This window comes from Papio anubis, chromosome 20 (assembly GCF_008728515.1).
Source record: "Papio anubis isolate 15944 chromosome 20, Panubis1.0, whole genome shotgun sequence".
NCBI lineage: Eukaryota > Metazoa > Chordata > Mammalia > Primates > Cercopithecidae > Papio > Papio anubis.
This window is the reverse complement of record NC_044995.1, coordinates 36,387,848-36,458,631: the sequence shown is the minus strand read 5'-3', so window position 1 is coordinate 36,458,631 and position 70,784 is coordinate 36,387,848. Positions and strand designations below refer to the sequence as shown.

General features: G+C 46.5%; 2 protein-coding genes across 14 annotated transcripts; both read left to right on the top strand.

The window, feature by feature from the left end:
• The first annotated feature begins 13,027 nt into the window (after positions 1 to 13,027).
• Positions 13,028 to 31,942, top strand: LOC101006521 (cytochrome P450 4F8). The gene is made up of 12 exons (XM_021930814.2): positions 13,028 to 14,447; positions 16,855 to 16,999; positions 18,325 to 18,378; positions 18,470 to 18,597; positions 21,060 to 21,181; positions 21,950 to 22,220; positions 22,556 to 22,622; positions 22,827 to 22,956; positions 27,225 to 27,358; positions 27,454 to 27,518; positions 27,684 to 27,766; positions 28,120 to 31,942. The coding sequence occupies exons 1-12, from the start codon at positions 14,250 to 14,252 to the stop codon at positions 28,283 to 28,285; spliced, it is 1,563 nt and encodes a 520-aa protein (XP_021786506.1). The 5' UTR covers positions 13,028 to 14,249; the 3' UTR covers positions 28,286 to 31,942.
• An 8,468-nt stretch (positions 31,943 to 40,410) lies between these two features.
• On the top strand, positions 40,411 to 59,568 carry LOC101005940 (cytochrome P450 4F3). Of its 13 annotated transcripts, none has more exons than XM_021930823.2 (14): positions 40,411 to 40,540; positions 41,005 to 41,203; positions 43,789 to 43,933; positions 45,575 to 45,616; positions 46,869 to 46,922; positions 47,014 to 47,141; positions 48,960 to 49,081; positions 49,712 to 49,982; positions 51,844 to 51,910; positions 52,020 to 52,227; positions 57,705 to 57,838; positions 57,933 to 57,997; positions 58,182 to 58,264; positions 58,665 to 59,568. In XM_021930823.2, exons 2-14 carry the CDS (start codon positions 41,006 to 41,008, stop codon positions 58,828 to 58,830), a joined length of 1,683 nt encoding a protein of 560 aa, XP_021786515.2. In that variant the 5' UTR covers positions 40,411 to 40,540; position 41,005; the 3' UTR covers positions 58,831 to 59,568. The 13 variants fall into 13 exon arrangements, 12 of the variants coding, with proteins under 12 accessions (XP_021786515.2, XP_003915126.2, XP_009192020.2 ...); XM_009193756.4 differs by having other exon boundaries at positions 40,435 to 40,540; positions 52,098 to 52,227; XM_021930815.2 differs by having other exon boundaries at positions 40,457 to 40,540; positions 40,910 to 41,203.
• The last annotated feature ends 11,216 nt before the right edge of the window (positions 59,569 to 70,784 follow it).

Genomic DNA, 70,784 nt, shown 5'->3' with positions numbered 1-70,784 from the left:
TTTTTTTGATTTTGGGAAACAATATAAAAAGAATTAGCAATGTGTTAAATAGAAAGTCATGTAAATCATTTTAGTCTTTTATCAGTTCAGTCTCCTATAATTTTTGTTGCGTTTGATGTTGAGTTAATAATCCTTACACATAAGTTTTTATTGGCGTTTTGGACGTTTTTATTTAGTCTATAGATCATTAAATTATTAGGAATCTGTGCTGTAGAGTCTTTTATAAGAAAAGTAATTTTGGACTGGGTGCAGTGACTCATGCCTGTAATCCCAGCACTTTGGGAGGCCGAGGTGGGCGGATCACAAGGTCAGGAGATCAAGAACATCCTGGCTAACACGGTGAAACCCCGTCTCTACTAAAAATACAAAAAATTAGCCGGGCGTGGTGGCAGGCACCTGTAGTCCCAGCTACTCGGGAGGCTGAGGCAGGAGAATGGCGTGAACCCAGGAGGTGGAGCTTGCAGTGAGCCGAGATCGCGCCACTGCACTCCAGCCTGGGTGATACAGTGAGATTCCATCTCAAGAAAAAAAAAAAATCAGCCGGGCATGATGGCAGGGACCTGTAATCCCAGTTACTTGGGAGGCTGAGGCAGGAGAATTGCTTGAACCTGGGAGGCGGAGGTTGCAGTGAGCTGAGATTTCACCACTGCACTCCAGCCTGGGCGACAGAGTGCAGCCTTCTCCAAAAAAAAAAAAAAAAAAAAAAAAAAAAAAAGGATAATGACCAGAATTATCACTGGCAGTAGCATCAAGTCAGAATCATCAGACTTTTATAAATGTTGCATAATCTTTAAGATATTTATATTTATAACATTTATATAATTCTAATTTTAGAAAGGATTAACATAATTAAAATAATGACTGCAAATATATTCGATATTTATAAATGTAAATAATTTTTGGAACATTTATATTAATAACATATTTATAAACATGACTGAAAGATCTAGTATTATTTATCTTGTGACAACTTTTTAATACAATTTTTCAAATAAATCTAATTATTTAATCTATAAAGACTTATTTTAGGATTTCGATCTTGGAGAAACCTGTAAAAGATATAAAACGTTCTAAACACCTGATCAAATTAGAATTATAGGCCAGGCACGGTGGCTCTCATCTATAATCCCAGCACTTTAGGAGGCCAAGGCGGGTGGATCACTTGAGCTCAGGAGTTTGAGACCAGCCTGGGCAACATGGTGAAGCACCATCTTTACAAAAAATACAAAAATTAGCCGGGTATGGTAGTGCACACCAGTAGTCTCAGCTACTTAGGAGGCTGAGGTGGGAGGATTGCTTGAGCCCAGGAGGTGGAGGTTGCAGGGAGCCAAGATCATGCCACTGAACTCCAGCCTGGGCAACAGAGCGAGACCCCCCCCCCCAAAAAAAAAAAAGAAAAGAAAAGAAAAGAAAAAGAAAACAAATTAAAATCACAGGTCATTGTAAAATAATATTTATTAAACTAGAGTGATAATCAAAAAACTTTACAAGCATTAGAGAAAATTGTATGGATGTGAAAATCTTAACTCTTTTATTTTATTTAATTAATCTATTTATTTTTGAGACAGGGTTTTGTTCTGTCACCCAGACTGCAGTGCAGTGGTGCGAACATAGCTCACTGCAGCCTCGACCTCCTGGGCTCAATCTATTGCTTCAGCTTCCCGAGTAGCTGAGACTACAGGTTTACGTCCCCACACCCAGCTATTTTTTTTTTTTTTGTAGATACGGGGTTTCCCTATGTTGCCCAGGCTAATCTTGAACTCCTGAGCTCAAGCAATCCACCCTCCTCGGCCTCCCAGGGTGCTAGGATTATAGGCATGAGCCACCAGTCCTGGCCTAACTCTTTTGCAGCTTAGTCTTTGTAAGTAATTAAAAACCTGATGAAGATAATACAGAAATTATTGCAATAACATGTGAACTTTTTGTTTTTAAGGCCAATGACCAAAATGTAAAGACAAACCTCTTGCAGTGTGATTGTGTTTTTTTTTTTTTTTTTTTTTTTTGAGACAGAGTTTTGCACTGTCACCCAGGCTGAAGTGCAGTGGCACGATCTTGGCTCGCTGCAACCTCTGCCTCCCCGGTTCAAGTGATTCTCCTGCCTCAGCCTCCCTGGTAGCTGGGATTACAGGTAGGTGCCACCACATCTGGCTAATTTTTTTTTTTTGTATTTTTAGTAGAGATGGGGTTTCACCATGTTGGTCAGGCTAGTCTGGAACTCCTGACCTCAGATGATCCGCCCACTTTGGCCTCCCAAAGTGCCGGAATTACAGGTGTGAGCCACTGCACCTGGTCTGAATTTTTATTTTTGATAACCTTAAATTTTAGTGGAAACTTAGGAAGATCTTGAGTTGTCTGTCACAAATTAGTATGTTAAAGAGGTGAGCTACTTTATAATTTTTAGAAACGTGTTTTTTATAACATAATTTTTTCTTTTCTTTAACTTTTATTTTAGGTTCTGGCACACATGTGCAAGTTTGTTATAGGTAAATTGCATGTTGCAGGAGTTTGGTGTACAGATTATTTGATCACTAAGGTAATACGCATAGTACCCAATTGTTAGTTTTTTGGTCCTCACCTTCCTTCCCACCCTCCACCCTCAAGTAGGCCTCGGTGTCTGTTGTTCCCTTCTTTGTGTCCAAATGTCCTCAATGTTTAGCTCCTATTAAACATTTCTGCATGTGAGAACATGCAGTATGTGCTTTTCTGTTCCTGTGTTAGTTTGTTTAGGATAATGGACTCCAGCTTCATCCATGTTGTTGCAAAGGACATGGTCTCATTCTTTTTTTCATGGCTGCATAGTATTCCATGGTGTATATGTACCACACGTTCTTGATCCAGTTGATAGATATTTAGGTTGATTCCATGTATTTGCTATTGTGACTAGTGCTGCAACGAACACACGTGTGCATGTGTCTCCATGGTAGAACAATTTCTATTCCTTTGGGTATATACCCAGTAAGGGGATTGCTGGGTCAAATGGTAATTCTGTTTTAAGTCCTTTGAGAAATTGCCAAACTGCTTCCCACAATGCCTGAACTAATTTACATCCCCACAAGCAGTGTATAGCATTTCCTTTTCTCCATAACCTCTCCAGCATATTATTACTATGTATATAATTTTTACTTTTTTTTTTTTTTTTTTTTTTGAGACGGAGTCTCGCGCTGTGTCACCCAGGCTGGAGTGCAGTGGCGCGATCTCGGCTCACTGCAAGCTCCGCCTCCCAGGTTCACGCCATTCTCCTGCCTCAGCCTCCGAGTAGCTGGGACTACAGTCGCCCGCCACCACGCCCGGCTAGTTTTTTGTATTTTTAGTAGAAACGGGGTTCCACCATGTTAGCCAGGATGGTCTCGATCTCCTGACCTCGTGATCCACCCGCCTCGGCCTCCCAAAGTGCTGGGATTACAGGCTTGAGCCACCGCGCCCGGCCAATTTTTACTTTTTAATCATAGTCATTCTGACTGGTGTGAGATGGTATTTCATTGTGGTTTTGATTTGCATTTCTCTAATGATGAGTGATGTTGAGCATTTTGTCATATGCTTTTTGGCTACATGTATGTCTTCTTTTGAAAACTGTCTGTTCATATCTTTTGCCTACTTTTTAATGAGGTTGCTTGTTTTTTTCTTGTAAATTTAAGTTCCTTATAGATTCTAGGTATTAGGCCTTTGTTAGATGCATAGTTTGCAAATATTTTCTCCCATTCTATAGGTTGTCTATTTACTTTGTTGATGGTTTATTTGCTGTGCAGAAGCTCTTTAGTTTAATTAGGTCTCATTTGTTAATTTTTGTTTTTGCTTTGTTACAATTACTTTTGGCATCTTCATCATGAAATCTTTGCCTGTCCTATTCCCAGAATGGCATATCCTAGGTTATCTTTCAGGACTTTTATAGTTTTTGGTTTTACAGTTAAGTCTTTAATCCATCTTGTGTTAATTTTTGTGTATGGTATAAGCAAGGGGTCCAGTTTCAGTCTTCTGCATATGGCTAGCCAGTTATCTCAACACTACTTATTGAATAGAGGGTCCTTTTTCCATTGCTTGTTTTGTCAGCTTTGTCAAAGATTAGATGGTTGTAGGTGTGTGACCTTGTTTCTTGGCTCTCTATTCTGTTCCATTGGTCTATATGTTTGTATTTGTACCAGTGCCATGCTGTTTTGGTTACTGTAGCCCTGTAGTATAGTTTGAAGTTGGGTAATGTGATGCTTCCGGCTTTGTTCTTTTTGCTTAGGATTGCCTTGGCTGCTTAGGCTCTTTTTTGGTTCCGTATGAATTTTAAAATAGTTTTTTCTAATTCTGTGAACAATGTCATTGGTAGTTTGATAGGAATAGCATTGAATTGGTAAATTGCTTTGAACAGTATGGCCATTTTAACAATATTGATTCTTCATATTCATGAGCATGGAATGTTTTTCCATTCGTTTGTGTCATTTCTGATTTCTCTGAGCAGTGTTTTGTGACTCTCGTTGTAGAGGTCTTTCACCTCCTTGGTTAATAGTATTCTTAGTTATTTTATTCTTTTGTAGCTATTGTGAATGGGATTACATTCTTGATTTGGTTCTCAGCTTGGACACAATTTTTTCTTAATTAGAAATGACCCAGATGTTTAATGAGTATCTATTATTTAATTTAACCATAATGTTAAGATTTTGAATTACACAAGAATGTTTTAATAAGCATTTATCTCATTTATGCTTACCCAGTTTTTTTTAATAGGTTGACTAGACTATTTATGAGAACTTAGATATTAGACAAAGTCATTATTTAAAGTTATGTATGGTTATGTTAAACATTTTTATAGCTTGTGATTATCAGGTGTTCACCCAAGTGAGAAACTTAAATTAAAATATGGGTATTTTGTCAACGACTCAGAAGATTTAGCTGTTTTTTATTAAGCTAACAATATTAAATATCTGATTTGTTAAAATTATACAAACAAAGATCATTTGGTTTTGACCAGATTTACAGTGTGATAACCCTTGTGTCAAACCCAAACACCTTAAAACATCTAGTGGAGAGAAATACAAAACTTTCTGACCAGTAAACTCAGGCAAAAATGTACATTGACAATTTTTTTTTTAAAGACATTTAAATTTTTATCTTATGAATAATTTGAACGCCAACTTATTTATTAAAGACTTCCTTAAGTCATACAAACTTGGAACAAATGTATTTGGGCTTAGTAATTTATGAGCACTCACCTATTTATAAGTCAGTTTTGTAGCATATAGATACAACATATAACAATATATGTGCATATATTTAAACACATCTAAACAAACATATACACACACATAAAGACTTTATAGTTTTTATTTTAGAATTTTAGTCATGAGAGAGCACTGTAAACTTACTAGTTTATAAAAGACTGTTGGATCCATATTACATCTGACAAAATTGGAACTTGTTTACTTGGCTAAACTTTATTTGTCTCAACAGACAACCTAATGAAGGCTGTGGATCAAAATGTTGGGTAAAGCAGTTCTTATGGCAGTTTGATTTTAAAAACATCTTTTGCCCCTTTTTTCTTTAGTTCTAAATGAGCTTAGGGTTAAAATTTTAATGTTTATATTTTAGTTAGAACTGGCTGAATTGTTAAAACACACACACACACACACACACACACACACACACACACACACACAATCTCTAAGTAATCTTACATTAGCAATACCATAAACAGTGAGCTTTATCTCTATACCAGTAGAAAAGTTAGCAGATTTACAATGGACATAAAAAACCAGAGAATTTAGAAGGCTCTGTGTGCTAACTCCATAGTTATAAGTTGACCATCTGAGCTCTGAATTCCTTTTCTTTTCTTTCTTTTTTTCTTTCAGAAGGAGTCTTGCTCTGTCACCCAGGCTAGAGTGCAGTGGCACGATCTCGGCTCACTGCAACCTCTGCCTCCTGGGTTCAAGTGATTCTCCTGTCTCGGCTTCTCAAGTAGCTGGGATTACAGGTGCCCACCACCACACCAGCTAATTTTTGTATTTTTAGTAGAGATGGAGTTTCGCCATGTTGGCCAGGCCGGTTTCAAAATCCTGACCTCAAGTGATCCGCCCGCCTTGTCCTCCCAAAGTCCTGAGATTACAGGCTTCAGCCACCTCGCCGGGCCCTGAATTGTAATGTAATTTGTCCATCAATTAAAAATGTACACAAGAATCAGTCATGATACATAGCCAGCTGTGGTCTCAAAAAACCTGGCATATATTAATGTTTGAGAATTTCATTTTGTTTCTTAATCTCCCAGTTTAGAAAAAAATTATTGGATCTGGATTTTTTAATCTCAGTGGTTACATTTTCTTTTTGTAGTTGTTCCATTTGTTCTTTTCATTTTACATTCATATATATTTTCCCCTTTTGAGGGAAGGAAATGTGTGCATTGTGAACTCCTAAAAATCTCTGCCTGAGGGATATATGGGAGTTGAGTGAACAAGCAAAAAGGGATGAACTCATATTGTTTCTGGAACCAAGCCAGGTCTCGCTGCGTTTCCTTGAGGCCCTATAACGAGAAGCAGACAGACTAGGAAAGAAAGGAATTTATTACTGTAACCAGACACAGGGAGAATGCCTGAGATAATTCAGGCAGACCACCTCAAAGTGTTACAATTTTCTTAGTGCTTATATAGGTTGGGATTATGTGCCTGTGTGCTGTATATCATTCACCTAAGTCTACTGGTAACTAATTTTATTTCAACTATAAGGTCAGAGGAAAAAATGCTGGCTAAGTCTGATTAAAAGGTCCTAGTACCTTCAAGGCCTGTCTACTGTGGTACTGGAGTGATTATTTCTTTTTCTCTTTTTCTTTCTTTCTTTTCTTTTTCTTTTTCTTTTTCTTTTTTTTTTTTTTTTTTTTGAGATGGAGTCTTACTCTGTCACCCAGGCTGGAGTGCAGTGGCACAATCTCTGCTCACTGCAACCTCTGCCTCTTGGGTTGCAGTGATCCTCCTGCCTCAGCCTCCTGGGTAGCTGGGATTACAGGTATCCACCACCATGCCTGGCTAATTTTGTATTTTTAGTAGAGATGGGGATTTCACCATGTTGGCCAGGCTGGTCTCGAACTCCTGACCTCAGGAGATCCGCCCGCCTCGGCTTCCCAAAATGCTGGAGATCCGCCCGCCTCGGCTTCCCAAAATGCTGGGATTACAGGCGTGAGTCACCGCGCCTGGCCTGGAGTGATTATTTCTATCTTATCTCCTTTACAGCTTGATCCAGAGAGCTGCCTTGATTCTCCAGTGAATCTATTCAAACAGCTGCCTCTGTTACCTTGACTTGTCTCAGATTCTGTTACCTGAGATGGGTCCTGGCACTAGGAATGTAAGACTGCCTCTATTATTTTGACTTGTTCTAGGTTAGGGAGAAGCCTGTGCAAGGCTCCTACTGACCGTATGTTTCATTTCTAACTTTGATGTCTGAGCACCTATTTCCCTAGTTTGGACTCTTTGCTCAATTTTAAGGCAGCTCTGTGGAAATCTGTCTGTGTAACAGGAGTGCTATGCAGACCTGTCTGTGTGACTGTCATGCAGGCCTGGTTGTGTGATTGTCAGCGAGAACTCTCCTGCCACAATAGCACAGCGGGTAAGAGGAGGGGGAACAGTTGGAGGTTTAGAAGCTTCTAAGTCCTATTGAAAGTTAGTCTCTCATTTAATTTTTCTGGTCCTAAGACTAGCATCTTTTTAAATTGCCCACACAAATAAATCACTTTAGGCATTTCAAAAAGATCTCCATTTCAGCCATTGTTGCTTATGACCATCCTGGGTTAGGCAGGACCACTTATCTCAGCACTTGTAAATATAAAGACTTTTAAAAATAACTTTTCATGGCTGGGTGCGGTGGCTCACACCTGTAATTCCAGCACTTTGGGAAGCCGAGGGAGGTGGATCACCTGAGGTCAGGAGTTCGTGACCAGCCTGGCCAACATGGTGAAACCCCGTCTCTACTAAAAAAAAAAAAAAAAATTGGCTCAGTGTGGTGGCAGGCATCTGTAGTCTCAGGTGCTCTGGAGGCTGGGATGCTGAGGCTGGAGAATCTCTTGAACCCAGGAGGTGGAGGTTGCAGTGAGCCGAGATTGCATCACTCCAGCCTGGGTGACTAGAGAGAAACTCCGTCTCAAAACAAACAAAAACAAAAAAATTTTCCCGTAACTTTTATGCATAAACCCTAACTGAGGTACAGTCAGTCTTAACAGGACCCATTTCCCATCTTGGTAGTTTTGAGTGAGATAAGCTATGTTGTGGAACAAGAATACCCTCAAGTGATCAAGATAGGATAAAACCAAGGAAAGTTTATCTCTCCTCAACCCCCGAGAGAAACCATTCACCTGCCCTAGGATTCACCCTGCCCTAGAATTCAACGAAAACCCTTACCTTAAATTTGCAGCAGTAGCTCTTATTCTGAGAGCATTGCTGTACCTCCTAGACAAGGGAGAAAGCAGCTTCAATAAGGCAGAACTTTGCCTAAAACAGGAAGTTGGTTGATTTCAGGAGAAACTTATCTGTTGCACCCAGCAGGGGCATCCAAGTTGGGGGAACACGATGGATTCCTTGCATGAAGGTTGAAACCTGCTCAGGTTGGTCCAGGGTGACCAGGGAGGTCACTCTGAAACACTGATGACTACAGGCAGAAATACTTGGATAAAGGTTTATTGGAAGCCAAAGGTGAGGATCAACCCAGGAAGATGCACCAACACATTTGGATGTGTGCAGAATATTTTACAAGTTGGAATGTTTTTATAACAAAGTTTAGGAGAAGGGAAGGGAACTCCTCATATCAGAATTGTCTGTTTTTATTGGAGGGTATAATATAGAGGTCGTAATGGTTGGATACAGATTATAACATACAGGCTAAAACATTTTGTATGTAAAACCATCAGTGAAACTTTCTAAGACCGGGCATGGTGGTTTATGCCTGTAATCCCAGAACTTTGGGAGGCTGAGACGGGCAGATCACTTGAGGAGAAACTCATCACTCCTGAGGTCAGTAGTTTGAGATCAGCCTGGCCAACATGGTGAAAACCCGTCTCTACTAAAAATACAAAAATTAACTGGGCAAGGTGGCACATTCCTGTGATCTCAGCTACTCAGGAGGCAGAGGCAGGAAGATTGTTTGAACCTAGGAGATGGAGGTTGCAGTAAGCTGAGATTGCGCCACTGCACTCCAGTCTGGGTGACAGAGTAAGACCCTGTCTCAAAAAAAAAAAAAAAAAAAAAAAAGAAAAAAGAAAAAAGAAAAACTTTATGATTTATAAATATAAATATATCAGCACCACTTCATGGTTTAGAAACAAAGGATTGTGCTTTTCCATATCAGTGGAAAATCAGAACATCAACAGTTAGAAGAACTCATAAGATCTGAGTAATTAAAGATAAGATTTGAGAACCTCACAAGATTCTTTACTTAGGAACAGGATGTAACCCATGCATCAAGAAATCTTTCCTGGGGGTTAATTGGGAAGCCTGCCAGATGTGACCAGTAGGTTATCAGCGGAGACCTTGTCTGTCTTGTTCAACCTGAGTCCCAGGTCCTAGCACCATGCCTGCTACCGTTTAAGTGCTTATGTGAAGTTTGTTGTTGAGAAACTAATTACCTAAAAGTTAGAACTTGACCTCTTCCTTTTACCTAGGAGGCTGTGAGACTTAGAGGGTTACACAGCCAGCGAGTGGGAGAGCCTGGACTTGAACTCAGTTCTGCAGAAGGCAGAATGTGTTCCTTCTTGAACATTCAAGGAAAGGGGAGGTGAAACTCCAGCTAGCGGGCTGCCCGTGTGCTTGTTCTAGGGACACCCCAGGCTGATTCCTGGGAGCTGGGCCTTCATGGTGACACAGTAAGAAAAACTCACCGAGGCCGGGCACGGTGGCTCAAGCCTGTAATCCTAGCACTTTGGGAGGCTGAGATGGGCGGATCACGAGGTCAGGAGATCGAGACCATCCTGGCTAACACGGTGAAACCTCGTCTCTACTAAAAAAAAAAATACAAAAAACTAGCCAGGCGAGGTGGCGGGCACCTGTAGTCCCAGCTACTCGGGAGGTTGAGGCAGGAGAATGGCGTAAACCCGGGAGGCGGAGCTTGCAGTGAGCTGAGATCCGGCCACTGCACTCCAGCCTGGGCGACAGAGTGAGACTCCGTTTCAAAAAAAAAAAAAAAAAGAAAGAAAAACTCACCTATTGGCCAGGCGCAGTGGCTTACGCCTGTAATCCCAGCACTTTGGGAGGCCGAGGTGGGCGGATCACTTGAGGTCAGGAGTTTGAGACCAGCCTGGCCGATATGGTGAAACCCCGTCTCTATTAAAAACACAAAAATTACCTAGGTGTGGTGGCTCATGCCTGTAATCCCAGCGACTCAGGAGGCTGAAGCAGGATAATCGCTTGAACCTGGTGGGGCAGAGGTTGCAGTGAGCCGAGATCGCAGCATTGCACTCCAGCCTGGGCTCCAGTGAGACTCTGTCTCAAAAAACAAAACAAAACAAAACAAAAGGACTACTTACCTATATTGTGGATCAACTCTGTGTCCCCACTGTACCAAATCCTTATTTATTAAAAAAAATTTTGTTTTAATTATTACATTTATAGCAGCCCAGCTTGAAAAACGAAGCAACAGAGACATGTAGAAAGTTAAAAGGTCTCTACTTCAGTTGTAATGTCTCCAGTTCCATCGTGGTATGTACACTCTTCTGGATTTTTTTCAATGTGTATACACGTGTACATACAGCCACACACACATACACTCGTATGTTTTCTATATCGATGGGACCATTACTCACATCTTTAATTTGAAACTTATTCTCTGCTCTCTCTGCCTGTGTCTGATAGAATACTGGCAATGCTTTTGTGGGGAAAAGGAAGAGAGATCAGACTGTTACTGTGTCTATATAGAAAGAAGTAGACATAAGAGACTCCATTTTGTTCTGTATTTGAGATGCTGTTAATCTGTGACCCTACCCCCAACCTTGTCCTTGCAAGAGACATGTGTTGCGGTGACTCAAGGTTTAATGGATTTTGGGCTGTGCAGGATGTGTCTTTGTTAAACAAATGCCTGAAGGTAGCTTGCTGGTTAAAAGTTATCACCATTCTCTTAATTTTAACTACCCAGAGACACGTACACGGCCAAAGGTCGCAGGGACCTCTGCCTAGGAAAGCTAGGTATTGTCCAAGGTTTATCCCCATGTGATAGGATGAAACAATGTTGCTAAAAAGTTTATCTCAAGGCACAGGATTTTCCTTTGAACTTATTCATATCACAGAGGTTTTTGTTCTTATGTCTTACTGCTAATTTCCTCCCTAAAAATGATCCTATTGTCCTGCCACTCCCCTGTCTTTAAGATGGTAAAGATAATTATCAATAAATACTGAGGGAACTCAGAGACCGGTGTGGCGTGGGTCCTCTGTAAGCTGAGCGCCGGTCCCCTGGGTCCCCGCTTTTCTTTCTCTATACTTTGTCTCTGTGTCTTATTTCTTTTCTCAAGTCTCTCGTTCCACCTTACGAGAAACACCCACAGGTGTGGAGGGGCAGGCCACCCCTTCAGCTTTGTGATGCTTTAGGAGACACATTTGTCAGACGTGAAGACTCAGGCTTAGGAATTGTTGGGTGGTGACTGAGGCTGGTCACTCTGTGGTCTGACACACTTTCCTACTGCCCCACTCTGGGTAGGGGTGGAAGGGCCCCTGCAGAGAAGCACCAGCTTCTGTTTTCCCTTGAGTGACTCCCCTCCCTCCAATACTCACTAGGGGACATTCCATAAGCCAGGCTGTGTGATTTGGCCCCTGACATATTCCTGGTTGGATGAGAAATCTTGGGGAGACTCCAGACTTCTCAAGCACAAAACTCCCAGAGCAGAGAGCTCCCTCTGGACTATCCCTCCCTCCCTCAATTTCCTGTTCTGCTGCCTGGTCCAGGAATCAGGACCTTAGTGATAAACCTTGGCTTCTCCCAGGCTGCTGAGTCCTACTGGGGTGTGAGTCCTTGCTCATGGCTCATGAAAGTTCAACATCTGCTTATGGCTTCAATATTGGGCCAGATTTCGCTTCCCACCTTGAACTTCCCAAGGATGAATTGTGTGGTCCCACATGTTGGTGATCTCAGCATGAGCTTCAAAGGAACAAAAACTCATGTGCATTTTTGCGCAACCTGGGTGCCCCATCCCATGGCTGCCCTGGGAGGGTCTCCCTCTTCATTCATGTCTCTGCTAAAAGGTCACCTCCTCCTAGAAGCCCTCCCTGATTCTCTGATTTATTGGATTGTCTGATTTATTGGATCATTGCCTGTCTCTTTATGTGTTGTGGTACCTTTGACAGCCGAGCACTCACTGTTGCATCCCCAGTGCCTGGAACAGTGCCTGGCACGTAGTAGGTGCTCAAGAAACATATAGTTGCATGAACAGCCCTGAGAGGAAGAGATTTTTCTTTTTATTTTATAACTGAAAGAAGCCCTGAGAATCAGAAAGGTTAAGGGGTTAACTCCCAGCATTCTTGTAAAGCCTGGTGCCAGGAATCTTGAAGCAAGGCTACTTAAACTTGAAGGATTGTTTAGAAATCCCCTGGGGTTCTGTTAAGATGCAATCCTGAGTCAGTATTTCTGGGTTGGGGATGGGATTCTGCATTTCCTGCCAGCTGTCAGATGATGCTCATGGCGCAGGTCCGTGGACCACACTTTGAGTAACTGAGCCTTATGGTTAAAGTGCATGTTGCCAGCTCCTTCCTTTCACCTCCTCTTTTTGAGGTTCTTTCCTCTGAAGACTCCTCCTCTGTCCCCCTCTAAAGCCCCTCATTCTGCATCCCATCTCCCAAATGCAATATCTGAGCCCACAGCAATTTGGGAGCCTGAGGTGGGCAGATCACGAGGTCAGGAGTTCGAGATCAGCCTGGCCAACATGGTGAAACCCCGTCTCTACTAAAGATACAAAAAATTAGCTGGGCGTGGTGATGGGCGCCTGTAATCCCAGCTACTCAGGAGGCTGAGGCAGGAGGATCACTTGAACCCGGGAAGCAGAGGTTACAGTGAGCCGAGATTGCGCCAATGCACTCCAGCCTGGGTGACAGGGCAAGACTGTGTCTCAAAAACAAAACAACAAAACAAAACAAAACAAAACAAAACAACCTGAGCCCAGGAGGGGCAGTACTGCCCATCGTCAAAGCAAGGGCAGAGCAGAAGGAGGACTCCACTCAGGGTCCCTTGGCTCCATCTTCCCCGTCTGGACCTTGTCTGCTCACAGCTTCCCCCAGCCTTACCCTTCATGGGCCCCCTCTGTCCTCCTACGCTGAGCCCAGCATCCAGGCTGCTTTTCCAGCTGGTCTCCTTATCTCCAGAATCTGACCCTGGGTAATCCCCAGTAGGGCTGCATTCTCTGTTCCTGCTTTTATCAGTCAGGTCTCAGCCTAGGTCCTGGGCTGCTGGGAGGCAGGACTTGAATTCCTGCCAGGCTGGCAGTGGAGGGCAACAGGCTTCTGCCTCTGAATCTCCTAAATCTCCACTGAGAAATGGTGCACAGCATTCTTCTGGCCCACATTTGGAGGGGAACCCCAGGGGTTGTTTTGGGAGAAGGCTTGGCCTCACCCAGAGCACCTGGCACCTGAACACTTCATTCCTTTACCTACCTTCCCCTGTTCTTGGAAAAGCAGGGTGGCTGCAAATTTTGGGGCTCAGATCACCATTGGCTGCCCTCCAACTTACCCTCTGCCTTACATGAGAGGTGCTGAGGACTGAGTGGCCATGCTGGGTCATCCTGAATTGGTTCTTCTACAGCTACGGTCCCCGCCAGTCCCTGGGTTTTGGTTGGCTGCCCTGGCACAAAGGAGGCATCCAGGCTGTGAGGATTGGCCAGCCCAGCCCAGCCCAGCCTCCTACAGTGTTTCCTAGATCTGGGGCCAGGGGCAAAAATCTCCTAGCAAAGGAGGAGAGGAGGTTGTGCGGGACAAGCTTCTCCTGACAGAAGGTGCCAGGCTGGGGGTGGCAGGGCTGGATAGGGAGGGGCACTGCCCAAGACTGGGGTGGCTCCAGGGAGCTGGCCCTGGTGATGGGTGCTTGCAGGTAGCCAGAGGTAAGTTGGCTGGTGGTTCTAGATGAGGCTGTCTGGTCTCTAGTTTCCTTGATCTCGAATTTTGTGTCACTTCTCCTCTCCCCTCTCCCGTGGCCTCTTCCCCTGAGATTCCCTGAATCTGCCTCCATGCTCTTAACCATGTTTACCCATCATCGGTCCTGGAGCTCCCCAGCCCCTTTCTTAGGCCTCAGGACCTCACCCTCCATCTCCTCTGCCTTGCAGGATGTCACTGCTGAGCCTGTCCTGGCTGGGCCTCGGGCCGGTGGCAGCATCCCCATGGCTGCTCCTGCTGCTGGTCGGGGCCTCCTGGCTCCTGGCCTGCATCCTAAGGTGGACCTACACCTTCTACGACAACTGCCGCCGCCTCCGGTGTTTCCCGCAGCCCCCAAAACAGAACTGGTTCTTGGGTCACCTGGGCCTGGTGAGTGGCAGGAAGATGGATCTGGTGTCTCAGGGTAGAAGGCTGGAAAGGGGCTCGGGCTGAGGGGGTGGGCTGGGGTCTGGGACGGAGAGAAACTCACTCATTCCTCTGCTCACTCACTCATTCCACTCCTCCCTCACTCACTCCTCTATCCACTCACTATTCCTCTCCTCACTCATTCATTCCTCTCCTCACTCGCTCATTCCTCTCCTCACTCACTCATTCCTCCTCGAAAAAAAAAGATGATGATGATGATTTGTCGATCTGATGATGATGATGATGATGATTTATGATGATGATGAAGAGCTGGATCTGATGATGATGATGATGACGCGATGATGATTGATGATTTTGATGATGATGAGCGATGATGATGTTTTATGGGCGCGGCAAAAAAAGATTTTGATCGATGATGTCTCAAAAGATGAAAGATTTACGATGATTTATTTATTTATGATGATTGATGCCTTTGAACGATTGTGATGATTGATTACGATGATGACGGACGTGATGATTGATGATGATGACTTTGTCGCGATTTCTTTGTTCTGAAATCTTATTTATTTCCTGTCCTCACTCACTCATTCCTGTCCTCACTCACTCATTCCTGTCCTCACTCACTCATTCCTGTCCTCACTCACTCATTCCTCTCCTCACTCACTCACTCCTCTCCCCGCTTGCTCATTCCTCTCCTCACTCACTCATTCCTCTGCTTTGCCATGCCAAGCCTTTCTCACCTCTTTGTCTAGGGGAAGCCACCCCTAGCGTGTTTTGAATTCTTTTCCTGACTGTTTTCAGTACACTAGTGAACCTCTGATGGGTTTCTGTGGGAGAGTGGGGGTTACACGGCAGGGATTCACCAATATTTCCACAATCTTCACTGCTGTACTTGAGGCCTCTTGAGCTCACTGTCTAGAACCCACTTTCTGCCTGACCCATTTGCTTGTGTCCGCCCATCTCTGGGCTGCAGTTTTCCCACAGAAAGTAGCTATACACCCCCTGCCCTCACATCTTGACACAGCTGGGCCAGAAGAGAGAAGTGTGCCGTCTCCACCCTCCCCCTTGCAGGGGCATCTTCTTTCTCCCCACTAAGCTGTCCCCATGGGTTGTGTTGCCCAATCTGGATAAAATTTAGCCATTTACTTCCTCTTTAGAGTTATCTATGACCCTTCAGACCCTGCCCTTTCACTTAGACCTTCTGTCCCTTTTGGGGGATTTGGCATCAATCTGTTCATTGGCAAATGGCAGGATTGATGGGTGTGTCCGCAGGTGCAGGGGGAGGGAGCACAGGACGGACTAGCTCTGAGCCTGATGTGCAGAAGGTGCTCCCTAGTGAGAGCTGCTGTTCTTCCTGACAGGCAGTTAGTGTCACCTCTTCTCCCGTGGGGGCTGCTGAGAAAGGAAGTTCCACAGTGTGCAGACCCTTCTCCATGGGAGGACCTGGAGCCCCTATGGCCCAGCCAGGACATAAAAGGATGTGGGGATCAGCCCTGGGGACATGTCCTGAGGCCACATTGCTGCCCACACACCACCCTTGTGGAGCCCACCCCACATGACTGTGCATGGGCTGGAGCCACTCTCAGGATGAGAAAATCCATCCTCTTTATTCAAGGTGGACTTCTCCGTGAACAGATAGTGTGTCTTCTCCCTGTTCCCTGGGATGTAGCCTTGGAACTTAGATACTGCCCCCAAGAGAAAGGAGCAGGAGGGAGTGGAGATTACCCCTATGTGTGCAGAATCTGGACATGCTGTTCGTTGCAGAGGCTGTGCCACCTCTGAATCCTGCAGTGGGACCTGCTGTGGCTCTTCCTGGGAAATGTATTTTTTTCTCCAGAGTAATAGAATTAATATGATATCAATATCTACATCTATCTATCTATCTATCTATCTATCTATCTATCTATCTATCTACCTACCTATCTATCCATCCGTCCATCTGTCTATGATCTATCTAATCTATGGAGAGACAGAAGAGTGCACTTATTGTAGGAATTGACTTGTGTTCATGGAGGCTGAGAAGTCCCACTCTATGCCTTCCGCAAGGTGGAGAATCAGGGACACTGGTGTTGCAGTTCTGTCTGGGTCCAAAGCCCTGGGAACCTGGAGTTCTAATGTCCAAGGGTAGGAGAAGATGGATGTCTCAGCTGCAGAGGAGAAAACAAATTCACCCTTCCTCCACCTTTATATTCTACCTGGACCCTCAACAGATTGGATGATGCCCATCCAGACTGGGAAGGGAAGATCTTCCTTCCCCAGTTTACCTTCAGATGCTATTCTCTCCTGAAACACCCTCACGGACATACCCAGAAATAATGTTTGACTGGATATCTGGGCATCCCTTAACCCAGTCAAGTGGACACCTACAATTAACCATCACAGGAGGTGATGGCCCTTGCCTTGCTTGCAGGTGACCCCTACGGAGGAGGGCTTGAGGGTCCTGACCCAGCTGGTGGCCGCCTACCCTCAGGGCTTTGTGAAGTGGATGGGCCCCATTTTTCCCGTCATCAACTTGTACCACCCCGACACCGTCCGATCTGTCATCAATACCTCAGGTACTGCTGCAGAACTTGTGGTGGTGGGCACAAGAGAATGTCGGAGGGCTTCTAGATCTCCTCATCCCCAAAGCTTCTGTGCAGCCCCTATAGTACTCAGCCCCTTCCTTCCTGCTTCTCTCTCAGCCACCTTCCTCTTTCCTTCCTGGATTCACCAACCCTAACCTCAGTGTCTCTTCTCTCTGCTGCCATCTTCCTCACCTCCCTGTTGTTCTGGGAACCACTGGGGCCCCGAGAAGCCTTAATCCAAGACCCTGTCCTGGAGGAACCCCCAAACTTGAAGAGATGGATCCGTACAGAGACTTCATAGGGTTAGAAATGGGCCAGGAGGAGACGGGCTGTGACAGATCAGAGGAGAACAAGGTTTCTACTGGGGCATGCTAGAAGACTTCCTGGAGGAGGAGTAGCAGGAGCTGGGTCTGGAATGATGAGTGATAATTTCTTTTTAAGCAGAGGCAGGGTGATGCAGTGGGCATTGTTAGTATTCAAGGCTCCTGGCCAGGCCTGGCATTGGCCTTGTCCTTCTGCAGGCCCAGAGCAATGAGAAGGAGTTGTGGTTGGTGGAAGATCTGGGCTGCTATTTCCATGACATTCACCTCTTGTAGGTCGATTCCTTCTAACCCCATCCTGTGGCACTTCCACCGTATGCTCATTGCCCTCCTGCTCCAGGCCCCAGGAATCTCCAGTAGGAGACCCCACCCCAGCCCGGAGCCCTACCCTTGCCCTCTGCCCTTCCCATCTTTGGACAGGCCAGGATGAGCAGCAGAAGGGGTATCACCCCACAGAGACCATGGCTGAGGCCCCAAAATGCTGAGTGACTCTGGGCAGGTCTACGGCTCTCTCTGGCTGCTGAGGTATCTTTTCATTGTGAGTGGTAGGAACTCAACCCCATGAAGTCTAAGCCATTAAAGAGAACCTACTGACTGCAAAGTCCAGGGAGGATGGCCTTCAGGCACAACTGGATCCAGGTCTCACCTAGTATCATCAGAATTCTGTCTTCAACTCTTATTCTGTAAAGGTGTTTTCTAGAGTATTGACTTATGCTTGGGTGTTGCAGAACATGTTGGACCATGTAGGAGCCATGTCAAGGCATGCTTAGCATGCTGTACCATGTTAGGGTGTATCATTGCTCTTTAGTGCTATTGCAGCCTAGTCCAGCCTCCTTTATGCCCCCCACCCTCCTTTCTTCGTCTGCCCATGGCCTCCTTCCTGCTATGCTGGGCTTGGAGAAAAGAAGTCCCAACCTCTGTCTGGGAGCCACCCTCCATACCTAAAGTCCCTCCTCTATCCTCTCCATGGATCCTGATGGTCTTCATTCATGTCAGATGCCATTACAGACAAGGACGTAGTCTTCTATAAGATGCTGAAGCCCTGGCTGGGTAAGTAACTGTAGGTGGACGGGATGGGGACCAACTTTTGTGCCCAGGAGAAGGTTCTGCCTTTGCCCACAGCCCTTGGCTGCCCTACTAGGGGATGGGCTCTTGTTAAGTGCTGGTGACAAGTGGAGACACCACCGTCGCATGCTGACACCTGCCTTCCGTTTCAACATCCTGAAGCCCTATATAAAGATTTTCAACAAGAGTACGAACATCATGCATGTGAGTGCTTTGAACTCAGGGTCCCAGCTGCAGCCTTGGGGTTGGGGGAACACGTACAGATTGGGTCTGGACTGTTGGCTCTCCTGGGTGGGTTTGGGGCCATTGCTCTTCCTCTCTGTGCCTTGATTTCCCCATGAGGCTGATAATCTTTACTAAAAAGTGGTAGGAGCATGTGATGGACTCATGTCTCTGACACTTAGTAGGTGGTCAAAAGGAGTCAATTTCCACACTTTTCTCACAGAAGCCCTGTAAACTCAAGAAAGGAAGGATGACACTTGCATAGTAGTCATTGCTGAGTACAGATCACTTCAAAACTCATTGGTTTAGAGCAATAAGGGTTTATATTTGCTAACAAGTCTGTGGGACAGTTGGCCAGCCCTTCTGCATGTGGATGGAATCCCTCAAGGTATAAGAGCAGCTGTGGGGCAGGTCGGCAGCTTTGCTTGTACCAGCTCAGTTCTCTCACATGTTTGGAGCTTTGCTGGCTTCTGGCTGATTTAGGATGGCCTCAGCTGGGACACCTGGACTTCTCTCCATGTGATTCTCTGCCTCTAGATGACGCCCCAGGATTGCTCACATGGCAGAGACAGGATTCCAAGGCAGTGAGAGGAGGATGCAATGCTTCTCATTAGTTATTATTATTTATTTTATTTTTGAGGTGAAGTCTCGCTTTGTCTCCCAGGCTGGAGTGCAGTGGTGTGATCTTGGCTCTCTGCAACCCCCGCCTAAAGCAATTCTCCTGCCTCAGTCTCCCAGGTAGATGGAATTACTGGTGCCCACCACTACGCCCAGCTAATTGTTTGTATCTTTAGTAGAGACAGGGTTTCACCATGTTGGGCAGGCTAGTGTCGAACTCCTGACCTCAAGTGATCTGCCCTCCTCGGCCTCCCAAAGTGCTGGAATTACAGGCATGAGCCGCTGCACCCAGCCAACTTCTCACTAGTTATGGCCTTATCATTTTTGCCACACTCTATTGGCCAAAACAAACAAATAAATAAATAAAACATCCATGATGAATCATTGTGGGGCAAAATAGACTCCATCTCTTAATGGAAGTAGCTAAACAATCACATTGTAAAAGATGTGGATGTGGGGAGAAGGGAAGAAATGGAGCCAAGTGTTTTGTAAAATAACTAGGATTTTCTTTTTCTCCTGTGAGTTGATAAATTAGCTTGTTACTTTTGCATGGATTCTGCCAGAAGACACGAGACTTCTGGGTCAAACACAAAAGTTTATTACGCATGTCTCAGCAAGTGGCACGTGCATCTTCTTGTTTTGGATCCTTTCTCTAAGCCACTCAGATTGCCTGGGGTGATAAGGTGGGCTTCCATAGATGCCTGCCACGTTGTATACTGCATGATGGGCAGGAGCATTAGGCTTAGGGAATCTGCTTTTAGAGCAAGCAGAATAAGCCTATGTGTGTCCCAGAGGAGCCATTACCTTATACCCCAAGGTTGTTCTCTGCAAACACAAGACTGAGAAATAGCCCAGATTAAGAACCTCAGGGTTGACCAGGTATGGGGGCTCATGCCTGTAATCCCAGCACATTGGGATCACTTGAGGTCGGAGTTCGAGACCAGCCTGGCCCAACATGGTGAAACCCTGTCTCTACTATACAATACAAAAATTAGCCAGGCGTGGTGGTGCGTGCCTGTAACCCCAGCTACTCAGAAGGCTGAGACAGGAGAATTTCTTGAACCCGGCAGGTGGAGGTTGTAGTGAGCCAAGATCGTGCGGCTGCACTCCAGCCTGGGCAACAGAATGAGACTCCATCTCAAAAACAAACAAACAAACAAACAAACAACAACAAAACTTCAGGATTTTGCATTCTTGGCATGCTCAGAAAAAAGTGCTCAGGGGGATCACAGGGACTTTTTTTGTAATCAATTTATAACAATGAAGATGACTCAAGCTAATATTTGTTGAGAACTCATCATATGACAGAAATGATGTACTATGCCCATTCCATGGTATATGTGGTCTCATTTAATTTTCACAGTCCTGTGAGGTAGAGGATATTTTCCACCCCCCCCACCCACCACCATGACAAATGGTGAAACTGAGGGCCAGAGAGGTTAGGGAGATTTCCCAAGTTCACCCAGCTTGTCAGTGAGTCTAAGAGAGGGGGAGAAGGGGTTCTAGCCTGGCTCCCTGGCATCAAACCAGGTCATCTTGATTGCTATTGAGGATTTGACAGGTGAGACCTAGAAGAGGGCTATGAGTTGACCAAGGGTACACACAGCTTAGGAATCACAGCTGGGGCTTGAACCCAGACGTGGGATCTTCATCTCCTAATAATAACAGCTTCCACTCTCAGCCAAGCCTAGTCCTCCCCGGGGATGGGCGTCTGGGACAGAAAACCAGGAGCCTGCCTCTGTGGGAGTCCATCCTGGTGGCTGGGGTTGCAGGGGGACTCAGAGGAGCCAGAGCCTGGCCCCAGCCCTGTCCCCTTCTCTGGCCAGGCCAAATGGCAACGCCTGGCCCTGGAGGGCAGCACCCGTCTGGACATGTTTGAGCACATCAGCCTTATGGCCCTGGACAGTCTGCAGAAATGCATCTTCAGCATTGACAGCCATTGTCAGGAGTGAGTTCTTGCCCCACGGCCTGGGAACATGGGATGGATTCGGGAGCAGGGGAAGGTGGGGAGAGCAAAGCCCAAGGAGACAAGAAGAGCCTTCCTGGAGAGATGATGAGAACTGGGCATTGAAGGACAAAGAAGGAGAGAAGGAGAGAGAGAGAGAGAGAGCGCGAGATAAAGAGAAGATTCCTCCAAACAAGTGGAACTGTTTGGGTCAAGGCAAGGAGGCTAAGATGAGCAGAGCATGTGCAACAGGGAGTTGGGAGACACTTGGAAATGAGGGTGGAGGGGTTGGCAGTAACTAGATCTTAAGGATCTTGAAAAGTCAGACAAAGGGGGATTAATTTTGTCCAAGGTTCCCAGGGAGCCATGGGAGGTGTTTGAGCAGATGAGCGTCATGGTCAGTGCTGAGCTGGGACATTGGACTCTGGGACTCTGTGGAAGATTGACTATTGTGTAGATGCAGCATGCAAGGAGGCCAGGGAGAGCAGGTCTGAGTTTGGTGGAGAGAATGGGGCAGATTTGGGAGAAACTGAGGAATAATAGGCAAGCAGATGTTTTGTAAGAGAGAGAGAGGAGATGCCCATAATGGCCAAGCTGTGCCCTGAGGATCCGGGGCAGGAGGCAGCTTACAGAATGGGAGGCAGAGAGTGAAGTGTGCTTGCAGGGCACCCCTTTCGGCACGGAACGTGGTCCTGGGATTCTGGCTGAAAGGTGCTTCCAGGCTTTCATGTGTGTAAGGAGTTGCTTCCTCTCTCTGAACTGGCTCTGCAGGAAGCCCAGTGAATATATTGCCGCAATCATGGAGATCAGTGCCCTTATAGTGAAACGGAATCACAAGTTCTTCCTGTACAAGGACTTCCTGTACTTCCTCACTCCCTGTGGACGACGCTTCCTCAGGGCCTGCCGACTGGTGCACGACTTCACAGATGCCGTCATCCAGAAGCGGCGCCGCACCCTCACTAGCCAGGGTGTTGATGACTTCCTGCAGGCCAAGGCCAAATCCAAGACTTTGGACTTCATCGATGTGCTCCTGCTGAGCAAGGTGGGCTTCTCTGGGATCTGAATTCAAGAGGTAAAATGGAGCTTCAGGTCAAATGTCAGACTGAAGGACTGAACTTGATCCAGAAGGCACTAAGGAGCCATGGAAGGTGTTTGAGGAAGGGAGGGACAAGTCAGATAAGTTTTAGAGGTGATTGCATAGAAAGCTGCATGGAAAGCTGCATGGGAAGAACAAACAGGAGGCCGGGAGGAAGCCTGTGGGGGTAGATCTGGAAGTGACAAGGGAGGGATTTTTCTGGGATAATGGGTCTTCAGGGACTGTTTCAGTTTAGACTCCAGTGACCCCAGAGCTAGTGTGATTGGGGTTCTTTTCTCCAGGATAAAAATGGGAAAGAGTTGTCAGATGAGGACATAAGAGCAGAAGCTGACACTTTCATGTTTGGAGGTGAGTGTCTCAGTCTGGGACTAACTACAGTGGCAACAGGGGGTCTCTCCACTGCAGGGAAGTGGAGGGCCGGCCCTGAATCACTTCATTCTGCCCAACCTCCCCCTCCCCTCAACCTTCCTGAGAGCCTCACTATATGGGAGTTGTCCGCCCTCTGGGTGCTGAAGCAGTCCAGAGATTCAAGCCTGCCTGGTTGACCCTCAGGCCATGACACTACGGCCAGTGGCCTCTCCTGGGTCTTGTACAACCTCGCGAGGCACCCAGAATACCAAGAACGCTGCCGGCAGGAGGTGCAAGAGCTTCTGAAGGACCGTGAGCCTAAAGAGATTGAATGGTGAGTGTAGGTGCTGGTGACTGTTCCTGAGTCCCTCTCGTTGGTTCTTCTCCCCAGGTGGGGGAAATGGGGAGAATCTTTTTGATGATTCTGCCATTGTTACCTAGTGGAAATAGGCGTAGAGCCCAGAAACAGAGCTCTACTAATCTACCTAGCGGGGGCTAGCAAGGGTAACATTGCATGCTTTGGGGACGGAATGGTCTGGGAGTCCATATTTATTTCCCCACTAACTTGCTATGCACCATTAGTAAAATCAATTCCCTTTTCTGAACAGCTTTTCTCCTTTGTAAATTGGGAGTGTGGGGGAATTGCTGTCCCACAGGGCTGCTTGGAGAATTAGTGGCAAAAACCGCAATGACTTTTGGACCAATCTAATATTATGATTTATCAAAACATTCTCTTATCAACGCATGTTTGTATACTTTCCAGCCTTTTGGTATGAAAGACATGATGTGTTGAATATCAGTGTGCCATGATCATTGCTGACATGTCATCTTTGTAGAACAAATTCCTAGAAGTGCAATTGCTGAGCCAAAGACCATTTGAGTTTTACAATTCAATAGCTCTTGGGAAATCTACTCCTACACACAGATTTTGAGAATACCAAACTTCCTCATAACCTCATCAGAAGTGCCTATTATGAAACTAAAACATTTGCCAATCTGTTAGGTGCAATGTAATATTTTATTATTTTAATGAACATAATTTTAAATATGGGTAAAGTCGAACACTGTTTTCACCTGCTAATGAGCCATCCATATCTCTTTTTCTGTGAAGTGTCAGTTTTTACATGATTTGTTTTTTCTACTTTGGGTCATACTAGTTTTCTTATTTATTTATAAAAACTCTTTACATATTAAGAACGTTATTTCTTTTTTCTCTTATGCAAAATTTTTCCTCCCATTGTCTTGGACTTTATTTTTATTTTTGGTTCATTTATTTGTCACCAAATTTATTAATTTTTTTCTTTTATAATTCCTGTTTGTGTTTCTTAAAAAATTATTTAAAAAACCCTTTTATACTCTAATAGTAAAATGCAAAACTCTTGTTTGGCTTATTCTAATAGGCTTATGTATTTTTTAAAGTTCATTTATTTAACATTTTATCAATATTTTTCACATTTAGAAATTTTTCCCTTTGAAATCTATGTTGGAATCTATTTTTTCTCCAAATGTCTAATTGTCCCAACCAAGTTTAATGAATATTTTGTCCTTGTGTCATGATTCTAAATAACAAGGAATTCACAAGAAACTATATATATACATATATATACATATGTATATACATATATACATATATATGTGTGTATATATATGGTTTTATTTGTTGCCTTCATTTTGTTCTATTTATTATATAGTCCTACATGAGCAGCATGAAGTCTACTTTTAAAAACACTTTCATACTTGGTAGAATTTCTGTCTCATTACTTTCATATTTGGTAGAGTTTCTGTCTGTCTCATTTCTTTGCGTTTACAGTTTTTTTTTCCCTCGAATTCTACTTTTTCCATTTGAACTCTGTGATCAGGCTAGCTAATTTGACAAATACTTTTGAAAATTTTAATTAATAAATTTTTTGGACGTTAGGTGCTAATGTTTGAGTTAACGATGTCCCTCAGTTCATGGCAAATTCTCATCATTTTTCTATGCAGTACGTATTTCTTCCCATTTATCTCAAATCTCCACTTTCAGCTCTCCAGCAATATGATTACAAAATGATGGATACTTTTATTTGTAAAATTTGTTGTTGGGGTGGATACATTTTAAAATTCTACATATGTTTTTATTTCACAGATGTGCTGGTTCTTACCTTTTCAGAAATATAGCACTATGATTCGTGCTACGTTTATAGCACCCGTGGTTTTGTGCTATGATTTGTGCTATGTAAATGTAGCACTATGATTTGCAGCACCCTCGTCCTAAGTATAGTTATCCTCTTGCTTTTAGCTATGATCTAGTCCTTTTCTCTTCAGTTCTGTAGTGGATACCTGGACTGCTTCTACATCTCCAGTGCAATGACCATCTTTGTGCATATCTCTTTATCTGCATGTCTGATAATTTCTCTGGGATCTACAGTTGGGAACCAGCTTGCTGGGCTGTAAAACACACATCTTTCCTTGGCCATGTCCTGGTGGTTGCCTTTCATGTTGGCAGCTTCTGTGCACCCCACTATCAGTGCGTGTGACCCCTCTACCCACACCTCAACCAACCTTGGCAACACCTACCTTTGGCCATTCTAGCCTCGAATAGATGTGAAGTGGTATCTCATTGTCAGCTAGCTTCCATTTCTATGATAGCTAGTGACTCTGAGCATCTCCTCTTAAATTTCTCATGTTTGAGTATTGTTTACTTTTTCACTTGGGTCACCCGTTTGTTCTCTTGCAGATTTGCAGGAATTCCTGGCGTATTCAAGATGTCGTTCTGCATATCTATCTGTCTATCTATCTATCTATCTACCTACCTATCTTAGGCATCTTCTCTGAATCTCTTATCTCTCATTGGAATGTTAATTGGGTCCACTGTATCTTTTATTGCACAGAAATCCTTAATTTGCATGCATATTTATCGTTTATATTTTATCTTGTTTAAGCTTTTGGGGTTTTAAGAATTCCTACTCCTAAGTCACAAAAATGTCTCCTGTGTTATCATCTTTTAACATTATAATTTTACCTTTCTCATAAAGGAAAAGACTCCACCCTGTATATGTAGTAGACAAGAACCTGTTTCTCTTTGTTCACACATTTCCGGTGGTCTGAACAACTTCCACCACACTATCCATTCTCCAGGGGCGTGTGGACCTTCCTTTAGCAGATGTTAAGTTTCCCCCTATTCACATGCCTGATTCTGAGCTCTCTACTCTGTTCTATGGACCTGTTTTTCTGTTCTTGCAGCAGTCCCACAGTTTTTAAAAAATTATTTTATTTTTATTAGTATGCATTTGTAACATTTCTTAATATCTTGAAACTTGGGTTCCCCTTCTTCAATCTTTTATTTAAAAATTGACCTAGCTTGGGCAGGGCGCGGTGGCTCACGCCTGTAATCTCAGCACTTTGGGAGGCTGAGGTGGGCAGATCACTTGAGGTCAGGAGTTCGAGACCAGCCTGGTCAATATGGTGAAACCCCATCTGCACTAAAAATACAAAAATTAGTTGGGTGTGGTGGTGCACACCTGTAATCCCAGCTGCTTGGGAGGCTGAGGCACAATAATCTCTTGAACCCAGGAGACGGAGGTTGCAGTGAGCTGAGATCAGGCCACTGCACTCCAGCCTGGGTGACAGAGTGAGAACCCATCTCAAAAAAAAAAAAAAAAAAAAAAAAAATTGACCTAGCTCTTGATGAACTTTAAAATTCTTTCAATTAGAATAAGATTTCAAAGTTCCCAAAAGAATCTAGCTAGATTTTTTATTAATTGCGTGAAGTATATTGATTAATTTAGAAAGAATTGACACCTTTAGAAAAAACAGACACCAGGGAACGTCTGTAGAATCAGCATCTTCTCAATCCATCACAACCCCTCAGTCTGGCCAGATCCTGAGGTGCTGCCCCTCCCTGCTTCTCCATCTGCAGGGTCTGGTCAGTGGGATGACAACATGTGGTCATCCCACCCTACAGTGTGGAGTGGAGATTATTTATTCAAGTAACCTTATTAGCCCTTTGTAGAGATGGTTTTTTTTTTTTTCCTGCTTTTGTTACCTCTTTATATAATTTTAAATGCTTTTTCATGCAAACAAATGAACACTTTTGTTTTTGAGATGGAGTCGCTCTGCCTCCTAGACTGGAGTGCAGTAGCATGATCTTGGCTCACTGTAACCTCTGCCTCTCGGGTTCAAGGGATTCTCCTGCCTCAGCCTCCTGAGTAGCTGGGACTACAGGTGCCCACCACCATGCCTGGCTAAGTTTGTATTTTTAGTAGAGATGGGATTTCACCATGTTGTTCAGGCTGGTGTTGAACTCCTGACCTCAAGTGATCCATCTGCCTCAGGTTTCCAAAGTGCTGGGATTATAGGAGTGAGCCACTGCACCCCACCAGAATGAGCACTTTTAAGAGACACCCTCTGAATATTGTTTTGCTCAGAAATACCTCTAAAAACACCAGGTCAATTTTTCTTCTAGTAGTTTTGTGACTTTGGTTTTCTAATGCTTACATCTTTGTTGCTTCTGGAATTAATTTTGTTATAAGACTGAGGGTCAGAGGGAGGTGGTGAGAGGGTCTCCAGGGGCAGCAGGAGGGCTGTGTTTGCTCCCTGGATAATTGTTGGGTGTTTCCTTAGGGACGACCTGGCCCAGTTGCCCTTCCTGACCATGTGCCTGAAGGAAAGCCTGCGGTTGTATCCCCCAGTCCCCACAATCACCCGTGGCTGCACCCAGGACGTGGTGCTCCCAGACAGCCGGGTCATCCCCAAAGGTGCCCACCATGGCAGGGGAGGAGGGTCCTTGGCAGGGCGGTGGTCCCAGCAGACAGCTTGGACCTTGTCCTGACTGTCATCTCCTGCATGACAGGGAACATCTGTAGCATCAACATCTTCGCAATGCATCACAACCCCTCAGTCTGGCCAGACCCTGAGGTGCTGCCCTTCCCTGCCTCTCCATCCCTGGGGCCTGGTCAAGGGAGGGGTCTTGTCCCGGAAAATCAGATACTCTCTCTCTGTTCCACCCATATCTGTCTTATGTGGGGGTGGCTGGGTGTCCTGAGAAGCCCCACCAGCAGCCCTAACTTGCCCCCAACCCAGGTCTATGACCCCTTCCGCTTCGACCCAGAAAACATCCAGAAGAGGTCACCTATGGCTTTTATTCCTTTCTCAGCAGGGCCCAGGTGAGGCCAGGGGGTGTCTGAGGTGGGCATGGGCTGAGGGTGGCACACATGGCTGCCTTGTCAGATGCCTGACTTGTGGGACCACGTGTTTTTGTGATAGGGGTTTTAAAGAAGATCCTAGGAAAAAGGGTGTGCTCAGAGCCTCCTGCCCCATCTGGTCTTATTTGGGGCTGGGGTCTGGGCTAGGCTCTGGGAATATGCAAGCCCACATGGGGGTCCCAGGCACAGTTTCCCCCCTGTCTGCCCCTCACGGTGATCTGGGTGGGGTTGGGGATCCCGGGCCTGGTTTCTGGCACAGTGGGACCGGGATCTGGGTCCTGGGCACAGTCAGACCCCCCCACCCTGGCCCCTAGGAACTGCATCGGGCAGTCGTTCGCGATGGCAGAGATTAAGGTGGTCCTGGCGCTTACACTGCTGCGCTTCCGCATCCTGCCCGACCACAGGGAGCCACGCAGGACGCCGGAGATTATTTTGCGTGCAGAGGATGGACTTTGGTTGCGAGTAGAGCCCCTGGGCTGAGGCCTGCAGTGACCCACCCACCTACCTTTGCATCACCTATCTTTGCAGCAACTATCTTTTCAGATTCCTGAGAATAAATCTGTGCGGGTCCCTGTGCCTGAGTCCCGTGGAGAGCCAGTAGGGGGCGCCTGAGGACTGCAGGGATCTAGGACCTGGTTGGGAAGAGGTGGGGAGATGTCTCTCTGAGCCCAAGACCTTGACTGCCTCTCTGGGTGACCACAGGAACCCCGTGCTGAGGGCGGGTTCTCCAAGAGCCTAAATAAAGACACCCCCCACCCCCACCAAATAATTGTGTATTCTGATATAACTTTTTGCCAATTTAGAATCCCTGTTTTTTAGCTAGGTCCATAGCAGCCTGAAATACAGATCACATTTGAAAGCCTTTCTTGAAGCTCAATTTGTTAAGTGACTGTGGCTGTCCCAGGTGGAGAAGCCAAAGATTATGTGGTAATTCTGGTAACCTTTCTTAAGAGAAAGCTGCAACAGTCTCTCTGCTCAGTCCTCCCTTCTTCCTTCCTTCCTTGCAAGTTTTTTTTTTTTTTTTCTTTGAGACAGGGTCTCACTTGTCGCCCAGGCCAGAGTGCAGTGGCTCACTGCAACCTCCACCTCCTGGGTTCAAGTGGTTCTCCTGACTCAGTCGCCCGAGTAGATAGGATAACAGGTGTCTACCACCACACCCGGCTAATTGTATTTTTAATAGAGACGGGGTTTTGCTGTGTTGGCCAGGCTGGTCTCAAACTCCTGACCTCAAGTGATCAGCCCACCTCAGCCTCCCAAAGTGCTGAAATTGTAGGTGTGAGAATAAAAATTCTTGAGTTTCAATTTTTATTTTAGAATCAGGAGCTAACGTACAAATTTATTACAAAGGTATATCACATGATGCTGAGGTTTAGACTATGAATGATTCCATCACCCATGTAGCGAGCATACTATTTAATAGGTAGTTTTTCAGCTTTTTCCCCTCCCTGCTTCCCCTGTCTAGTAGTCCCCAGGGTCTGTTGTTCCTATCTTTATTACCATGTGTACCCAATGCATAGCTCCCACTTATAAGCGAGAACATGCAATATTTTGTTTTCTGTTCCTGCATTAGTTTGCTTAGGATAATGGCCCCCACCTGCATCTATGTTGCTGCAAAGGACATGATTTTGTACTTTTTAATGACTGCATAGTATTTCATGGTGTATTTCTACACATTTTCTTTATCCACTCCACCATTGATGGGCGCCTGTGTTGATTCAACATCTTCGCCATTGTGATTAGAGCTACGATAAACATGTGGGTGCATGTGTCTTCTTGGCAGAATGATTTATTTTCCTTTGGGTATATACCCAGTTGTGGGATTGCTAGGTCAAATGGTAGTTCAACTCTCAGTTCTTTGAGAAATCTCCTAACTGTTCTCCACACTCCATTAGTTTAGTGGCTGAACTAATTTATATTCCCTCCAACAGTGTATGAGTGTTCCTTTTTATCCATAGCCTTGGCAACATCTGCTATTTTTGACTTTTTAACAAATTGCTTGCAAGATTGATGTGGCATCTGGAGTTCCATATTGGCCCATGAGGACAGGGACTGCTATTTAGGACAGATGGGGCAGATGGCTAGAAGCAGTCAGGGTCGATGACCCTAGATCCATGCTGTGACCTGGATGTTTATATAGCCCCCAGATCCATACATTGAAGCCTAGTCTGCATGTGGTGGTATTAAGAGGGGAGTCCTCTGGGGGGTGGTTAAGTTGTGAGGACTCTGCCTTCATAAGTGGGATTATCACTTACGTAGATCCGTATAACAGAGATCTGAGGGAGCTTGTTTGCCCCTTCCACCATGTAAAGACACATGCAGGGTGCCATCTATGAGGAACAGGCCCTTAGCTGATGCTGAACCTGCAGGCACCTTGATCTTGGACTTCCCAGCCTCCACAATTGTGAGCAATAAATACCTGTTGTTTATAAACTACCTAGTGTAAGTTATGTTGTCGTAGCAGCCAGAATGGGCTAAGATAATCCATATCACCTTGGAATTGTACTAAACATCACCTTGAAGTTGTATTACGAATGTCAGAATCCCAATCTGCTATTCACTAGCTGATTGACTTGGGGAAAACTTGTTTATCTCTGCAGCCATGGTTTTGTTTACCATTTAATAGTATTCACCTCATTGGGCTGCTGTGAAGACTGAACAAGTCGGTATCTACAACATCCCTGAGTCACATCTGTTGGGTATTAGTGGTCCATGAGGGTTAGTTGACTCTCTTTCTCTTCTTTTTGTATCACATTTGAAGTTTTGACATTTTAAAAAATCACAAGAGGTAGCTTTAAGACTTGGGATGCATAACATCCTTCTTTTGAGGAAAATTCATTCAAATATATTGTGTGCTCAAAATATCGGTTATTACATCCAAGAATCTACAGTGGACTTTGGTGAAAGGTTGGCCAAAAGCTTAGAACGGAAAAAAATAATTTTTCCAGAGAGGCACGACCAGAAATTTATTCTTGTCTAAAAAGTGCAGGTCACGCAGGTTTTCAGTAGCGAGAGGAAGGTAGAGGGAGTGGGCTAGGGGCCGCCCCTTTCAGCACCAAGGACAGCGGCCGCGTCAGTACTTCCCCCTGTCTGACTGTAGGGAGCTCCCGCGGGGCACAGAGTCCAAGGACTGAACGCCTTTCAGGGGCCAACAGATTGGGAACCTGGAAGGATTATTGGATGCAAAATAAGAATGGAACATCGCAAAATGAAATAAATAACTATTTAATATATTCCAAGCTGAAAGTCACTTTTGTTTTTCTTCCCTTTTAAAGTTTAAGTTTCATAAATAATGCATGCTTATAGAAGAAATTGCAAGAAATAAAAATCATCCGTAATTTCAAAATGTCAAAATAATCACTGTTTACATTTTCTTACATATGCTTCCAGTTTTTAATTTATATGTGATCTTTTTACATATGAAAATATTTATTTACATCTATATAGCTGTACCTCATTTGCATGTAATTTTGTTTACAAATGCTATTTTTCTACCAAATGAGCCCATGAAAAGATGCTAGACATTGTTCCCATTATGCAAACCAAAAGCACAATGTGATGTCACCTCAATACGTACAGGATGGCTAGCATCTAAAAAGGGGAATATAGCAAGTGTTGGAGAGGATGTGGAGTAATTGAAGCCCTCATCCATTCCTGGTGTGACTGTAAAATGGTGCAGCTGCTGTGGAAAACAGTCTGGAGATTCATGAAAAAGTGAAACATAGAATTACTATATGACCCAATTCCAAGACACCATATTCCGCTCCTAGGTGTATACTCAAAAGAATAGAAAACAGTTGTTCAAACAAAAAAGCTTGTACATGCATGCTTATAGCAGCCCTATTCACAATTGCCAAAAGGTAGACAGAACTCAAATATCCATTAACAGATGGATGGATGAAGAAAATGTGATCTATTCGTACAATGAAATATTACTCAGCCATAAAAAGGAATGAAGTATGGATACATACTACCACCTGGATGAACCTGGAATACATTATAGTATGTTTAAGAAGTCAGATACAAAAGGTCACATAGTGTACGATTTATTTATAAGAAATGTCAGGCCGGGCGCGGTGGCTCAAGCCTGTAATCCCAGCACTTTGGGAGGCCGAGACGGGCGGATCACGAGGTCAGGAGATCGAGACCATCCTGGCTAACACAGTGAAACCCCGTCTCTACTAAAAATACAAAAACTTAGCCGGGCGAGGTGGCAGGCGCCTGTAGTCCCAGCTACTCGGGAGGCTGAGGCAGGAGAATGGCGTGAACCCGGGAGGCGGAGCTTGCAGTGAGCTGAGATCCGGCCACTGCACTCCAGCCTGGGTGACAGAGCGAGACTCCGTCTCAAAAAAAAAAAAAAAAAAAAAAAAAAAAAAAAAAAAAAGAAATGTCCATCTGGGTGCAATGGCTCATGCCTATAATTCCAGCACTTTGGGAGGCCCAGGCAGGCAGATCACTTGAGGTCAGGAGTTCAAGAACAACCCTGCCAAGATGGTGAAACCTTGTCGCTACTAAAAATACAAGAAAAATTAGCTAGGCGTCATGGGATATGCCTGTAATCCCAGTTACTTGGGAGGCTGAGGCAGGAGAATCACTTGAACCCAGGAAGCGGAGGTTGTGCTGAGCTGAGATCATGCCATCACGCTACTGCACTCCAGTCTGGGCAACAGAGTGAGACTCTGTCTCAAAAAAAAAAATGTCCAGAATAGGAAAATCTATACAGACAGAAAGAAGATTGGTGGTGTCAGGAGCTGTGGGGAAGTGGGAATAGGAAGTGCTAATGGGGTCAGGATTTCTTCCTGGGTGATGAAGATGTTCTGGACCTAGATAGTGGTGAAGTTTCCACAATGTTGTGAATATACTAAATGCTACTAAATTGTACACTTTAAAATGGTGAATTTTATGTTATATAAATTTTACCCAAACAAAAAATGCTATTTTATCTCAAATTTTTATTAATCTGGGCTACTCACACAATAGGCTGCTAACATCTTTCCATGACATCAAATAATTTTATGAAACATTATTTTGTGATTTAAAAAAATATTTTGGTTATGTATTCAAACCACTCTATTTCTTAAAAATGGCATGATGTTACAAAATGGTATAGAAGTGCTTTGTCTCACTTTGCAAGAATTGTCTTCATACAAGTTGACAGTTTGAGGTATCATCAGTTATAAATTGAGTAACTCTTCATCAAATAACTTTTGGGGTAAAGATTTCATTTTCAGAGCAATAGATAACAACTATTTTTTGTCTTTCTACTCAATATATGGGTAGTTTACACACCACAGTTACAGTGTTATAGCATTCTGTGTTTGTCTATGTACTTACTATTACAGTGAGTTTTGTGCCGTCACATGATTTCTTATTGCTTGTTAACATTCTTTTCTTTCAGATTGAGGAACTCCCTTTAGCATTTCTTTTAAGACAGGTCTGCAGATTCCTTAGTTTTTGTGTGTCTGGTAAAATCTTTATTTCTCCTTCATGTTTGAAGAATATTTTTGCTGGAAATACTATTCTAGGTTAAAAGTTCTTCCCTTTAGCACTTTAAATATGTCATGCCACTCTCTCTTGGCATATAAGGTTTCCACTGAGAAGTCTTCTGCCAGACATATTGGAGCTCCTTTGTATGTTATTTGCTTTTTTTCTCTCGTTGATTTTAGGATCCTTTTTCCTTGGCCTTTGGGAGTTTAATTATTAATCTTCTTATTCTTTCTTTCTTTCTTTTTTGAGACAGGATCTGGCTGTGTTACTCAGGCTGTAGTGCAGTGGCACGATCTCAGCTCACTGCAACCTCCGCCCCTTGGGCTTAAGCCATCCTTCAACCTCAGTCTCCCAAGTAGCTGGGACTACAGATGCACACCACCATGCCCGGCAAATATATATATTATATATATTATATATGTATAATATCTATATATAGATAATGTGTGTGTGTATATATATGGTAGATATGGGATTTTGCCATGTTGCCCAGGCTAGTCTCAAACTCCTGGGCTCAAGCAATCCACCTGCCTTGGCAATCCAAAGTGCTGAGATTATAGGTGTGAGCCACCCTGCCCAGCCTAACTATTAAATGTTTTGAGGTAGTCTTATTTGGATTAAATCTGCTTGGTATTCTATAACTTTCTTGTACTTGAATGTTGATATCTTTATCTAGGTTTGGGAAGGTCTCTGTTACTATCCTGATTTCTGTCCACCTCCTCTTTAAGGCCAATAATTGTTAAATTTGCCCTTTTGAGACTATTTTCTAGATTCTGTAGGCATACTTCATTTTTTAAAATTCTTTCTTTTATCTTCTCTGACTGTGAATTTTCAAATAGTCTATCTTCAAGTTCACTAATTCTTTCTTTTGCTTGATCAGTTCTGCTGTTGAGGGACTCTGATGCATTCTTCAGTATATCAAGGGATTTTTCAGCTCCAGGATTTCTTTGGTTCTTTTAAGTTATTTCAATCTTGGTTCTTCTGAATTATTTCCATCTCTTTGTTAAGTTTACCTGATAGGATTCTGAGTTCATTCTTTGTGTTATCTTGAATTTTACTGAGCATTCTCATAACAGCTATTTTGAATTATCTGCCTGAAAGGTCACATATCTTTGTCACTCTGGCATTGATCACTGGTGTTGTATTTAGCCCATGTGGTGAAGTCATGTTTTCCTGGATGGTCTTGATGCTTGTGAATGTTTGTCGATGTCTGTGCATTGAAGAGTTAGGTATTTACTGTAGTCTTTGTGGTCTGGGCTTGTTTGTACCTGTCCTTCTTGGGAAAGTTTTCCAAATATTTAAAGGGAATGGAGTGCAGTAATCTAAGTCTTTGGTAACCACAGCTATATCTACATTGGGGGCACCCCAATCTCAGTAATGCTGGGACTCTTGCAGATTAGTAGAGGTACTGCCTTGGTTGTCTTGGGTAAGATCTGGGAAAATTCCCTGGATTCCCAGGCAGAGACTTTTCTCTCCCCTTACTTTCTCCCAAACAAACGAGTCTCTCTCTCTCTCTGTGCTGATCTGTCTGGAGCTGGGGGAGGGGTGACACAAGCATCCCTGTGGCATCTACCACTGGGACTGTGCTGAGTCAGACCTGAGGCCACCACAGCACTGGGTCTTGCCCGAGGCACACAGCGACCTCTGCTTTGTTACCACCTGTGTTTCCCCAAGGCCCAAGGGCTGTACAATCAGCATGTGGTAAATCTAGCCAGGCCTTGTGACCTTCCCTTCAGTGCAGTGAGTTCCCCACGTCTCTGGTAGGTCCAGAGATACTGTCCAGGAGCTGTGACCTGGAATCAGGGACTCCAGGTGCTCCACCCCACTGTGGCTAAGTTGGTACCCAAGCTGCAAGACAAGGTCCCCTTTACTCTTACCTCTCCTTTCCTCAAGCAGAAGGAGCTTCTCCCCATGGCCACTACGGCTGGGAATGTGCTGGGTCACACCTGAAGCCCGTATGGCACTGAGTCTCACCCAAGGCCTGCAACAAGCACAACCTGGCTACCACTGATTATTCAGGGCCCATGTCCTCTTTAATCCACAGGTGGTAAATCCTGCCAGGACTGGGTCCTTCTCTTCAAGGCGGCGTGTTTCCTCTGTCCAAAGTTGTGTTTAGAAATGTTGTCTGGGGGCTAGAGCGTGGAATGGGGGCCTCAGGATGCTGTCTGGTGCCCTATTCTGCTGTGGCTGAGCTGGTATCCAAGTGGCCTCTCCTGAAGCAGAAGGAAGGAGTCTCTCCTGAAGCTGCAAGCTGTGCTGCCTGGAGTTGTGGGAAGGGTGATGCTTGCCAAGACTCCCTTGGCTGCCCTGGCTGCTGCCTCACTAGGTTATGTGCACCCCAAGTTTACTGGCTCTGAACCCAGCACAGCACCAGGACTTGTCCCAGAATTGCAGTCCTCGTAGCTGGATTTACCACATACTGATTGTAGAGCCCTTGGGCCTTGAACAAACAGGTGGTAGCCTTTCAAGTTTATTTAGGACCCTGGAGCACTTTAGCCTGCAATGGTGGTACTTAGCTGGAACTCAGGTTCTGACCATTGGGAGGGACAGTTCCACGCTGACTAGGGTTGGCCTAAATGCTTCCTCTGGGGGCACTGGCTAAATTCTACCCCATGTTGCTTTCTGCTGTGACAGGGCAGCACTGAGTTTCAATGCAAAGTCCCATAATCGCTGTGCTCTCTCCCCTCCACTCAAGCACACGGAGTCTCTCTCCAGCCATGAGGCCACTTCTGGGAGATGGGGAAGTGTTAGTGTAGGCAATTTAAGACTGTCTTTTGGCCAGGCACGGTGGGTCACTCCTTTAATCCCAGAACTTTGGGAGGCCGAGGCAGACAGATCACCTGAGGTCAAGAGTTTGAGATCAGGCTGGCCGACATGGCAAAATACCATCTCTACTAAAAATACAAAAATTAGCCGGGCGTGGTGGCATGAGCCTGTAGTCCCAGCTACTTGGGAGGCTGAGGCATGAGAATCGCTTGAACCTGGGAGGCAGACGTTGCAGTGAGCTCTCGTGCCATTGTACTCCAGCCTGGGTGACAGAGCAAGATTCTGTTTCAAAAAAAAAAAAAAAAAAAGACTGTCTTTTGCACATTCTTTAGTGCTTCTTTAACTTTTTAATTTTTGTGGGTACATAGTAGGTATATGTATTTATGAGGTACACGAGATGTTTTGATACAGGCATGAAATGCATAGTAATCACATCATGAAGAATATTCATCCCCTCAAGCATTTATCCTTTGTGTTACAAACAATCCAGTTACACTCTTTTCATTATTTTAAAATGTATGATTAAGTTATTATTGACTACAGTCACCCTGTTGCACTATCAAATAATAGATCTTATTATAGGTCTAATTCATTCTTTCTATCTTTTTTTGTACCCATTAACCATCCCTAACTTCCCCTCACTCTCCCACTCCCCTTCTCAGCCTCTGGTAACCATCCTTCTACTCTCTATCTCCATGAGTTCAAAGTGCCTCTTTTTTTTGATACGATGTTAAAACCAGACACCATGATCATTCGCCTAATTTTTGGTTCTTACGAAGGTATTTTCTTGTGTGGATAGTTGGTGTATTTGGCGCTCCTGTGGAGGAGATGATCAATGGAGCATTTTATTCTGCCGTCTTGCTCTACCTCCTCCTTTTTGTGATTCAGATGAGACTCATTGACAGCTGGTGGCTAAATTTTTAAATGCAATATTTTTGGCATAAACTATATTCACACATGTAAAAAATAAAATGCACAGTGAAAAATGTTTCTTGTACCTATGCCCTTCATTTACCCAGTCTCCCCATCTTTACAAAGGTAAACACGTTTATGTTTTCTGTATCATTTCAGAGTATATTTAGGCAAATAATACATGTAATGAGTCTCCTTTTGTCAGGATGATGAATTGCCCCCAAATGGTCAGTTCACCTCCCTGGGGCACCACTGTAAAACCCTCACAGCTCTTGCTGTATTCAGGGTCAACTCCACCAGCCATTTCACCCATCATATGACTCCTACAGAGGAGATACATACGGTGCAGAGAGGTTGAGAGATCAGCCAGGAAATAGCAGAGCTGTGTCCAAACCTAGGCCTGGTGAACATCCACAGCACCGCACGCCTCCTGCATGTTCTCAAACTCCTTCTCTTTGTCCTTGCCTGTGGACAGCCCCACTCACCTTAAAATTACATTTATGGTCCGGCACGGTGGCTCACGCCTGTAATCCCAGCACTTTGGGAGTCCAAGGCAGGAGGATCACCTGAGGTCAGGAGTTGGAGACCAGCCTGACCAACATGGAGAAACCTCATCTCCACTAAAAATACAAAATTATACGGGCATGGTGCTGCATGCTTATAATCCCAGTTACTCAGGAGGCTGAGGCAGGAGAATCACTTGAACCCAGGAGGCGAAGGTTGCTGTGAGCCAAGATAGTGCCATTGCACTCCCATCTGGGCAACAAGAGTGAGACTTTGTCTCAAAAAAAAAAAAAAAAATACATTTACCCAGTAGGCAGTCTTTAAGAGCAGGTGTCACACAGTAGAAACTCTGTGTAGACCACGTGTCACAGAGTGGGCACACGATGAAGAGTGGGTGGCATCAGTAGGTACTCTTGATGTAGAGCCGGCAGCAGTGAGTAGGCACTCTTTATCAAGAGCAGATGAGACTCAGTAAGCACTCTTTATATAGAGCAGGTGGCATCTGCAGGCACCTTTATCTAGAGCAAGTGGCATTCAATGGGCTCTCTCTCTTTTTCTTTTTTTTTTTGAGATGGAGTCTCACTCTGTTGACCAGGCTGGAAGTGCAGTGATGCGATCTTGGCTCCTGCAACACCACCTCCGCCTCCTGAGTTCAGCCGATTCTCCTGCCTCAGCCTCAATAACTAGGGTTACAGGTGCCCACCACCACACCCGAGGCCTAATTTTTGTATTATTAGTAGAGATGGGGGTTTCTGCATGTTAACCAGGACCAGTCTTGAACTCGACCTCAGATGATCTACCTGTCTCGGCCTCCCCAAAGTGCTGAGGTGGCGTGGCACCCTGGCAAGTAGGCACTCTTTTTTTTTTTTTTTTTTTTTTTTTTTTTTGAGACAGAGTCTTGCTCTGTCGTCCAGGCTGGAGTGCAGTGGTGCGATCTTGGCTCACTGCAAGCTCTGCCTCCCGGGCTCATGCCATTCTCCTGCCTCAGCCTCCCTAGTAGCGGGGACTATAGGCGCCCGCCACCACGCCCTGCTAATTTTTTGTATTTTTTTTTTTTTTTAGTAGAGACGGGATTTCACCATGTTGGCCAGGATGGTCTCGATCTCCTGACCTCGTGATCCATCCGCCTCGGCCTCCCAAAGTGCTGAGCTTACAGGCCAGTAGGCACTGTTTATGTATTGCACGTGGTACTGAGTAGGCACTTTTTATGTAGCACAGGCAACAGTAGGGACTCTTCATGTAGAGCAAGCAGCACTCAGTAGGCACCCTTTATGTACAGAAGGCAGCCCACAGTAGGTACACTTTATGGAGCACAGGCAACACTCAGTAGGCACTCCTAACAGAGCAGGCAGCACTCAATAGACCCTCTTTATGTAGATCAGGGAACACTCAGTAGGGAGTCTCCATATAGAGCAGGAGGTATCAGTAGGCACTCTATATGTAGAGCACTTGGCACTCGGTAGACATGTGTTATGTGGACAGCACCTGGTGCTCGGCGGACACTCTTCATATACAGGAGGTGGCACTCAGTAGGCACTCATTATGTGGAGCAAGTGGCACACAGTAGGCACTCTATGAGGAATACCAGGCACTGAGTGTACAGGGTTAATGTAGAGCACCTGGTGCACAGTAGGCACACTTTATGGAGAGCACTTGGCACAGAGTAGACGGGACTTGGCACCTGGTGCACAGTAGGCACACTTTATGGAGAGCACTTGGCGCAGAGTAGACGGGATTTCGCACCTGGCGCACAGTAGAAGTACTTTCCATGCAGCCTTTGTGCAGAGTAGAGACTGGCACACAACAGCTCAAGTGCTAGTTGCCACCCTTTAGTGCTGGTTGTCACCCTGCTAGTGACAACTAGCAACTAACCAGGAGTGGGAGGACAAGGAGGTGAGAAGGGTTTGGGTTGGCGCAGCACAGAAATGAATGAATAAGCAGAGGAATGAGTAAGATGCCTCCCCTGCTTCTCTGCCAACCCAGACCCCAGCCCACCCCTTCACCCCCACTCCCTGAGCCTCAGACCCCTCAGGAAGTCCATCCACTCTGAGACCTAGACCCATCCTGCTGCCACACTCACCAGGCCCAGGAGACCCAAGAACCAGCTCTGTTTCGGGGGTTGCGGGAAACAGTTGCTAGTTGTCACTCCATTTTGGGGCTCCCTCTTCTTAGGAGCCCTCATTGTCCCCCTCTAAGGCCCTCATCCAACATCCTATTTCCCAGGTGGGAAGACTGAGCCCAGGAGGGGCAGTACTGACCAGTCACAGCAAGGATGAGGCAGAATGAGGACTCCATTCAGGGTTCCCCAGCTCTGCCCTTCCCCTGCCTGGACCCCATCTGTTCCCTCTCATCCTTACCCTCCACGTCCCTGCTCTGTCCTCTTACACTGAGTCCAGCCTCCAGATTTGCTCTTCCAGCTGGGCTCTTAATCTCCAGAATCTGACCCGGGTAATTCTCCGCGGGGCTGGATTCTTTGTTCCCGCTCCTAGCAGTCAGGTCTCCAACAGGGCCCTGGGCTGCCTGGAGGCAGGACTTGAACTCCATCCAGCAGCACGGGGGACAGAGGCTTGTCTCTTCCAAGTTGCCTGACTCAGCATCCAGAAGTGGTGCATGGTGTCCTGCTGGCCCAGTCTTAGAGAGGAGCACAGGAGATGATCTGGAACAAGGCTTGGCTTGGCCTGGCTCACTTGACACCTGAACTCTCAAGTTCATGCTTTTATCTGCCACACACTCAGTAGCCACTCTTCAAGAGCAGGTGTCACACAGTAGAAACTCTATCTGACCCCTCTCAGCTTACTCTTCACCTTATGTGGGAGGTGCTGAGACCTGAGGATCCAGTGACCTTGCTGTGTCACCCAAGCTGGTTCTTCTGCATCCAGCTGGTCCCCCACACCCAGGTTTTGGCCGGCTGCCCAGACACAGGAGAAGCACCCAGGCTGTGGGGATTGGCTGGCCCAGCTCAGCCCAACCCAGCCTCCCACAGCCCTCCCTACATCAGGGGCCAGGGGCAGAAACCTCTCAGAAGAAGGGGAGAGGAAGTTGTGTGGGACAAGCTGCTCCTGACAGAAGGTACCAGGGTGGGGGTGGCGGGCCTGGGGCATCCTAGCCTGTGATGGAGAGGGGCACTGGGCAAGGGGTTGGGTGCGCGAGCCCCTGACCTTCCCACATTCTCCATGGCTGCCCAAGGCCCAGGGAGCCCCTGGGTGCTGGGCTGGAGGATGGGTGGTTTCCTAACTGAAACCAAGCCCCTGGCAACCTCCCAATGATTCAGGCTGGGTCTTTCTGGACTTTAATCAGTCTCTCTCTCTCTTTCCCAATCTAAGTGCTTACCAGGAAACTGGAGGTCACTTGGCTGCTGATTTTGGCTGGGCCTTTCTGTACTTTACCTCTCAGCCCCTGTTTATCCATTCATGTTTACTCTCCCTGTTCTACCTCCAGCACTGCCCGTCCCTGCCTCTCTCCACTGTCCCTGGAGCTCCCTGGGTCCTTCCCTGGGCCTCAGGACCTCACCTACCATCCCGTCTGGCCTACAGAATGCCACAGCTGAGCCTGTCCTCGCTGGGCCTCGGGCCGGTGGCAGTATCCCCGTGGCTGCTCCTGCTGCTGATTGGGGTCTCCTGGCTCCTGGCCCGTGTCCTGGCCTGGACCTACACCTTCTATGACAACTGTCGCCGCCTCCGGTGTTTCCCGCAACCCCCGAAACGGAACTGGTTCTTGGGTCACCTGGGCCTGGTGAGTGTGGCAGCAGGATGGGTCGGAGTCTCAGAGTGAATGGACTTCCTGAGGGGTCTGAGGTTCAGGGAGTGGGGGTAAAGGGGTGGGCTGGGGTCTGGGGTAGCAGAGAAGCAGGGGAGGTGTCTTACTCATTCTTCTGCTTATTCACTCATTTCTGTGCTGTGCCAACCCAAGCCCTTCTCACCTCCTCATCCTCCCACTCCTGGCCTGCATTGAATCCTTTTCCTGCCTGTTTTCCCACATTAATGCATCTCTGCGGGGCTTCTGGGCAGAAGGTTGGCTGCACAGAGGCGAGTCCCTGGCATTCCCACATTCTCCATGGCTGGACTTGAGGCCTCCTGCACCCACTGTCCAGGGTCCTCTCCCTGCCTCGCCTATTTCCTGTTATGAGGGTACAGGTGGGCCAGAGGAGAGGTGTGGGCTGTCTCTCACCTCCACCACATCCGGAGGCACCTTCCTCTTATCTTGTTCCTCCCCAGTAAGATGTCCCAATGAGGTCCTGTTGCCAAACCCACATAAAAGTTGGTCACTCACTTCCCCTTTCAGAAGCCTTACCTGACCTTTCTCCTCCCCCAGACCTTGCCCTCTGACTTAGACCTGCTCTGCCCTTTGGGGAACGTGGTCTCAATCTGCTCATTGCAAATGGCAGGATTGATGGGTCTGTCCACAGGTGAAGTGGGAGGGTACACAGGACGCACTAGCACAGAGCCTGGTGCAGAAGCTGCTCCCAGGTGGGAGACACTGTCCTGATGGATGGTCAGAGTCACCTCTGCTCCCCTAGTGGCTGCTGAGAAGGGAGGGTCCCCTGTGTGCAGAACCTTCTCCATGGGAGGAACTGGAACCTGTGTGGCTGGCAGAGGAACCAGTCAGGGCATGAAGGGATGTGAGGACCAGCCTTAGGGACATGTCTTGAGGCCATACTGCTCCCCACAAATCTCCCCTGTGAGAACCTCCCCATGTGGCCGCCTCTGGGCTGAAATGACTCCCAGAACAAGAAAATCCTCTCAAGCTAAGCGGACCTCTGTGAGTGGACGGTGTGTCTTTTCCTTCTGCCTTGGGATGCACTCTTGGGACTTGGAGGTGGCTCTGAGAGAGAGAGCAGGAGGAATGTAGACAGATAGATAGGTAATAGGATAGATGGATGGATGGATGTACAGATAGGGTGAATAGATGGCTAGCTGGCTGGATAAGTAGGTGGGTGGGTAGATAGATAGATAGATACATACATACATACATACATAACAGGATAGATGGATGGATGGACAGATGGATGTATGGATTGGATGGATGGATGGATGGATGGATGGATGGATGGATAATACATACATAGAATAGTAGATCGGATGGATAGATTAGGTGGATAGATAGGTAGATTAGATATGTAGGCCGGGCGCGGTGGCTGAAGCCTGTAATCCCAGCACTTTGGGAGGCCGAGACGGGTGGATCACGAGGTCAGGAGATCGAGACCATCCTGGCTAACACAGTGAAACACCGTCTCTACTACAAAATACAAAAAAACTAGCCCGGCGAGGTGGCGGGCGCCTGTAGTCCCAGCTACTCGGGAGGCTGAGGCAGGAGAATGGCGTGAACCTGGGAGGCGGAGCTTGCAGTGAGCTGAGATCCGGCCACTGCACTCCAGCCTGGGCGACAGAGTGAGACTCCATCTCAAAAAAAAAAAAAAAAAAAAAAAGATATGTAGGGTGGATAGATTAGATAAATGGATAGATAGCCAGATGATTGATAGATAATAGTATAAATGGATAAGTGGATGAATGTACAGATAAGATGGATGGATGGATGGATTGATGGGCAGATAGATATATAGATAGAAAGGTTAGATAGGATGAATAGATTAGATACATAGATAGATGAATAGATAGGTAGGTAGGTAGATAATAGGCTAGATGGATAAATGGATGCACAGATAGGATGGATGAATGGATAGATAGATAGACAGATAGACAGATAGATAAGATAAATGGATGGATTAGATAGATGGATAGATACATAGAAACATAGGTGTATAGAATAGATAGATGATAGATAGATAGATAGATAGATAGATAGATAGATAGATAGATAGATATGTAGGTAAATAGATGGATAGGTAGACAGATAGGTAGATAGGTATATAGATGATAGATAGGTAGATAGATATATATAAGAGGAAGTTTATTACGGGAATTGGCTCACAGGATTATGGAGGCTGAGATGCTTCATGATCTGCTGTCCGCAGGCTGGAGAAGTAGACACTAGTGGTGTAACTCAGAGTCCAAAGGCCTGAGAAGGTGGAGTTCTGATGTCCAAGGGCAGGAGAAGATGGATGTGCCAGTCCCAGAACAGAGCCAATTAGCCTTTCCTCTGCTTATTTGTGCTACCTGGGCTCTCAAAAGATTGAATGAGTTCTGCCCACACTGGGGAGGGTGGTTCTTCCTTCTTCAGTTTAACCAAATCGAATGCCAGTCTCTTCTGGAAACACCCTTACAGACAGATGATCAGCTATCTGGGCATCCTTTAGCCCAGTCAAGAGGACACCTAGAATTAACCATTACAGGAAGTGATGGCCCCTGCCTTGTTTGCAGGTCACCCCCACGGAGCAGGGCATGAGGGTCCTGACTCAGCTGGTGGCCACCTACCCCCAGGGCTTTAAGGTCTGGATGGGCCCCATCATCCCCGTCATCCGTTTTTGCCACCCCAACCTCATCCGATCTGTCATCAATGCCTCAGGTACCACCTGGAACACTTGGTGGTGGGTGCTGCGGTGCATTTCAGGCCTGCAAGTCCCTCTGTCCCCAAGCTCCCGTTTGACCCCTGCAGTACTCTGGCCTCTCCTTTCCTTCTCTCTCAGCCATCTTCATCTTTCTTTCCTGTATTCACCAATTCATCTCAGCATCTCCTCTCTCCATTGCCCTCTGACACCCTGTCCTGGTGTTCTGGGCTGCCCTGGGGCCCCAAGAGACTTCAACCCAAGGCCTTGTCCTGGAGGAACCCCCAAGTTTAAGGAGGTGGATGTGGACAGAGACATCCCCAACTTCATGGGGTCAAGAAAGGGCCAGAGGGAGATGGATGATAGCCCAGAGAAGAGCAAGTTGTCTGCTGGGGCAGGCTGGAAGCCTTCCTGGAGGAAGAGTTACTGGAGCCATGTCTGGAACAATGAGTAGGAATGTTTGAAAGGAGAGCGCAGGGTGATGCAATTGGGCATCGTTAGTATTCAAGGTCCCTTGCCAGGTCTAGCATCACCTTGCCTGTCGCAAAGCCTAGAACAATGAGGAGGACTTGTGATTGGTGGAGGATCTGGACTGTTATTTCCATGACGTCCACCTCTGGTGTGGGTCAAGTCCTTCTACCCCATCCTGTAGTTTGTCTGCCCTAAATTCATTGCTCTCCTGCTCTAGGCCCTGGGAATCTCCAAAAGGAGACTCCACCCTAACTTGGGGCCGTCTCCTTGACCCCTGTGCTTCCCATCTTGGACAGGCCAGGCTGAGCAGGGGAACAGGCAGCATCCGACAGACGATGGCTCTGGCCTCAAAACGCTGAGTGACTCTGGGCTGTTTCTCAGCTGCTGTCTCTGGTTATTGAGGTCTCTTTCAGTTGTGAGTGGTGGAAACCCAACCTGGTGTGGTCTAAGCAAAGAAAGAGAATCTATTGATTTTAAAGTCCAGGGAGGATGGCCTTTAGGAATGGCTGGATCCAGGTCTCAAACAATGTCATTGGGAATCTGCCTTCCTCTCTTGGCTTTAGCTTTCTCCACGCCACTTTTCCTTTCAAGATAACCTTTCCCTCATGACACCAACAATGAGCCCCAGAAGCTCAATTCTCAAAGGAAAACCCACATTTCCCCCAGAGTTCCCAGAAAAGGCCCATGATTTACTTCTCCTGGCCTGGATCACAGGACCAATTTTTCACCCAAACCCTGTGTCTCCGATTGCCCAGTCTTGGCAGGCCTGGGTCTTCCAGAGCTACTGTTTTGGGGGCACAAAGAAGTTTGATGGTTAAGGACTCAGACCATGGGTGCAGATAGACCCAGTCTCAGGCCTCAGGCTTGCCATGGTCTGGGACTATGGGCAAGTGACTTTATCATTTAGTGCCTCAGTCTCTTCATCTGGAAAATGGGATGAATGAAAGCCCAGCCCAGGGAACATGGTGTGTGGATCCACATGGGGAAATACCTTTTCTGTCTGTGTAACTGAAGGACTGGAGAGTCCTGTGTGGAGGATGTGAGGAGGAAGCCCGGCGGGGCTCAGCACTGAGAGGAGGATGAGATGCTGCTTGAAATCCTCAGGGTGAGGGCCTCAAACTCCTCCCTGCAGATCCTTCTCTCTCACAGCCTAGGAGAGCTTAAATTGGGTCCTGTGTCTTTCTCTCCAGATTCACAGCTCGGAGGAAGGTCTCCTATACATACAAAGCCTGGTGTGCACCTTTGGTGATATGTGCTGCTGGTGGGTGGGGCCCTGGCACGCAATCGTCCGCATCTTCCACCCCACCTACATCAAGCCTGTGCTCTTTGCTCCAGGTAGACACTGCACTGGCCACGCCTTGCCCACAGTTGGGGTCTCTGTGCTGCCTCCAGTGGATCGCGTGCCCACGTGCAGACAGGAGGAGCTGTGGTGGAGACACCATTGCCTCCATTGTCCCTGGACTTCCACCTGTCTGACCTCTGTTCCTGTTTGCTCATGTCTGGGGAATGTCTGTATGATGGCTGTTATATGGTCAGGTCTGCTGTACGGCTATGTCTTGTCACGTGTATATTTACACATGGGTCCTGGTTACACCTGAAATATGTTATACCTGGTTACATCTGGTGTATCAATCCAACTGCGGTCATGTGTGGGGCTCATCTGTGGCCAAGAACATGTGGGGCATGTGAGGGCCTGTTTGGTTCTTGTCTCAGGTGCTGTTTGACATTGTCGTTTTCTCCTGCTGGTCACATCTGGGCCATGTTTGGGGCTTGTGTGAGGTCTGGGACCCAGAGTCCCTGCGTGAGCTGTCTGAGACATTATTTGAGTCTTGTCTGAGGCTGTGTTATAGTATGCTTGGGTCATGCCTAAGGAACAGTCTGGATCACATGTGGGCTATGTCTGGGACGTTAAAGATACCATATTTATATTCAACCCAGAGCCTGTATGTGGAACACGCGTTTAAGGTCATGTTAGACCATCTCATGTCCATGTTAGAGCATACTGTCTCGTGTTAGGAATTGTCATGTATTTTGTGGCCATGTCAGGACATGTGAACACATGTCAGGGTCATGTCTCATGTCCAGGTCCATGTCAGAAGATGCCATGCCAGGAGATGCCAGCGAGTGCTGGGGCAGACAGGGTGTCCTGGGTCCATGTGAAGGCATTCTGTAGAGTGCCGAGCTGTGCTCAGGGGTTGAGGAAAATGTTGGGTCATGTAGGAGGCGTGTCAAGGCATACTGGAGCCCCGACATAGCTTCTCTGTGCCAGGTTAGGCAGTGTCATTGCTGTACTGTGCTGCCATAGCCTGGTCTGGTCTTCCCTCCCCTCCCCCATCCTCCCTTCTTCCTCTGCCCTTGGCCCCCTTCCTGCTATGTGGGGCTTGGAGGGGAGAAATGCAAACCTCTTGCTGGGAGCCTCCCCCCACCCCCAAAGTTCCTCCTTCACCTGCCTCCATGGCCCCTGATTGTCCTCATTTATGTCAGCCGCCATTGTACCAAAGGATAAGGTCTTCTACAGCTTCCTGAAGCCCTGGCTGGGTGAGTATCTGCAGGTGAACAGGGCTGGGAACAACCTGGAGGGCCAGGGGAGGGAGACGCCCTTGCCCATGGCCCTTGGCTGCACTGCTAGGGGATGGGCTCCTGCTGAGTGCTGGTGACAAGTGGAGCCGCCACCGTCGGATGCTGACACCCGCCTTCCATTTCAACATCCTGAAGCCCTATATGAAGATTTTCAATGACAGTGTGAACATCATGCATGTGAGTTATTTGAAGCCAAGGTCCCAGCTGCAGCCTTTGGTTGGGGAGACCACAGACAGATCTGGTCTGGAATTTTGGCTCTGCTGGGTGCCATTGGGTCATTGCTCTTCCTCTCTGAGCCTTGGTTTCCTCATCTGTAAAATGGGGCTAATCATCCCTACTTAAAAGATGGTCAAGGTGATGTAATGGAGTCATGTCCCTGGTGCATAGTAGGTGCCCAGAAGGTGTCTGTTTCTATGTTTCTGTCACCCAAGCCCTGTAAACTCAAGAGGGTCATGACAACAATTGCATAGTAGCTATTGCTGAGAAGAAAGAACCTGAAAGCTCATTGGTTTAAAGCAGTAAAGGTTTATGAACGCTGATAAGTCTGTGGGACAGTTGGTGGGTTCTTCTGGATGTGGATGGAAGGGATCACTCATGATACAAGAGCAGCCTGGGGTCATGTAGGCAGCCTTGCAGGTGTTGGCCAAGTTCTCTCACGTGTTTGGGTTTTGGCTGGCTTCAGCTGGGACCCCTGGATGTTCCTTCCATCTGATTCTCTCCCTCCAGAAGGCGCCCCATGGTTCACAATGCAGACAGGGTTCCAGGGAGTAAGATGAGGCTTAACTTCATTCGTTATCACCTCATCATTTTTACCACATTGTATTTTGACATCAAAAGCCAATAGTCCAACACAGAATCAATGGCGGGGGGTAAAATAGGCTCTGTCTATTATTGGGAGTTGCTGAAAAACCACATTGCGAAGGGTGTGGATATGAGGAGAAGGGAAGAATTGGAGCAAAAGTTTTGTGAAGTGTTTAGATTTTTTTTAACTTTAAAATTGACGTTAAGCTAGTTACTGTTTCATAAATTCTTCTGGAAGAACAAGAAACTCCTGGGTCAGAGACAAAGGATAGTTTTACTATTCATGAAACAGAGAGGAGTATGTGTTTCTTGTTAGATTGCATTTCTTCTCCAAGCTTCTCAAAGCCCAGGGGCTGACACAGGTGGGCTTCTATAAATGCCTGCTGACATCATATATTGCATTACAGGGAAGGGGCATTAGGTTTAGGAATCTGTTTTTATAGCAAGCAGAAGCAGCATATCCAGGGGGTGTCCCTTATCCTCAAAGTTATTTCCTGCAAACACAACTCTGAGAAAATTTTCAAGTTAAGAACATCAGTGTCTTGCATTTGTGACATGCCCAGAAAGGGTGCTCAGGACTCATGGAGGACTACCTCTACAAACATAGGGATGTTTTGGTAATCAATTTATAACAATGCAGATGAGGAAACCCAACATTTATTAAGCACTCACCATATGCCAGAAACAATGCCATGTGCCCATTCCATGACACGAGTATATATTGTCTAATTTGATTTTAAGAACTCTGTGAAGGAGAGATGATGTATTTCTGCCCCATGGCAGATGATGAAACTGCAGGTCTGAGAGATTAGGGAGCTAACCCAAGTTCACCCAGCTAATGAGTGAGCTTGGCGTGGTGGAGCAGAGTTTCTAACGTGAATTATATGGCTCCAAAGCACATCATCTTAACTGTTTCTGAAGATATAGGGGAGGGTAATGAGTTGACTAATGGCACACAGAGCACGGGAGCCAGAGCTGGAACTTGAACCTAGGTCTCCTAACTCCCGATCTTGGGTCTTCATCTCTTAATAGTAACAGCTTTTGCTGGCACCATAACCTGGTCCTCCCTGGGAAGGGGTCCCAGGGAAGAAGATGAAGAGGCTTATTCTGGGGAGTGCATCTTGACGATTGGGGTTGGAGAGGTGCTCAAGGGAGCAAGGAGCCTGCCCCAGCTCTGTCCCCTTCTCTGGCTAGGCCAAGTGGCAGCTCCTGGCCTCAGAGGGCAGTGCCCGTCTGGACATGTTTGAGCACATCAGCCTCATGACCTTGGACAGTCTGCAGAAATGTGTCTTCAGCTTTGACAGCCATTGTCAGGAGTAAGTTCTTGCCCAGGGTCTGGGATCTTGGGCCGTGGACCCAAGGTGGGTAGGTGGGGGAGGGAGGACTGAGCAGGGAAATCAGACAAACCTTCCTGGAGGAGTTTTGTTATACCTGATCATTGAAGGACTGGTATGAATTTTATCTTGAGGTTTCTAGGGACTCATTAAAAGGGTTCGAACTGGTGGGTGTGGTCAGAGCGGGTCTCTGTCAGGGACTGACTGTAATGTAGCACTAAATGGAGTTAACACTGATGCAAAGAAGCTAGGGTGGAAGCTGGACCATGCACTAGTTGGAGGAGCATAAAGTCCGAGCTTTGTGGACAGCTTCAGGAAGGAGAAGGGGCAAGACTGCATACTGGGAGGGAGAGAGAGAATAGGAGCATAATGTGCAAACTATCCTCTGGGTGCCTAGCGGCATGGAGGCATGTCACAGAGATAGGATGCAGGGAGAGATAAGAGAGCCTGGAGAGTTGATTTCGTGCTGATCCCCACCCTGTATCTGTGGGGTCATCTGTTCCTGGATACTCTGTTTACTGATAGGAGGTAGCTCCTGGCTGCTGGTGGCCGGTGCTCCTGGGGCTTCTGGTGTACTAAATTGTTGCCTCCCTTTCTGCCCTTATCCTGCAGGAAGCCCAGTGAATATATTGCCGCCATCTTGGAGCTCAGTGCCCTTGTGGCAAAAAGACACCAGCAGTTCTTCCTGTACATAGACTTCCTGTATTATCTCACCCATGATGGGCAGCGTTTCCGCAGAGCCTGCCGCCTGGTGCACGACTTCACAGACGCCGTCATCCAGGAGCGGCGCCGCACCCTCCCTAGCCAGGGTGTTGATGACTTCCTCCAAGCCAAGGCCAAATCCAAGACTTTGGACTTCATTGATGTGCTCCTGCTGAGTAAGGTGGGCTTCTCTGGGATCTGAATTCAAGAAGCACAAGGGAGTTTCATGTGAAATGTCAGATGAAAGAATTTGAACTTGATCCAGAGGGCACTGGGGAGCCATGGAAGGTGATTGAGGAAGGGAGGGACAGGTCAGAGATAGGTTTTGGAGATTACTCTGTGGAGTGCACGTAGCAGGGAGCTGCTAGGTTTGAAACTGACAAGTCTGGGAGTTTGCTCTATTTACAAGCTAATGAGTTAATTGGCCACATTTCAATCTATACATCTACATCTATGTCTGGGTCTATGTTTATGTTTTTGCCTATATCTTTCTATATCTTTGTCTCTGTTTGAGTTTGTGTCTCTGTCTATGATTGTGACTGTATGTGTTTGTCTTTGTCATTGGCCATATCTGTATGTCTTTATCTGTATCTGTGTCTTTGTCTTTGTCTATGTTTTTACCTTTCTTTCTTTCTTTCCTTCCTTTCTTTCCTTCCTTCCTTCCTTCCTTCCTTCCTTCCTTCCTTCCTTCCTTCCTTCCTTCCTTCCTTCCTTCCTTCTTCCCTCCCTCCCTCCCTCCCTCCCTCCCTCCCTCCCTTCCTTCCTTCCTTCCTTCTTTTCTCTTTTCCTGTTTTTGACGGAGTCTCACTCTATCACCCAGGCTGCAGCTCAATGGCGCAATTTCGGCTCACTGCAACCTCTGCCTCCTGGGTTCAAACGATTCTCCTGCCTCAGCCTCCCCCGAGTAGCTGGGATTAGAGGCACCCACCACCACGCCAGGCTAATTTTTTTGTATTTTTAGTTGAGAGGGAGTTTCACTATTTTTAGTCTTGAACTCTTGACGTTGTGATCTGCCCGTCTTGGCCTCCCTAAGTGCTGGGATTACAGGTGTGAGCCACCGCGCTTGGCCATATTTTTGTCTTTGACTGTGCCTGTGTGCCTGTGTCTGTTTTTATCTGTCCATGTTTATGTCTACGAGTGTTTGTGTCTGTGGGTGTTTCTATGTCTATGTCTTTGTTTATGTCTATGTTTATGTGGATTTGTGTGTCTGTGTTTTTGTCTAAGTCTATGACTTTATCTATGTGTGTCTGTGTCTACGTCTGTGTGTCTATGTCTTTGTCTATGTGTATTTCTATTACGACAGATGCATTAAACCTCTAAATCAGAGCAGCCCATGTCTTGCTCACGGCAATACTATCAGCCAGAGTAGGATTGTGGCACTGACTTTCCACCCCCAAGTCAAAGTCCTCCAAGGGCAATGCAATGTTTTCACCTGTATGTGCAGCACAGTTTGTACCCTAGGAGAGACACCCTACATTGTGAGTTCCAGCACATTTTCTACAGAGAGAGAGAGGGAGAGAGCGTGCGAGAGAGAGAGAGAGAGAGAGAGGAAGAAAGAGAGAGGGCACCAGCTTTGTGAGAGATTATGTGCTTTGTTCTGGATGCCATATTCCATAGACTTACAACTCAAATATCTCCAGGGAGATAAGATTCATTTACCACTGTAGAATGTGGGCAAATATCTTTGAAGCAACACTTACTCTCTAATTTCCAAAGCAAATTGCCATTTAATTATCCTGTAACCCAGGTTGCCAGCAACTTTTTCTCAGAAAGTTTTCATCATGCAGAAACATGAAAGCATCCATGGGTCATTGAGTCTTCCCACTAGGGACCAAAGGAAAGGCAAGGAAGCCGGGAGGAAGTCCATGGGGTTGGGGCTCTGGCCATGGTGACCAGTAGGGGTCTAGGAGTGCAAGATGGGCTTGGGTTTCTGGAAGGAGGATGAATCTTCAGAGCTTGTCTCAGATTAGACTCAAGAGCCCTCAGAGGTAGTGTGGCTTTTTATGGGAGTGGGGGTTGGGAAATTATTGCTTTCTCTCCAGGATGAAGATGGGAAGAAGTTGTCTGATGAGGACATAAGAGCAGAAGCAGACACCTTTATGTTTGAGGGTGAGGTCCCCAGTGTGGGGCTAGAGTGGGGACTTGGATCTCTTCATTCCAGGAACAGGGTGGGTGGATCCCTCGCACTTCCCATCCCCCTTTCCCCATCTTCCCTGAGGCCCAAAATGCATGGTTGCTGTCCACCCTCGGGTGCTGAAGCAGCCCAGAGACCCAAGCCTGCCTTGCTGCCTCCCAGGCCATGACACCACGGCCAGTGGTCTCTCCTGGGTCCTGTACCACCTTGCAAAGCACCCGGAATACCAGGAGCGCTGCCGGCAGGAGGTGCAAGAGCTTCTGAAGGACCGTGAGCCTAAAGAGATTGAATGGTGAGTGCAGGTGCTGGTGGCTGTTCCTGAGCCTCTCTCATTGACTCTGTTCCCCAGGTGGGAAGGGGAGGAGGGATTGTTTTTGTTGATTCTTCCACTGTTGCTTAGTGGGAATAGGAGCAGAGGACCACAGGCAGGACTTAATACCCAGCCTGACTGTCTGGGGAAAGGTTACAGGCCGTTAGGTTACAGAAAGACCTGGGCTTCTGAGAGAATTGGTGATGATATGTGAGGACAGATCATGCCACTTAGCACATGTTCAGCAAATGAACTTCCCCTCCACTCTCTTCCTTTTCTCCCAGAAATATCATTTTTTTCAAACATCTTCACTTGTTGAATGTTTGCTCTGCTGTCCCCTAATTCCTACCCTTCTGTCCAGTCCAGGGATTTATAAGGGAGACCTGGGGGTAAAATTTATCCATTCTTGTCCAGAACACCTGCATCGTTCATCCATCCCGTCCTTATTCAGCAAACGCTCCCACACTGCATTCCCTCCCCCACATCTGTGCACAGCATCTTTCTGTGCTCTGGAGACCTGGGAAGGACCCAGCCCAGGGATCTGTTTTCCAGGTGCTCCCAGCCTAGTGGGGGAACTGTCCCTGGGCAGGACTCTCCCAGCCCACATGGGCAGGGATGGGGTTTACAGTAAGGGAAGCAGGACTAGGGGGGTATAGAAAGTGTCTCAGTTGAGAGCCTGAATAATGATCAGTCGATAATTGGGTACAGTTGGGGAGCAGTGCTCTAGGTCAAGAAGACCACCTGGGGTCTTTGGGGGAGGAAGAGAGAGAGGAGAGAGAGGGAGAGAGAGGGAGGGAGGGGGAGAGAGAGAGAGAGAGAGAGAGAGCGAGCAGGGTCAGGACAGAAAGGAGGAGAAGGGGAGAGAGAGGAAAAGACTGAGTTGTGGGTTGTGGTGAGATGATAAAACTGGAGATGGTAGCAGGGGCTGGTTGTGGAAGCCTCTGGGAAAATGTTAATGGCTTCAGTTTTAGCCCAAGGGCAATAGGGAGCCATGAGAAGTGTTTGAGCAGGGGAGGGACAGGTCACATCTGGGTACCAGGAAGATGTTTCTAGGGCTAGTGTGGAGGGCGTACTGGAGAGGACCAGCTATAGAATGAGGGCACAGTGGGGACATTCTAAGGCCTGAGCCAGGCCAGGGGCTGGAGGAAGGAGAGGAAGTTTTGGAACGAATGGGTGTCTTGGATTCAGTGTCCTCCTGTCCACGCCTTTGCCCAGCACAGCAGTCCTGGGAGGGAAATAAACATTTTTATGCTTTTAAAATAAAGAATATTTTTGCAATTTTATTTTTTAAAACACATTTTTATTGATGCATAATAGATGTACATAGTTTTGAAATACATGTGATAATCTAATATATGCATATAATTGATAAAGATCAAGTCAGTGTTCTTGGGATATCCATCGCTTGAAATGTTTATCTTTTCTTTATGCTAGAAACGTAACTAACACAAGCAAACTATTTCAGAATGTAGAGAACATATTGTAGTGAGCCCAGTGATCTCTCGAGTACTAGGTTTCATTTCTCCTATCAAACCTCATATTTGTACCCATTAATCAACTTTTTCTCATCCTTCCCTCCCCTCTGCCAACCTATCTTCTTTTTTCATGGGATCCACTTTTTCAGCTCCCACATATGAGTGAGAACATGCGATATTTGTCTTTCTGGTTTTGGCTTATTTACTTACCACAGTGACCTCCAGTTCCATCCATGTTGCCACAGATGACAACATTTCAGTTTTTTAAATGACTGAATAGTATTCCATTGTGTATACACACTACATTTTCTTTATCCATTCATCTATTGATAGACACTTAGGTTGAATCCATATTTTGGCTGTTGTGAATAGTGCTGCAATAAACACGGAAGTACAGATATCTCTTCAACAGATTCATTTTCTTTCTTTGGGATAGAAATTTCTTGTCTTTTTTCTCAGTAGTGGATTTTCTGGGTTATACGGTAGTTCTAGTTTTAGTTTCTTAAGGAACCTCTGTACTGTTCTCTGCAGTGGTTGCACTAATTTATATTCCCACCCACAGTGTGTGAGAGCTCCCCTTTCTCCATGTCCTCACCAGCATCTATCATTGCCTGTATTTTTGATAAAAGCCATTTTAACTGGGATGAGACGGTATCTCACTGTGGTTTTGATTTGCATTTCTCTGAAGATTAGTGACATTGAGCATTTTTCCATCTACCTCTTGGCCATTTGTATGTCTTCTTTTAAGAAATGTCTATTCAGATCTTTTGTCCATTTTAAAATCAGATGATTTGGTTACTTTTCCAATTGAGTTGTTTGAGCTGCTTATATATTCTGGTTATTAATCGCTTGCCAGATGGGTAATTTGTATTTTCTGCCATTCTGTGGGTTGATTCTTCACTTTGTTGATTGTTTCCTTTGCTGTGCAGAACGTTTTTCTTTTGATATAATCTCATTTCTTTATTGCCTGTGCTTTTGAGGTCTTACGTAGAAAATCTTTGCCCAGACCCACGTCCTGGAGTATAAAACCCAGATTTCAAGCAAAATTATATGTGTAGCTAAAAAAAAATGGTCAAAAGACTTTATGACAAAAATAAAGTTCCCTTTTAAGCTCCACCTTAGCGGTGACTATAGTCAACAGTTTCCTGTGTATTCTTCTAGAAAATGGCTATCCCAATGCCCACATTTATAGGAACTCACACTATGACTTTTACTTATATGAACATGTACTGTGCTTTTCTTTGTAAATGAAAGTCCACAAAATAGACACAGGTCTGCATATTATCTCTGAGATATTTTACTTTTCTCAAAATATAAATTTTGGAAAATGAGTTTGTTTTTAAATTTGTTCTTTGTCTTTGACAAGTTTTAATTATATATGTTTAGAGGCACAATATGATGTTATGATATATATATGATATATGTATGATATATGTATACATATACCAACATAGAAATGAGTTGAATAAACTATACAGCACTCAGAAAAAAATAGCATTAAGGCACCCTGTTGAATGAAAAAAACTTACAAATATATACATAAGTACATGTAAAACAGCAAGAAGTATATGGATATATATTTATAAAAATGAATGATTTATAGATAGATGATGGAGAAATAGATGATTGATGGATAGATAGATAGATAATATGTTGATATATGTATATGATATACGTATGATATATGATATATATATGATATATGTATACAACCTGAAATTATTAAATCGAGGTAATGAACAAATCCATCACTTCATGTATTTATCATTTTTGTGTTGAGAACATTTGAAGTTTACTTTCTTAGCAATTTCAACTAATACAATACTTTGTTTACTAAAGGCACGAGGCTGTGCAGCAGATCTCAAAAACTTATTCCTGTTGTCTAACTGAAGCTTCCACCCTTTGACTAACTTTTCACCCCTCTCTGTCCCTCCCCCAGCCCTGGCCTCTGGTAACCACCGTTCTATTCCTATTTCTATGAGCTTGACTATTTTAGTCAAGATAAGTAAGATAAGATTATTTAGCCAAGAAAAGTAAGATCATGTGTTTGTGTTTCTGCACCTGGCTTACTTCACTTAGCCTAAGTTCCTCCAGGTTCTTCCATGTTGTGGCAAATGAGATAAGTTTTTCTTTTTTAAAGGCTAAATGAGATTCCATTGTGTATACATATACACCACATGGGAAAAGAGCATTAAGTTACAAAACAAATGATACAAAAGAGTTCTTCTTTCACCAAATGAGACATTACAGATAAGACCAGGGTTTTCCTTAACAATCCTGCCACCCCACCTAAGCCTTTCTCATTCTCCAAAGGTGTCTCTAGAGCCTTAGATTTGTTATCTATCTATCTATCTATCTATCTATCTATCTATCTATCTATCTATCTATCTATCTATCTCTGTATCTATCTATGTAACTATGTCTCTATCTTCTATTATCTATCTCTACTAATCAATCTACATATCATCTATGTATCTATCTATATCATCTATTTATCATCTATCTATCCATCAATCATCTATCTCTCCATCATCTATCTATGAATCATTCATTTTTGTAAATATATCCATACTTTACTGTTTTGTATATGTGTACTTTATATATTTGTAACTTTTTTTCACTCAACAGGGTGCCTTAATGCTATTTTTTTCTGAGTGCTGTATAGTTTATTCAGCTCATTTCTATGTTGAAGAGGACATTAAATATTTTCAATTATAGTAGATATTTCCAATTTGCCTTCCAGAGTGTCTGTACTGATTTACCTTCTAGCCTGCAGTATGTGATGAGACTAGTGATCCCTATTTCCTCCTTTTGTGTAGCTGTATATTATTCCATTGTGTGGCTGTTTATCTAAACATTTTCCCATCGATATATATTTGGCTTGTCTCCAAGCTTTTGCTAAACTGGGTGTGATGCAGTCAGCATGTGTGCACAGTGAGCATTCCTTACATATATAAGCATCTCTGCAGGACAAATTCTCTAAAGTGCAATTGCTGAATCAAAGACCATTTGCACTGTACAATTATTATTTTTTTTGAGACAGTTTCACTCTTGTTGGCCAGGCTGGAGTGCAATAGTGTGATCTCAGCTCACTGCAATCTCCGCTTCCCAGGTTTAAGCAATTCTCCTGCCTCAGCCTCCCGAGTAGCTGGGATTACAGATGCCCGTCACCATGCCTGGGTAATTTTTTTGTAGAGATGGGGTTTCACCATGTTGGCCAGGCTGGTCTCGAACTCCTGACCTCAGGTGATCTGCCTGCCTTGGTCTCCCAAAGTACTGGGATTACAGGCGTGAGCCACCGTACAATATGATTGCAAATCCTTTACTGTTAGCTGAGTTTTATGGCACAAACTTTCCCATAACTTTACCAATAGTACTATTGTATTATTGAATTTTAAATCTGGGCCAATCTTCATATGTCTTCTTTTGATGGACATTTAAAAAAATAAGAGTGAGGGTGAACATCTCTTGCATGTGCTGATGTTATTTGCTTTCTTTTTATGGAACTGATTTTCTTATTATTTTTCCTCTTTTTCTTTGGACTGTTTAAAAGTATTTACTTTTAAGAATGTGTATTAAGATTGATTTTTTTCTGCCTTGTGTTGTAAAATACTGCCTTTTAACTTTTGGGGGGTACTTTTGATTTATTAATTTCCATGACGTTAAGTTGGTTCACATGTTTCTTTCAGAACTGTAAAATCTATCCATTTCCCAGGATTTTGTTTGGGGTGGGTGGGGGTCCCTTTACCAAATGTGAAGTTTTCACTTATTCTCATGTCTTTTTCCGAGCTCTTTGTACTGTTCCATGGGTCTGTTTTCTTGTTTCTGCAACAGTGCCACACAGTTTTTATTCCTGCAACTTTGTAACAATTCTTTTTAAAAGTTTATTTCGTTACAAGGAGAAAACGTCTCACTTGCAAACAGAGAAGCTGATAGTTGTGTCTTTGCTCCCTTGATAAGGATTGGGGCTGGGTGTTTCCTTAGGGACGACTTGGCCCAGCTGCCCTTCCTGACCATGTGCATTAAGGAGAGCCTGCGGTTGCATCCCCCAGTTCCTGCCATCTCCCGCTGCTGCACCCAAGACATTGTGCTCCCAGACGGCCGGGTCATCCCCAAAGGTGCCCACAGCCTCAGAGGGAGGAGCCTCCTGGGTAGGAAGAGGAGCCCCTCAGGCAGGGGTACTTGTCCTGACAGCCCCCTTCTCTCCCACAGGTGTTATCTGCCACATCAGTGTTCTCGGAACCCATCACAACCCAGCTGTGTGGCCGGACCCTGAGGTGTGGGGCCCCCCCTCCCTCCCTCTGTTTTTTGTCCATTCCAAGGCTCCTAGAGGAGGGGGCAGGATTTTGATCAGGAGAATCCAACATCACCTCCCTCCAAGACACACACAACTGTCTGTTTCTCCAAGGCTGGTGGACCTGGGAGACCCCACCCAGCAACCCTTCTTGGTCTCACTTCCAGGTCTACGACCCCTTTCGCTTTGACCCAGAGAACATCAAGGAGAGGTCACCTCTGGCTTTTATTCCCTTCTCGGCAGGACCCAGGTAAGGGTGGCCTGTGTCTGAGATGGGGACGGGTTGATGGGTGCAGGGGCCTGGGCATGACAGTGGGGAGAAGGGGGACATTGTAGATGGTCCGAGTTCCAGCTCTCCTTCCCTCACCGCCTCTGGAGTTTATGGGAAAAGGTCCATAGAGTAGGATCCTGGACGGATCCCTGGTGTGCTCAGAGCCCCCTCCCACCCCACCTTGGTCTAGGCTGGGGGCTGGAGCTGGGCTAGACTTGCAGGATATGCAAGCCCACATGGGGATCCAGGCACGGATACCCACTTCTCTATTCCTCAAACTGACCTGGGCGGGGTTGGGTGTCCCAGGCCAGGGTTTCAGCTTGAGGGGTCCAGGATGGGGCTCCTGGGTGCAATCAGAGTTTCCACCCCTCACCCCAAGGAACTGCATTGGGCAGACGTTCGCGATGGCCGAGATGAAGGTGGTCCTGGCGCTCACGCTGCTGCGCTTCCGCGTCCTGCCGGACCACACCGAGCCCCGCAGGAAGCCGGAGCTGGTCCTGCGCGCAGAGGGCGGACTTTGGCTGCGGGTGGAGCCCCTGAGCTGAGTTCTGCAGTGACTCACTCTGACCCCATTAAAATGACCCCTGATTCATCAAAAGTGAAGCACAGAATTACCCTATGACCCTATTCCACAGTCCTGTATTCCATCCTAGATACCTACTCAAAATAATTGAGATAGGTGTTCAAAAAGACGCGTGTGCATGAATGTTCATGGCAGCCCTATTCACAGTGGCCAAACGATGAAAACAACCCCAAGGTGTACATTACCAGATGAAAGGATAAACAAAATGTGGTCCATCCATACAATGGAATATTACACAGCCATAAAAAGGAATGAAGCAGTGATCCCTACTACACTGTGGATGAACCTTGAATACATGATACTGAATGAAAGACATCAGATGCGAAAGGTCACACAGTGTGCGGTCCTTTTATATGAAATTTCCAGAACAGGCCAATCTGAAGAGATGTATAGCAGATTGGTGGCTTTCAGCAGCTGTGGGGAGGTGGGACTGAGGAGCGACTGCTAATCAGGATGGGGTTTCCTCCTGGGATGGTGAAAATGTTCTGGGCCTAGATAGTGACGAAGCTAGCACGACATTGTGAGTGCACTAAACGCTGTTGAATTGGACACTTTAGAATGGTTGGAATGGTGATTTTTATGTGAATTCTACCTAAAAATGCTATTATAGCTCATATATTCTTTTTTCCATCTGGATTATTCACACAGGAATATGTTGTGAGCATCTTTCCATGACATTAAATCATCTTAGGAAACATTATTTGGTGTTCTTCAAAATGTGTATGTTAAGTATTCAAATCAGTCTTAAATGTTTTAAAATATGTAATTTTAGAAAATAATGTAAAAGGGTTTTGTCTCAGTTTGTAAGATTTCTTTTCATGCACATTAATGGCTTGAAGTATCATTATCAGTTAGAAATTGAGTTATTCTTCATCAAATGACTTTTGGAGTAGAGATCTGATTTTTAGAGATTTGAGTCTCGGCTTGTCAGCCTGGTTGAGTGCAGTGCTGATCTCAGCTCACTGCAGCCCGGCCCTGTTTACTTATTCTCCTGCTCCTTAGCCTCCCAAGCACTTGGACTACAGGCTACCTCAGCCTATCCTCGGGCCTGCTAGTTTTTTTGTATTTTAGTAGAGATTTTGCCACCGTATAGCCAGGATGGTCTCGATCTTCTGACCTCGTGATCCACCCGTTCCCTGGGCTTCCCAAAAGTGCTGGGATTACAGGCTTGAGCCAATCACTGCCGAGATCTGATTTTATAGCAATAGATGCACAAATATTCCTGTAAGATACAGGTGTGGTTAGACTTTTCTAGAACAGGTATGCTCCTGCAAACCCACAGACACTGATTTTTTTTTGTCCTATTAACAAATAGACCACTGAGAAGGGAGAAGGTGGCATTTTAGCTTCCCAGGCAAAAGTGGTTTTCATCCTCACACCAATTCTATGGAGTGGACTTAACTCTCTTGCTCAAGGTCACTCAGTGAGGCAGAGTGGAATAAATCTGGTCTATCGGCATCAGAGGTCATGCCTTATCCCACACAGAAGTGATTTTCAAAGTGACCCTCTGCCCCAGGGCACATCAGATCACCTGGGGACCACTCCAGAGTGAGTAGACGAGACTTTGATAGGGGTGCCTAATTTTTTTTTTTTTTTTTTTTTTTTTTTTGAGACAGAGTCTCACTCTGTTGCCCAGGCTGGAGTGCAGTGGCATGATCTTGGCTCATTGCAACCTCCACCCCCAGGTTCAAGTAATTGTCCTGCCTCAGCTCCCAAGTAGCTGGATTACAGGCACCCACCACCACACCCAGCTAATTGTTGTATTTTTAATAGAGACAGGGTTTCACCATGTTGGCTAGACTGGTGCTAAACTCTGACCTCAGGTGATCTGCCCACACCAGCCTCCCAAAGTTCCCGATTACAGGAGCCAAGCACCATGCTTGATCTCCTAGCCCCTTAAATGTAATATTGTGGACATGAAATACATTCACCATGTAAACGCACAGGAAGCACCAGCATGCCCTTCCTCTGCCCCATTTTCTCCCTCTTAAACACTTTACCTCCCCGCATCCTTTCACGGGCAACACCACATGCACCACCTCGCCCCACCAACCACGCTTAAATCTTCAGAAGCAAAATTTGTTCCATTGCGTACAGTTCCCAGTTTTGACAACGCCAGCCAGGCACCCATCACTCACCATACACCCTTGTGCCTTCTTCCATCCAGAACCCCCTATTACAGGATCTCCTTCCCTCCTCTGTTCCCATCTTCCCCCTCCCTTCCTCCCCTCTTCTTCCCCTCTCCTTCCCCTTTTCCTTCCCCTTCCCCTTCCCCTTTCCTTCCTCCTTGAGTGCACGGATCTCCGAGAATGGATGTTCCTGATCCGCAACGATCACCTGATCTGACCGCCCGCCTGATTCACCGCACGCACCCGGATCTGACGCACCGCGCTCCCTTTCCTCCCCCTTCCTTCTTCTGTCTTTCTGTCTTTTCTCACTGTGTTGCCCAGTCTGAGTGCAGTAAAGTGATCTCAGCTCACTGCAACCTCCGCCTCCTGGGTTCAAGAGATTCTCATGCCTCAGCCTCCCAAGTATTTTGTATTTTTAGTAGAGATGGAGTTTCACCACGTTGGCCAGGCTGGTCTCGAACTCCTGACCTCAGGTGATCTGCCCGCCTTGGCCTCCCAAACTGCTGGATTACAGGTGTGAGCCACCGCACTTGGCCCAGTTTCTCCCTCTTCATAAAGGTAAACACTTTTGTTCTTTGGGTATCCTTTCATTATTTAGGCAAACAACACATGTAACTAGTCACCTTCTGCCTCACCTTGAAATTACGTCAAAACTTCAGAAGTAAACTTTCTTCTACTGGGCGCACAGTTCTGAGTTTTGACAAATGGCTAGAGTCGTGTACCCATCACTACCATGCCACCCTTTGCAGTAAAAAGCTTTCTTCCATCCCTAACCCCTGGCAGCCACAGTGGGTTTTGTATTGCTATAGATTTTCTTTCTTCATATTGTTGTAAATGGAGTCATATCATATGTAGCCTTGGAGTCTGGCTGCTTTCGCTTAGTATAATGCATTTGAGATTCTCCCATATTGCACATGTCAAGACTTTGATTCTTTTTATTGCTGAGTAAAAGTCCCTGGCATAGATGGGACACTCTTTGCTCATCAGCTAAAGGATGTGTGGATTATTTCCAGTTTTCAGCTATTATGAATGAAACTGCTACGAATATTTGTATAGAGGTTCTTGGGGGATCCTAAGTTCTCATTGCTGTTAGAATGAGATGGCTGGATCATATTCTAAGTGTACGTATAACATGATAAGAAACTATCAAACCGGGCCAGGCCTGTAATCCCAGCACTTGGAGAGGGCTACGCAGGCAAATCACTTGAAGCCAAGAGTTCGAGACCAGGCTGGGCAACAGGGTGAAACCCCATCTCTACAAAAATACAGAGGTTAGCTGGTTGTGGAGGTGCGGGCCTGTAATCCCAGCTACTCGGGAGGCTGATGCATGAGAATCACTTGAAACTGGGAGGCGGAGGTTGCAGTGAGCTGAGGTGGTGCCACTGCACTCTAGCCTGGGGGAGGGGGACATAGCGAGACTCAGTCTCAAAAAAAATAAAATAAAATAAAATAAAATAAAAAGAAACTACCAAACTGTTTCCAAAGCATCTGCATCATGTTTAATTTCCATAAGTCTTATATGAGAATTCTGGGTCCTCCAAATAATTAACAGCCATTGGTAGTGTGAGCTTTTGTTTCAGCCTTCCTTATGGGCATGTTGTGGCATATCCCTGAGATTTTAATTCGTGTCTCCCAGTGACTAACGGCGTTGAACCACTCGTGCCTTCCTGTGTCCATTTGACACTCCTCTATTTTCTTTGGTGAAGTGTCTGTTCAATTATCTGCTCGTTAATTTTTCTTTGGGTTGTTCGCCTTCTTATTGTTGGATTTTGAGAGTTCTTTATAAATTTTATGTACAAGTCCTTTGTCAGTTGTGTGATTTACAAGTCTTTTTCCTAGACTCTGAAGTTTCTTTCATAGAGCAAACGTTTTAAATTTGAATGAGGTAAGACTTATCAATTATGTTGACACTGCCATACGTAGGAACTCTTTGCTTAACTGGAGGTCACGGAGATTTTCCCCTACACTCTCTTTAAAAGTTTTATAGTTTTAGATTTTACATGAAATTCCATAATCTCTATTTAGTTAAATTTTGTATGGGGCGTGAATTGTGGTTTGACTGTTTTTTTGGATGTGGATATCCAATGTCTGACAGGGGAAGCCAACAGGTCATAAGAGGAAGGAGGCAGAAATGGACACATCTTTTAGCCATTTGGTTGCTCCTCTGGGAGCTGGGTTTTTATACTCCTGGCACAGCCTCAGGGGCTGGTCCCTACCCAGGGCCCCGTCTTCAATGTCACTCAGCTTTCTGCTCCAAGGTGACCTCTGGGGGAGTCCCTGCGTGATCACCGCGTTCGGAAGAGCCCCCTCCCTCCCCTTCTAGCTCGCCTCAGTGTGGCAATGTTTTTCATTACCACCACCGTCGGACTTGGTCTTATGACCTGCCGGTTTCCCCCGTCAGACGTGAGCAACAGGATGGCAGGGACCCGATCTGTCTTGTTCATCCTGTATCCAGGGCCCTCTCACCGTGCCTGGCATAGTGTAGCTGCTCAAGTAAAGTGTGTTATTGAGTTCAACTACCTGGGAGGTAGAACTCCACTTCTTCCTCTTACCAAGGAGGCTACGAGGCTCAGAGAGCGCAAGGGACTTACTAAGGGTCACTGAGCCGGCTTGAGTCTGGACATCAACTGAGTTCTACTAAATCCAGAACTTCTTCCCTCTTGAAAGTTGAAGACAGGCAAGGTGAAACTCCAGCCAACAGGCGGCATAAATGCTTGTTCTAGAGACCCTATGCAGATTCCTAGGAGCTGTGTCTTCATGGACACAAAATAACAACTGCTCACCTGTGTTGTGTGTCAACTGTGTGCCTTTGCTCTGCCAAATCCTTATTCCTTCCTAAATATTTGCTTAGCAATTAAATGTGTAGCAGCTCAGTTTGAAAAACAAAGCAACAGAGATATGTAGAAAGATAAAATGGTCTTTACCTTAATTCTGCTTCTTCTAATTCCACGGCGATGTGTGGATTTTTGTGAAAATTTGTCAAGTGCATATATAAATGAGGAAACAAATATACACACATACACTGTATTTTTTTTTTGAGACATAATCTTGCTTTGTTGCCCAGGCTGGAAGCAATGGTGCAATCTTGCTTCATTGCAACCTCCTTCTGCCTCCCAGGTTCAAGTGATTCTCCTGCCTCAGCCTCCTGAGTAGCTGGGACTGAAGGTACATACCACCATGCCCGGCTAATTTTTGTATTTTTAGTAGAGACGGGGTTTCACCATGTTGGCCAGGCTGGTCTCGAGCTCCTGACCTCAGGTGATCCGCCCGCCTTGGCCTCCCAAAGTGCTGGGATTACAGGTGTGAGCCACCGAGCCCGGCCCACTCAAGCATTTTCGATATAGATGGGATCAGCCCTCACCTAAGATTTGAGACGTACTTGTCCCTGCTCTCTGTGCTGGTGTCTGATGGAACATGTGCAATGTTGCGTGAAGGTTCATGAGGACTGTTTCTCAGATGGGAAGACTGAGGCTTACAGGTGAATGGGTGATGCCTGAGCCTGGTCCCTCACAGAGCGGTCTCCATGGCTGGTCCGACACACCTGCCCACTGTCCTACTCTAGGCAGGGGGGCAGGGGGTGGAAGAGCCCCTGAGAGAAACATGAACTTCTGTCTTCCGGATGGTGGCTTCCTTCCCTCCATACTCGCTAGGAGACATCCCTTGAGGTTGTGTGACTTGGCAGCTGAGACGTTCCTGGTTGGAAGGAAAACCACTGAAGGGGCTCCAGCCTCTCGGGGCTCTGACAGTTCCCACCTGAGACTTCCTGATCCCCACACTGCCTCCCTTTTTGCCTCCTGTCACCTGGAGCAGGATCTGGCTGAGGGATGCTGCGGCCCCACGCCCTTTATTTTTGGCTGCCTACTAGGCAGGGAGGAGGCAGGCAGGGATTTGATGGCCCAGCCCAGCCTCTCCTAGCTTTCCCCAAGGGATAAGAATAGACCAGGAACAAGGAAGTCCTAGGTGGAGGGGAGAGGAGTGCCTGCGGGAGAAGACACTTCTGATTTTGTCTCTCTCAGTGTCTGCCCCCAGCTCTGCCTCCTCCTCTGGGCGTCCCTGAATCTCCTTCCCTGTTGTCAGTCCTGGCTTATCCATCCCAGAGCCCTCTCTTCCTGCTCCCATCGCCCCTCTCCCTGCCCCTCTCTACAGGCCCTGGAGCTCCCCGAGCCCTTCTCTGAACCTCAACACCTCACCCTCCATCCCGTCTGCCCTGCAGGATGTCCCAGCTGAGCCTGTCCTGCCTGGGCCTTGGGCAGGTGGCAGCATCCCCATGGCTGCTCCTGCTACTGGTTGGGGTCTCCTGGTTCTTGGCCCGTGTCCTGGCCTGGACCTATGCCTTTTATGACAACTGCCGCCGCGTCCGGTGTTTCCTGCAGCCCCTGATTCAGAACTGGTTCTTGGGTCATCTGGGCCTGGTGAGTGTGGCAGCAGGACGGGTCTGGGGTCTCAGTGTGGACGGACTTCCTGAGGGGTGGGAATGGAGCTTGGAGATCTTGGTGTCACGGTGGGCTGGAGTCTGGCATAGCAGAGAATCAAGGCAGGCCGAGGGGAGCCCCACTTTCCTCACTGCCCCAACCAGGTCTACTCCTTCCCTCTCTTTCCACCCCATGCCCTTGGCCTTTCTCTTTTTCACTCTTCCCCCCGGCCTTTCTCTCATTCACTCTTTCCCACTCCAAGACTGCTTTGGGTCAACTTCCTGTTTTCCCCACATGACTGCACCCCTGTCTCTATTGCCTAGGCTGGGCTCCCAGTGGTGCAAGGCTGGCACAAAGCACAGATCCACTGAAGGGTTCCAGCCATTCTTCTGTTTCAGCCTAGCGAATGAGGCTACTCCTACAGGGGCCCTGTCCAGCACGTCCAGCTAATTCCTGTATTTTCTAGTAGAGCCCATCTTTCATGGTGCCTAGCCAGGCTGGTCTAGATCTGCTGACCTCATGATCCTGCGTGGCTCAGCCTCCCAAAGTGCATAGGGATTACAGTCTATGACCCTCTGCCTCCCTGCACAATCTCTCCTCAGTCATTCCCTTCTCTGCATCCTCTTGCCACCCGGGCCCCATTCCCCAGCGTATCTTCCCAGGATGCCTCCCCCAGCCTCCTCCTGGGTCTCCCTGATTGTCACAAGCCAGAACTCCCCGTGTCACTCAGGCTGAAGTTTCTCTCTAGCCTAGAACAGACTCTTCTGAAACTTGATGCTTTAGAGTTACACCGGTGGGATTTGCTGATGCCAGACATAAACTGAACCCATCATCTCGGAGTATAAACTACTAAATGTCGTTGAGGCTGCCAGGACACGATTGTGGGTCTGCATGACCCGTAATCCCAGCACTTTGGGAATTGGCCAAGTGCAGGTGGATTGCTTGAGCGTCTGGGAGGATTCAGAAGACCAGCCCTGATGCTGCAGACATGGCGAAACCCTGTTTCTTACTAAAAATCCCCATCGAAGAAATCTAGCTGTGGCATGGTGGCAGGAGCCTGTAATCCCAGCTACTCAGGAGGCTGAGGCAGGAGAATCGCTTGAACCTGGGCTGCACCCAGGGACTCCAGTCTTTGGAGGTCAGACAGAGAAGCAGGAGTGAAGTCTATGGAGAAGGAGCTGCAGGAGAAGTGGGAGGGAAACAGCAGAGATTCGCAGCAGTCCATGCAGAAGCTGAGAGGACACTGGAGGCTGTCTCACTGCAGGAAGGCTGCAAATGTTTTCCTCCTTCTGTCTTCCATGGTGTGGTCTGTCTCTGCCTCAGGTTTCTCTCATGTTTCTACTCTGAAGTGTGTGATAAGATATAGACACCACTGTTAGTGTACCTAGCCCAGAGGGAACCCTCCACAGGCTAGTGGCTCATGCGCCTCTGCCACCTGCCACAACTACAGCCACTACCAGTCACTGCTGTCCCCTCATTCCGGGAATCACTCCCAGCCCCTGAGAGCTGCTAGAGGTGGGATCTTGATTGGAGATGTCTGGGAGGCTGAGTCTCTTCTCTGGGGTGGGGTGAGTGCCGCGGCCAGCAACTGAAAACCTGGAAGTATGAGGTCTGATGAAAGGACAAAATGGACACCTCAGCTCCAGAAGAAAGATGGAATTCGCCCTTCCCGCATCTTTTTGTACTACCTGGGCTCTCAGTGGATTGAATAATGCCCACATTGGGGAGGGGATCTTTCTTCCTCAGTTTACCAATTCAAATGCTAATCTCTTCTGAAACACCCTCACAGACACACCTGGAAATAATGTTTGACCAGGAGCAGGGCTTGAGGGAACTGGCTCCACTGTTCTACTGTTTGACCAGCTACCTGGGCAGCCCTTAGCCCAGTCAAGTGCACAATTAGAATTGACCATCACAGGAGGTGACAGCCCCTGCCTTGCTTGCAGGTCACCCCCATGGAGGAGTTAATGAGGGTCCTGACTCAGCTGGTGGCCACCTACCCCCAGGGCTTTAAGGTCTGGATGGGCCTCATCTCCCCCCTCATCATATTGTGCCACCTCAATATCATCTGGTCTGTCATCAACACCTCAGGTACCATCTGGAACGCCTGGTGGTGGGTGCTGTGGTGGATTTGAGGCCTGCAAGCCCCTCTATCCCCAAGCTCCTGTGTGGCCCCTGTCATACTCTGGCCCCTCCTTTCCTTCTCTCTCAGCTATCATTGTCTTTCTTTTATGTATTCGCCAATTCCCGTCTCAGCATCTCCTCCCTCCACTGCTATCTGACCCTGCTGTCCTGATGTTCTGGGCTGCTCTGGGGCACCAAGAGGCCTCAATCCAAGGCCCTGTCCTGGAGGAACCCCCAAACTTGAAAAGATGGATCTGGATAGAGACATTGCCAACTTCATGGGGTCAGGAGTGGTCCAGAAGAAGATGGGCTACGACAGCCCAGAGGAGAACAAGTTCTCTGCTGGGGTGGGTTGGAAGACTTCCTGGAGGAGGAGTTGCCGGAGCTGGGTCTGAAACAATGGGTAGGAATGTTTGTGGAGTGTTGGAATTGGGCATCGTTAGTATTCAAGGCCCCCTGCCAGGCCTGGCAGCTCCTTGCCTGTCCCCAAGCTCAAAACAATGAGGAGGACTTGTGACTGGTGGAGAATCTGGGCTGCTATTTTCATGACATCCACCTCTTGTGGGTTGATTCCTTCTACCCCGTCCTGTAGTTCTTTCACTATATGCTCATTGCCCACCTGCTCCAGGGTCCCAGGGATCTCCAGTAGGAGACCTCACCCCAGTCCGGAGCTCTACCCTTGCCCTCTGCCCTTCCCAACTTTGGACAGGCTTGGTTGAGCAGGGGAAGGGGAAGTGTCCCACAGAGACTATGGACCTGATCCCAAAATGCTGAGTGACTTTGGGCAGATTCCCAGCTGTCTCTGGCTACTGAGGTCTCTTTCAGTTGTGGGTAGTGGAAATTCAACCTCATGTGGTCTCAGCAAAGAAAGGGAATCTATTGACTGTAATGTCTTGGTTGGGTGGCCTTCAGGCATGGCTGAATACAGGTCTCGCACAATTACGTTGGAAATCTGGCTCCATCTCTTGGTTTTCTCCTTCTGTTCATCACTTTTCCTTTCAAGGCAGCCTTTTCCTTGTGATGTCAACGATGAGACCCAGAAGCTCAGTTCCTATGGGAAAGCCCACCTTTCCCCTAGAGTTCCCAGAAACGGTCCATGATTTACTTTACTTCTCCCGAACTGAGTCATAGAAATAATTTTTCACCCAGTCATTGTGTCTCTGATTGCCCAGTCTTTGCAGGCATGGAGCTTCCAGAGCTATTGTTTCGGGGGCACTGATATGGTTTGACTGTGTCTCCACCCAAGTCTCATCTTGAATTGTAATTCCCATAATCCACATGTGTCTAGGGAGAGGCCAGGTGGAGGTGACTGGATGATGGAGACTGTCTCCCCCATGCTGTTTTCATGATAGTGAGTGAGTTCTCACGAGAACTGTGGCACTTCCTCATTCTCTCTTCTCTCTCCTGCTGCCAAGTGTGAAGGTCCAAGCTTGCTTTTCCTTCACTTTCTGCTATGACTGTAAGTTTCCCGAGGCCTCCCCAGCCATGCAGAACAGTGAGTCAATTAAATCTCTTTCCTTCATAAGTTACCCAGTCTTGAGTATTTCTTTATAGCTATGTGAAAACGGACTAATACAGGCACAAAGAAGTTTGATGGTTAAGAACTCAGGCCATGGATTCAGACAGACTCAGTCTCAGGTCTCAGGCTTGCCACTTGCTATCTCGGGACTGTGGGCAAGTGACTTCATTGTTCAGAACCCATCTGGAAAATGGGATGGAGGAGAACCCAGGGAACGTGGTGTTTGGGATCCACATGGGGAAAGACCTTCTTTGTCTCTGTACCGTAAGGACTGGAGAGTCATGTATAGAGGATGTTGGGGGAAGCCTAGGAGAGGGCTCAGCAATAAGAGAGGATGTTGAGATGCTGCATGGAATTCCTAGGGCTTGGGTCTAGATCTTTTTCCTTCTCTCTGACAGCCTAAAAGGGTATGAATTGGATTTTGTGTGTTTTTCTCCTGATTCAGAGCTCGGAGGAAGGACTCCTATGCACACAAGGCCTGTTGAGCGCCCTTGGGACCATGTGCTGCTGGTGGGTGGGGCCCTGGCACATAGTCATGCACATCTTTCTCTCCATCTGCATCAAGCCTATGCTCTTGGCTCCAGGTGGACACTGCACTGGCTGTCCTTTGCCCACTGCTGAACCCTCTGTGTTGTCTGCAGCTGGTCGGGTGCCCCATGTGCAGAGAGATATCACTGCCTCTGTTTCCCGTGGACTTCTACCTGTTTGACCACTGTCTGCTTATGACTGAGGCGTGTCTGTGGGATGGCAGCTGCTGTATGGGCAGATCGGCTCTATGATCACATCTTATCACATGTATATTTACACCTGCGTCCTGGTTACACCTGGAATATGTCATACCTGTCTACACCTGCTATATGTTTACACCTGGGATCATATGGCCCCTCTCAGCCTCATCCCCTCTGCCTCCACTCTGTCCTCCCAGCCTGTAGGTTTGCTCCTCCAGCTGGGCTCTTTATCCCCAGATTCTGACACTGGTAATCCTCAGTGGGGTTGGGATTGGATTGTTTCTTCCTGCTTCCAGCAGTCAGGTCTCAACTCAGGCCCTGGGCTGCTTGGAGGCAGAACTTGAACTCTTGCCAGGTTATGAAGCCAGAGATGAGAGGCTTCTGTCTCTGAATCTCCTAAGTCTGCACCAGGTAGGGTGCCTGACATAATCCCCACCTGTGTTTGGAGAGGAGCCCAGATGATCTGGGACAAGGGTTGGCCTGGCCCAGCTCAGCTGACTGAGAACTCTCACGGTAAGTATACACTTTTACCTGAATGCCCTTGTCTTGGAAGGGCAGGGTGGAGGCAAACTTGGGGCTCAGAGTCCCCTTCTTGGCAGACTGCCAAGAAGGTGCAGAGACCTGAGAATTCAGTGCTCGTGCTGGGTCACCCTGAGCTGCACCAGCTGGCCCAACCCCAGGTTTTGACTGGCTGCCCAGGCATGGAAGACACACCCAGACTGTGGGGATTGGCTGCCCCAGCCCATCCCAGCCCAGCCCAGCCCAGCCTCCTAGGGCCTTCTTCCCTAGATCAGGGGCCGGGCCACAGACCTCCCAGCAGAAGAGGAGAGAAGGTTGTGTGGGACAAGCTGCTCCCGACAGAAGGTGCCAGGCTGGGGGTGGCAGGGCTGGAGGGTCCTGGCCTGGGATGGGGAGAGGCACTGCCCAAGGCTGCGGTGGCTTCAAGCTGCTGGCCTGGGACAGTGGTGATTTCCTGGTACCTGGACCCCTAGCAAACTCCCAAG

Bases quoted from the DNA above. Each gene is read 5' to 3' on its own strand.
- LOC101006521 (XM_021930814.2), top strand. From the start codon at position 14,250: ATGTCACTGCTGAGCCTGTCCTGGCTGGGCCTCGGGCCGGTGGCAGCA. The intron at 21,182-21,949 runs GTGAGTTCTTGC...CTGGCTCTGCAG, and splicing joins ATTGACAGCCATTGTCAGGA to GAAGCCCAGTGAATATATTG. The intron at 27,359-27,453 runs GTGCCCACCATG...CCTGCATGACAG, and splicing joins CAGCCGGGTCATCCCCAAAG to GGAACATCTGTAGCATCAAC.
- LOC101005940 (XM_021930823.2), top strand. From the start codon at position 41,006: ATGCCACAGCTGAGCCTGTCCTCGCTGGGCCTCGGGCCGGTGGCAGTA. The intron at 47,142-48,959 runs GTGAGTTATTTG...TTCTCTGGCTAG, and splicing joins ACAGTGTGAACATCATGCAT to GCCAAGTGGCAGCTCCTGGC. The intron at 58,265-58,664 runs GTAAGGGTGGCC...CCTCACCCCAAG, and splicing joins CCCTTCTCGGCAGGACCCAG to GAACTGCATTGGGCAGACGT.